Source organism: Puntigrus tetrazona, chromosome 5, assembly GCF_018831695.1.
Source record: "Puntigrus tetrazona isolate hp1 chromosome 5, ASM1883169v1, whole genome shotgun sequence".
Lineage (NCBI taxonomy): Eukaryota > Metazoa > Chordata > Actinopteri > Cypriniformes > Cyprinidae > Puntigrus > Puntigrus tetrazona.
Window position 1 is genome coordinate 7,580,154 of NC_056703.1, and position 69,596 is coordinate 7,649,749.

At 39.1% G+C, this 69,596-nt stretch overlaps 8 protein-coding genes across 18 annotated transcripts in view; 4 read left to right on the forward strand and 4 right to left on the reverse strand.

Annotated features, from left to right (window-relative positions):
- Positions 1–1,376: 1,376 nt before the first annotated feature.
- coro1cb (coronin, actin binding protein, 1Cb) lies at positions 1,377–11,471 on the forward strand. 2 transcript variants are annotated; one of them, XM_043239855.1, is made up of 12 exons: positions 1,377–1,514; positions 2,163–3,226; positions 6,611–6,810; positions 6,934–7,056; positions 7,130–7,259; positions 7,386–7,567; positions 7,650–7,769; positions 7,852–7,956; positions 8,332–8,477; positions 9,286–9,343; positions 9,649–9,891; positions 9,979–11,471. In XM_043239855.1, the coding sequence occupies exons 2-12, from the start codon at positions 2,335–2,337 to the stop codon at positions 10,096–10,098; spliced, it is 2,319 nt and encodes a 772-aa protein (XP_043095790.1). In that variant the 5' UTR covers positions 1,377–1,514; positions 2,163–2,334; the 3' UTR covers positions 10,099–11,471. The 2 variants fall into 2 exon arrangements, with proteins under 2 accessions (XP_043095790.1, XP_043095791.1); XM_043239856.1 differs by lacking the exons at positions 1,377–1,514; positions 2,163–3,226 and adding an exon at positions 4,282–4,463.
- Positions 11,472–12,809: 1,338 nt separating this feature from the next.
- tmem119b (transmembrane protein 119b) lies at positions 12,810–16,540 on the forward strand. The gene is made up of 2 exons (XM_043239893.1): positions 12,810–12,986; positions 14,299–16,540. The coding sequence occupies exon 2, from the start codon at positions 14,314–14,316 to the stop codon at positions 15,193–15,195; it is 882 nt and encodes a 293-aa protein (XP_043095828.1). The 5' UTR covers positions 12,810–12,986; positions 14,299–14,313; the 3' UTR covers positions 15,196–16,540.
- Positions 16,132–18,742, reverse strand: iscub (iron-sulfur cluster assembly enzyme b). The gene is made up of 5 exons (XM_043239907.1): positions 18,591–18,742; positions 18,034–18,147; positions 17,176–17,286; positions 17,013–17,091; positions 16,132–16,843 (listed from the first exon to the last, which is right to left on the reverse strand). Exons 1-5 carry the CDS (start codon positions 18,684–18,686, stop codon positions 16,749–16,751), a joined length of 495 nt encoding a protein of 164 aa, XP_043095842.1. The 5' UTR covers positions 18,687–18,742; the 3' UTR covers positions 16,132–16,748.
- A 606-nt stretch (positions 18,743–19,348) lies between these two features.
- On the forward strand, positions 19,349–33,735 carry pkn3 (protein kinase N3). Of its 2 annotated transcripts, XM_043239853.1 has the most exons (22): positions 19,349–19,614; positions 20,832–21,108; positions 21,935–22,089; positions 24,439–24,568; positions 25,261–25,412; positions 26,261–26,477; positions 26,641–26,823; positions 27,086–27,195; positions 28,042–28,185; positions 28,361–28,436; positions 29,276–29,444; positions 29,549–29,651; positions 29,757–29,830; positions 30,025–30,094; positions 30,183–30,274; positions 30,551–30,727; positions 31,137–31,199; positions 31,311–31,387; positions 31,495–31,637; positions 31,996–32,103; positions 32,184–32,264; positions 32,341–33,735. In XM_043239853.1, exons 1-22 carry the CDS (start codon positions 19,594–19,596, stop codon positions 32,539–32,541), a joined length of 2,823 nt encoding a protein of 940 aa, XP_043095788.1. In that variant the 5' UTR covers positions 19,349–19,593; the 3' UTR covers positions 32,542–33,735. The 2 variants fall into 2 exon arrangements, with proteins under 2 accessions (XP_043095788.1, XP_043095789.1); XM_043239854.1 differs by lacking the exons at positions 19,349–19,614; positions 20,832–21,108; positions 21,935–22,089 and adding an exon at positions 22,501–23,019.
- zdhhc12b (zinc finger DHHC-type palmitoyltransferase 12b) lies at positions 33,736–38,811 on the reverse strand. 2 transcript variants are annotated; one of them, XM_043239894.1, is made up of 5 exons: positions 38,400–38,811; positions 36,780–36,919; positions 36,606–36,698; positions 36,320–36,486; positions 33,736–35,246 (listed from the first exon to the last, which is right to left on the reverse strand). In XM_043239894.1, the coding sequence occupies exons 1-5, from the start codon at positions 38,494–38,496 to the stop codon at positions 34,931–34,933; spliced, it is 813 nt and encodes a 270-aa protein (XP_043095829.1). In that variant the 5' UTR covers positions 38,497–38,811; the 3' UTR covers positions 33,736–34,930. The 2 variants fall into 2 exon arrangements, with proteins under 2 accessions (XP_043095829.1, XP_043095830.1); XM_043239895.1 differs by lacking the exon at positions 38,400–38,811 and adding an exon at positions 37,616–38,348.
- Positions 38,812–38,943: 132 nt separating this feature from the next.
- Positions 38,944–43,319, reverse strand: uap1l1 (UDP-N-acetylglucosamine pyrophosphorylase 1, like 1). Its single transcript, XM_043239871.1, is given in 10 exon segments — positions 38,944–39,589; positions 39,949–39,994; positions 39,996–40,013; positions 40,326–40,511; positions 40,589–40,729; positions 41,136–41,329; positions 41,428–41,600; positions 41,714–41,889; positions 42,166–42,370; positions 42,480–43,319. Coding segments are annotated over 10 exon segments (1,518 nt in total). The 5' UTR covers positions 42,769–43,319; the 3' UTR covers positions 38,944–39,499.
- Positions 43,320–43,970: 651 nt separating this feature from the next.
- slc25a25b (solute carrier family 25 member 25b) lies at positions 43,971–60,097 on the reverse strand. Of its 6 annotated transcripts, none has more exons than XM_043239866.1 (11): positions 59,303–60,097; positions 51,409–51,535; positions 50,736–50,823; positions 50,322–50,357; positions 49,439–49,550; positions 48,763–48,921; positions 48,141–48,293; positions 47,830–47,937; positions 47,373–47,540; positions 46,857–47,007; positions 43,971–46,724 (listed from the first exon to the last, which is right to left on the reverse strand). In XM_043239866.1, exons 1-11 carry the CDS (start codon positions 59,630–59,632, stop codon positions 46,540–46,542), a joined length of 1,617 nt encoding a protein of 538 aa, XP_043095801.1. In that variant the 5' UTR covers positions 59,633–60,097; the 3' UTR covers positions 43,971–46,539. The 6 variants fall into 6 exon arrangements, with proteins under 6 accessions (XP_043095801.1, XP_043095800.1, XP_043095804.1 ...); XM_043239865.1 differs by having other exon boundaries at positions 43,971–46,727; positions 59,303–60,096; XM_043239869.1 differs by lacking the exon at positions 59,303–60,097 and adding an exon at positions 54,760–55,517 and having other exon boundaries at positions 43,971–46,727.
- Positions 60,098–62,975: 2,878 nt separating this feature from the next.
- fam102ab (family with sequence similarity 102 member Ab) overlaps positions 62,976–69,596 on the forward strand; it is a 29,326-nt gene continuing 22,705 nt past the window's right edge. Inside the window, exons 1-3 of one of the 3 annotated variants that reach the window (XM_043239887.1) lie at positions 62,976–63,421; positions 63,652–63,686; positions 63,766–64,079. In XM_043239887.1, coding sequence (XP_043095822.1) covers positions 63,934–64,079 — 146 coding nt within the window. In that variant the 5' untranslated portion in view covers positions 62,976–63,421; positions 63,652–63,686; positions 63,766–63,933. The remainder of the gene's footprint in view (positions 63,422–63,651; positions 63,687–63,765; positions 64,080–69,596) is intronic. The other 2 variants (XM_043239888.1, XM_043239889.1) reach the window with 2 other exon arrangements.

Sequence of the window (69,596 nt, forward strand, 5' to 3'; positions counted from 1 at the left end):
CAAAAACATTAAAGGATATTACTGACCCCAAACTTTTGAACAGAATATATTTTTCATATATTAATTCATTTTAATATATATATATATATATATATATATATATATATATATATATATATATATATATATATATATATATATATATATATATATATATATAAATTTCCATTTACATAGTCTGCAGAGGCCAGGAGGTCTAGAGTGTTGTTGTCAAGAGCCATAGGATATGTTTGGAGTCTGTGGGTTTTCCCCTTTCATGTCTAATGTGACCTTCGCACCTGGTAACTGATCTACTCTGCCAGTTGTCCGGTTCCCATTTTGGTTCTGTGACTCAGTAGCCACATCAAGAGTCATTTAATTTTAGGCATTGCAACATTCCAGTCAGAAGTGATGTGAGAGGAACAAGAGAGCGCTTGAAATGGGCGGTGGCTCATTATAGACAAAGATATACGGTCTGTTCATAAACTCATGGGTGGGATATGTGTTCTTCACAGGGGTGATGGGACAGACACAGGACAAGGAGCTAGAAAAAGAAGACGTCGTGACCGGTGCCATTAGTGACTATGAAATCTTAAACCAAAGCGAGGAGGAAGAACATTCCAACAGCCCAGAAGAAATAGACCAGAATTTTGTTCACTTGGACATCTCCATACTAGAGCCCTGGCCCGACCGGGAACTAATAAGACCTAATGACAACACCACTGAGCCCTCTTTCAACCAGGGAGGAAAAAAGATCAGACAGAGTTATGACACGGATGTTTCGCAGAATGGCAGGACACCAAATCCTCAGCTGAGCCTGGCAGGAGGTCCATGTGCCTCAGAATTCAAAACAGTAGCAAGCGACGCCACCGCCACAGACATATCTACTGCTGTGGACCAGCAACAACCTGACAAAACAGACAGAATGACTAACAAAACTCACCTCAAGGATACACCGAACATGTTAGAAGGTTCAAGTCAAGTGGACTCAGCAGATGATGGCGTGAGAATTGAGAGGAATAAGACACAAACCCTCTTTGACAGACACAACGGGATGACAAAGATGAGTGGTGATGTTGAAATAAGGAGGAAGTTTTCTATGGAAGCAGAGAATGCTGATTTACTTGAAAGACAGCCATTCCAGGACAAAGACAACCGTGAAATGCTAAGTAGTAAGAAAATTAGGAGAGATTGCGACAAATTTTGCAGAGAAAGTGCTGGAACTATTCAACACAAAGAATGTCCTAATGTGGACAGATTTGAGTGTTTGGAAAGAGCCGATTCGTTATGTCCAGAGGCCGTGACTAAACGTCCATCATTCACCAGTCGCCCATGGCTTCAGAGTGAGAATAAGCAGGATAGTTTACAGGGAGACAAAAATATCAGGAGAGGTTTGTCCAGAAGTAGTGTTTTACAAGAACCTGCCGATGCCTCACAGAAACCCAAAGCAACAAACTTCAGAAACGACCAAAGAAACCCAACTTTCCATACAGCGTTGCTTGGAAAAGAAGAGGCCGAATGGTGTGGAATTGAAGGTAAGGATAAAATCTTGCATACTCCCTTTGACGAACCTTGTTTATTAAAATCTAGAGTGACAACATTCGACTCTTTCGACTCTGACACTGTTACTGAACCCACAAATCCAGACACAGCTCTAGTCCCGTTGAGGATTGAGGAGGACTTTGAACAAAAGGTATTAAGCACATTCCATCCAGATTTAAACCAAAGCAATACTTTGTTTCACACTGAGACGCGAAATGATGACAAAGGGGCATTCACTGTCCTGGAAAAACACTCAACGGTCATGTCATCTGAGAGTTTAACTGAATCCAGTGCTAAAAACGTCCCTGTTAGCAATGCGCCTCACCCAGCCAAAAAGGGAAAGCGGGGAGCAGAAGCACCATGTGTGAAAAGAGACACTGAATCTGTTTATCAAAAAGCTGTTCGGTCGAGATCCACAGAAAGCAGGAAAGACTGCGATGGTCATCTTAATGGAAGGCATAATACCTCTTTACTTGAAATAGCAGACGAAAGCGTTAAAATTCAGGGCAAAAGTGTCTGTAATCCAAAGACCTTCAAACCGGATGACATGGACAGAGAAACAAAGGCCAAAGAGAATTGTTCCAGCGGTATATGTTTAGATCGAACGATCGTAAATCATTTAAATTCTTTCTCTCACTCAGATTTTGATGCAGGTGACGCCGTGCAGACAGCTTCTTTGCAACGGGAAAAAGAGCCTCTCTATTTCACAGCTGTGATCTCACCACCGCTTCAGATTCATACATTTCCCGATCAGGAGGCGGGGAGTCATCTGACGTCTCTCATTTGTACGTTCCTCACGCTGAAATACAGAGCATGATCCCTGACATCCTACCCGCAGTTGCCCAGATGGAAAAAAAGGCCAAAATCAAAGGACCACCACCACCTGTTCCAAAGAAACCAAAGAATCCCTTTAAAAAAGCCTCTGGCCGCAAGGAATCTGCTCCTCATTCCACAGACGAGCCAAGCAAATACTCTGACCTACTGCTCAAAAATATTAAAATGGGAAGAATGCAGGCAGCACTGCAGCCCGTTGAGGATTTTAACACGCATGTATCATGTCTTGATATGTCACCTTATTGTATGGAGTCCCCCTTCTACATGTGCATGTCCTTAGAGCCCGAGGCTGCTGATATTCCAAGATATTGTTTAGTCCCGTATGATGAAACTGTTGCACCTGACTGCGATGACTTGATAGAAACTGTCGATGATGAAGAACTAAAAGAAATGGATATGACACAGCTGAGGCCGTTGTTAAAAAGAAAGGCAAAAATGAAGGGCCCACCGCCACCTGTGCCGAAGAAGCCTCAAAATCCATTCGCTAACACAGACACCGAGAAGAACAAAGCAAGCAAAGACTCCGATCTGGAAAACGCGGAACTGACTTTGAAATCCGGTAGACGTGACTCTGAATGCTACCTGATGGACGTGGACGATGAAGACGACTCTAAACCAACCGCAGACCCAACTAGATATCCTCACGGTTCTTCAGATTCAGAGGAAAGCGAACTGTCCAGATACAGACCCGTCTCTGAGCTCATCAACAAAACCCAGGAGAAAGTGATACATCACAGCAGGACAAACGTAACGAAAGCCAGGCCAGATGTGACTGTGGGAAGCCAGAGCCTAAAAGTATCGCAGATGAAGACAGCCTTTGATGTACAAACATCTTCCCATAAGATGGAAAGAAGATCCTCGCCAAAGAAAGGTAGGACAGGTTTTCAAGATGATTGCATTCCTAGTTTTCATGCGGTTTACAGTTGATAGGGAATCTTGATCAGATATCAGTATCTAAAAAAAATAATAATAAATGTATATACATTAGGATTTTACTTAATATCAGAACACTAATAGAGTTGACATTAATTAAATGCAATATTAATTAATTAATATTAATTAATTAATTAATTTAGTTAATTTCATTTAGTTTTATTATCCTCTGTAAATATGAGTAAGAGTTCATAAGATTAATCATAATTGTTTTATGATATTGACACCCATATTATTTAAAAGAAAAAAAAAAATAAAAACAACATTGTTTTATGAAATTGTTAATATTTTTTAAATATTGGTGTATCTTTATGTGGATTTTTGCTTGGACACTTGATTTTAGCTTGCTTTAATTCACTGATGCTGCCTTGGAATAGTAGCGCTAAAATACATTTAAAAATATATATTCCAAATATTATTTTAATTATATTTATTTTAGTGCAGCGTAAAAGGCAGTTGTTTAACTTTGTAAACAACATCTTGTGTTTATATTATGTGTCAGAATTTACTCACATGTTATATTAGTATACATAACGTATGCATACATGCATACATGAAAAGCCTATATATTTCACAAAGGAGGTCCCTCGGATCATAACACCATGGGCCGTTGATATCACGAAGTTTGAAAATCCCTACACCTCACCGAAACAGAAAAATAAAGACTTTGAATTAGATTTTAGGGCACATTGCACTTTGTAACATAATCCAACACGAGCATGACTTCATCCTTTTTCACTCTTAACATAATTACCAGAGTCCTGAAACATTATCGTCTCCGTTGAAGGCAAAGCACAGCCTGTTTATATGCACAAGATGGAAAAGCTGCCTGGGATCAAGGTAGTGTTTGCAAAGCAGAGATGCTCAGGGGTCTTTCCATTTATAAAATGACCTTACCAGTTAAACCACAGTGACCTGTCAGCCAGCAGGGTACAGTTTGTACCATTACTTCTCATTCACACACAGAACTGATGTCCATGTAGGAGGACATGAGGAGGAGGGGAGGGGAGAGGAGAACAAGGGCGTTTTCTCCCGTTCATTCAGAATAAAGGAGAGGAGGGAAGCTATTGTGGCTAGCCGCAATTCACTGAGACAGTCACCAGCACAACTGAATCTGTGAGAAAATAAATTAATGCTTTGAATTTGACGCTGTGGGAGACGTAGTACTGATAAAGGTAAGCGTTTTGCGTTCGGTCATATTAATGCAAGGCAGGTCAGTGGTGCAATAGCCTCCACTGGAATGCTAGCTCGATCTTAGCAAGCATCACTGATTTAAAACAAGCTCTGGAAACAGCCAGGACCTAACCGAGAAATATAACTCGCGCCGGTGCGTGTGCGTTTGCGAGCGTTTCGGCTCTTTCAGGCTGCGCCCAGCCTTTGGCTTTCACGCGTGCGGCGAGATAAGCAGAAATAGTGAGATATTAATTGAAAGTTGACCATCATGACCCGTGCCGGGTAAGATAGCACGCCTCCACTTCAAAGCGGCACGTCGCATTTCGCCAGCGCCTGCGAAGAAAAACACGCGCGGCTCAAAACAAGCGGCATAACTCGTGCTTTTTCTGCTGTTTTCATTCATTTGGTCGGTTAGCGGTTAGCTAGTTTCCCCACACCAGCAGAAGCCTGGCCATCTATCGATTATGTCATGGTTTTAATTCTATTCTCTCGCGCCATGGGCGAATATTTTATCCCGCTCTTCATATTTCTTTCATCCGCGCGCGCGTTTTCTCTTTTATTCTGTATCTTAATTTATCTTTTAGTAGATTGTTAGTGCTGTGTGGGTTTTTCCTCGCCGGGATGCTCATCATCATCAATAACGCAGCTCGGCCATTAGAAAGCAAACACACACACACACACACACACACACCGCCATACATCTGACCTATTTCCAAAAGCACATCCATGACTTTATTGTGATGACCACGTTTTATTCTCGTTTTGGAATCGTTTTGGTTTATTATCGGTGTTATTAATGGTGGTAGCTGTTATTTATGAAGACACCGCCATCAATCAGGGCCCTAGCAGTTCATCTCAACCAATACTTAAGATAAGGCTAAGGCGACTCAAATATAACCGGTGCTTATTAATGTATAATTATGAACATCAAATGTTTTTAGGTGTATTATACCCTTTATAACACTGGTTAGGAATAAGCATGCTGGCTGTTGTCGCAAAATCTAGATCGATTTTTTTCTCGCATATTACTGTTGATGTGTGCATCATTTTGGGCATGTTTGTTGCTTATTAAGAGATGCTGTCTCATTAGGTTTTGATCTTTTAGGAACTTACCATGCGAATTCTAGCTTTCTTTTATGCTGGTTAATGAATGAAGAATACAAATTCATATTTGTTCACGAAAGAGAATGTTTACTTTTAAAGGCTACATGTGATGCATGATATTTGTGATAAATTGTGTGAACCTGGACCACAAAACCAGCCGTGAGCAGCTCACGTATATTTGTAGCAGTAGCCAACAATAAATTGTATAGCTCAATATGTTCATTTATTTTGAAAATCGTTAGGATGTTAAGTAAAGATCACGTTCCATTAAGATATTATGTAAGCTTCCGACTGTAAATGTATCAAAATTAATTTTTTTGATTAGTAATATGCATTGCTAAGAACTTAATCGGGACGATTTTCTCAGTATTTCGATTTTTTTGCATCCTCGGATTACAAAATTTCGAATAGTTGTATCTCAAATATGGTCACATCCCAACAAATCGACGGAAAGCATAATTATTCAGCTTTCAGATGATGTATAAATAAAAAAAGACCCTTATTACTAGTTTTGTGGTCCAGGGTCAGGGACGAAAGTACTCTTTAGATTAATGAAAAAAAATCAAATAAGGAAATCAAATGTAGGTAACCTTAATTACTTATTACTGTAATGAATTAATTGTTACTTATGTAGTGATTTAAATATTCATTCGTTAGAGCATGGTTTTCTCATATGAAGCTGAATGTTTCTACACAGTGGCTTAATTAAATTCCCACACAAAACTGCATTGGACGTCTCACCTTTGTCTTTTATGGAGAAATGCATATACAGGGTGAAATGGAAAACTGATTCCCAGAGCTCTGTAGCTCATCTTACCCTAATATGATACACAATAATAAGTCTGAAAGCAAACATTGAACACCTGCCATTAAGAATGTGCTCTACTGCAATATATATATATATATATATATATATATATATATATATATATATATATATATATGTATTTAAATATTACATAAATAAAGTGCTATTGTAGTACATTTTCAAATAAAAGGATACAGTTAGCAAGACCGCAGCCTTTCTCTTCTCTTGTGTTTTCAGAAATGATCAGACGAGTGGTACGACAGAGCAAATTCCGTCATGTGTTTGGTCAGGCGGTGAAGAATGACCAGTGCTATGATGACATTAGGGTTTCGCGGGTTACCTGGGACAGTGCCTTTTGTGCAGTAAACCCCAAATTTGTTGCAATTATTGTGGAGGCTAGCGGGGGCGGAGCTTTCCTCGTTCTGCCTCTGCAAAAGGTAAGGGATAACTGCATGTGTGCTCGCTCAGCATTTATGCAGTTTAGCAATATGAATAAGCGTGGCTGGTCAGAATGACGCGAGATGAGACATAAATCCATGCTTTCTGTTTCCCGTTTGCAGACGGGTCGTATTGACAAGGCCTACCCCACTGTTTGTGGTCACACGGGCCCTGTGCTGGACATCGACTGGTGCCCGCACAATGATCACGTCATTGCCAGCGGCTCTGAAGATTGTACAGTAATGGTAGGTTCAGCATCTTCAGTATATAATCTAATAAAGATCCCGCTTTGAGTGATTGCCTTTTTGTCGCACACAGGTGTGGCAGATCCCTGAGAACGGCCTCACCGCACCTCTTTCTGAGCCAGTCGTGGTGTTAGAGGGTCATTCCAAGAGGGTGGGCATCGTGACGTGGCATCCAACAGCCCGCAATGTTCTGCTGAGTGCAGGTAAGCGATATTAAAAGTGAGCGCACTGCGTAAAAAAACGTTTATCATCTTGAACGTCATGTTTGTCATGTTTGTGTTGCGCGACTGAACGATCAAAAACGTATTTTGTCTTTCCCCCGCTGTCAGGATGCGATAATCTCATCATCATTTGGAACGTGGGCACAGGAGAAGCTCTGATCAACCTGGAGGACATGCATCCGGACGTGATCTTCAGCGTCTGCTGGAGTCGCAACGGCAGCCTCATTTGCACCGCGTGCAAGGATAAGAAAGTGCGCGTTATCGATCCACGCAAGGGAAAGATCACTGCGGTAAGTGGAAACATCTCGGAATTGCATCAGAGGCTCCTTATTTCCGCGGTTCTTTGTGTCTCACCGGCATTGATGATCACAGGAGAAGGATAAGGCCCATGAGGGGGCGCGACCCATGAGAGCCATCTTTCTGGCTGATGGAAACGTCTTCACCACCGGTTTCAGTCGTATGAGTGAACGGCAGCTAGCCTTATGGAATCCAGTAAGGCAAAATAAAGACATGTTTTTTGAATAATTACAATTACATTACTTTCATTAATTATTACGATTTTCCTCTCTTTAAGAAAAACATGGAGGACCCGATATCGGTGCATGAAATGGACACCAGCAATGGAGTGTTGCTTCCATTCTATGACCCTGACACTAATGTGGTCTACCTGTGTGGAAAGGTGAGCAAGTTTTTTCCCTGAAAGAGCCTGAAAGAGTTATAATTAATGCCGTAGATCTTCTTTTGTGTTTTTAGCATTTTTAATGAAGGATATGTTAATGTAATTTTTTTGCGCAAAAGTGACCAAGCACCTGCGTGATTTCTCATAGACATACACAGAGAGAAGTAGCTCCAGCTACAGTGTACTTCTGCAACACGCACGCTTTTTTTAACTCCACCAAACCAAACGTTTTCAGCTTATATATAAAATGAAATTTGAATCATTTGGGCCCCCCTAGATATTGGGAACCACTGGCTTTACCTCAGTTGCATGATGCCATACAATATACACAGTATGTATATTTTAAAACAACTGTAATCTTGTTTTCCGTTTAAGGGTGACAGCAGTATTCGTTACTTCGAGATCACAGACGAGGCACCGTATGTGCACTACCTCAACACGTTTTCCAGCAAGGAGCCCCAAAGAGGCATGGGCTACATGCCTAAAAGAGGCCTAGATGTCAACAAGTGTGAGATAGCCAGGTATGCACCATTTGACCAAGTGTTTCTTTTTAAGTGTTATTTTTGAAAAGAGAAAACATACACAAGTGTTTGTGGCCTTGGATTCATTCAGATTATCCCAAATGTTTGAGAGGCTTGTGGCCATGTCAGGATCTAGATATTTTGGAGAAACTAAACTGACTTCAGGCTAGCATTGCTGTGATTATGGCTCTCATCTAGGTTGATTTTATTTCTCCAGTAGGGGGAGTCATTAGCTTATCATTGACTATAAAATCTAACGTGATGGCGATGTTGCTGTGGTTTCATGCTGTGGCTCCTAAAGGTCAATGAAATGTTATTTGACTACTAATGATCACTGTCAGGATCATTAATTTTATGATTATATAAGTGTGTACATTCTGTGCTTAATCTGTGAAACTGATATATCTGTAATATGTTTTATAATATTATATTGTATTATATTATAAAATGTTACATAATAGATACAAAATAGTACAAAATGATTCATAATGATAAACAATTATATATATATATATATGTGTGTGTGTGTGTGTATATATATATATATATAATTGTTCTTCAGAAATCATTCTAATATACTGATTTTATGCATGCATTTACATATAGATGTATTATAAAGCAGTTGTGCTATTTATTTATTTATTTTTTTGAGCACCTTTGATGACTATAAAGTTCAAAAGAACAACATTTATTAAGAAGTCCTTTATAACTCTATAAATGCAAGAAGTGAAAACATTGGAAAGGTTTTTTTAAATTAAGATTGTGTTTATCACCATAACACTAATAACATGTCTGTTGTTTCTCACAGGTTTTATAAACTTCACGAGAGAAAGTGTGAGCCAATTATCATGACCGTTCCTAGAAAGGTACTTTTCACTGTATTCTATTTGTTGCATACGTGATCAATCTGTATAATTGTTGTTATTCTTCAGTATATTCCAAAGAATTCTGATATTTAAACAATGATTGTTGATAGCAATGTTCAGTTGATAAGTTTTTTTTTACAATCAAAGCTCGGTCAAAAGTGCGATTTAATGGTCATTAATTGATGAAGAAAAGAAAAGCCACTTGGTTTCAATTAACATTAAAGAAGCAGATGTTTCCAGAGAAAACAAACAGCATGAATCCAGAATACTCATTACGGTATTTCCTGTCTCTTGGTTTCTGGCAGTCAGACCTCTTTCAGGATGACCTGTATCCGGATACAGCAGGTCCGGACCCAGCTCTCGAGGCAGAGGAGTGGTTTGAAGGCAAGAATGGCGAACCGATCCTGATCTCGCTCAAACACGGTTACGTTCCGGGCAAAAACCGCGACCTCAAAGTAGTCAAGAAAAATGTGCTGGATAACAAGGCGACCAAGAAGGTGGAGGAGCCGGCGACTCCCCAGAAACCTGCCTCTCCTCAGCTAACCAGAGTAAGGACGGCGCTTCGTCGACTCGTTTTCATTTTGCAAGCTCATAATTGCCATTAAAACACGTTTTCCTATTTGTTTATTCCGCAGAAGAATGAAGTGAAGTTAGAGGAGCTGCTGCGAGAAGTCAAGTCCCTTAGAGATCTGGTCACGCTGCAGGACAGGAGAATCGCCAAACTGGAAGAGCAAGTGGCTAAAGTGGCAATCTAAGACACTGGTGGTGGTCTGAGCCATAGCGTCGGTATGGAGAAAGAGAGATGCAGTTGGGCAGGGGGGGTCAGTCACTGCCAAAATTTCTCAATTTGACTCAATCATTCCGCTTGGTGTTTCTCACGAGGACAACTTCAAGCAACATTCCAAGATGGACTTTTACGTTTTTTGTCAAGTCTCCCCCCAAGCATTCGCATAGCAGAAGCAAAGTTGTGGCAATGAGTGGTCACTGGTTTTAACTGATGTTTTACATTTTGTTAAAATTTTTCTTACTTCTTTTGTTATTGTAACATTGTTTCCATGAGTATCCTAATATTAACCGGTATGTTACAGAGTGTCGTTGTATATACACATCAGTATTTCTCTTTCCTTTTTTTTGTTGTGCTGCCAAATTTGAGGTGAATCGTCGCCTCTCCTTTTATTTCTACTTTTATATGTTTTTCCCAGTTGTAGATAGTGGCTTATTGAAAAACAAGACATGCTGTTCAAAAGTGGGACATCAGGCGGAACTGTGTGGATGTGATTGTAAAGGCAACTAATCGTAGATGATAAGGATGTGATTTAGTGAAACGTTCATAACCATTAAAATTCAGCATTTAGGATTCATCGGGATTTAATTGGAAAATCAGATGTCCCTTGTGGTGATCATGATAACTGGAGTATTAATTCATTTCCTCCATTGGCTGCTTTGAGATTATCACCATTGATTATAAAGCATCCAACAACAGGGTTTTTTCAAAATATAATACAGTATAATACAGTATATCCAAAAGCAATAACTTCATGTTGCACAATGAATGTGAACGTAAACCTAAACCTGTTAGACTTCGGCAAGTATCGTTGAAAATGCATTCCTCGTGCATATTCTTCATAAATCAAAAACCTACCGCTGTAACTTGATAGTAATTATGAAATTACTGTTGCACCTCAGGAAATCAATCACTCTGAAGTCAGAAACATTGGATGCTCAACACTTGCCATTTGCATGAGGTTTTTGCCACAGAAATAATACCTTATTTTGATTAGGAAAAGGCTATTTTTTTGCTGTCATTATCCATGTTCTCCAGTTTTACCCCGCTTTCGAATTATTCTCACGTTACATAATATTGGGCTGACACATGCTCTGATAAGTGAACTTGGCTTCAAGAGGCAGTGGCTACCTGCGAGCTCTTCTGATGTACATGTACTGTAAATGTATTGGTGCCTCTATGTGTGTTTCTGGTTTTAGACAGACCTCCTCAGTTGACCACTGCTGGAGGACAACATCCATGAAAATGAGCACTTATCTGTGTCCTAAACAGTCTTGTGCATGCATTCCAAACTTCACCTAAAATAAAAAAGGTTGGCTCTACAATAAATCTTTTCATTCATAATTCTTCATGAAGTCGGCTGTCAGTTTCTTGTTTGTAGGACGGTTTACAACAGGGCTGTCGAAATTCGGTCCGGCAGAGCTCAGCTCCAACTTGCCTCAGCAGACCTGCATGGAACTCGCCCTGGTTCACAATGAAAAACCAAAATGTGGTCATGTTTACCAATCTGTTAATATATTAACAAGTTGTTAATATATGGTTTTCTTGAATAATTAAAAAAGATTAGCCAATCGTGTCATTGGTCAGATTTTTTTCTTAATATTTCCAATCATTTATGACAATGCTGTATGTCCACTCTACGTCCGATATCTTATGACACTATTTTAACAATTACTTAAATAATTATTGTCATGCTAATAGTTTTATATACTAACTATTGGCTATTTTAGTTTTGTATATTGTAATGACTTTAAAATAATACACGCAGGTAAAATTATTTTACAATTCCAGCTGAGATCTGTATTTTATGCCCACATATAAATTTATTTGGTGAGTAGCTGGTCATTATCGAAAAGTAAATCCCTTTCAGGGTGATGCAAGACCCCTACATTACCCCTAGTAAAAGACATTTTCAGCTATTTCAGAGGCATGTAAAGACATTTATTTGCTATGTCTGTCCACAGCAAGGTTTATTATTCTGCATTAAAGAAAGAATGACATGAAAAAGAACATCCTTCATTCTCAACTCTCTCAAGATTAGCTTAGGTGATCAGAAAGCAGATGTTTTAGCGATCTTGTATGTCTTGGCAAGCCATTAAAAGTCCAAGATGCCTCAAAGGGCTGGCATACTGAAAACTAATTCTGAGGGTTCTATACATTCCTACAAATGAGCCTTCGAAATATGTAAATGTTGTTCATTGAATACTGAGATAGGACCGCTTACCATTCAGGCTCATGTTTTCAGCTCATTCTAATGCTATACTTTATACTTTGAGACTTGCCACAGCAGCCCTATACTGTATCTCTCAGGTCTCAACACCCTGCCCATTGTTCCAGCAGTGGCTCGCAGCAAGCTTGCCGTCCCCACCGTGGACCATGTGAGCACAGGAAACATAAAACTCTTCCTCAGGGACCTGATAGTTTCCAAAGTATTTTACAAGGGACCATCAATGTCTGTATTTAGATTTAATGGTTAGACAAATGCAGGCATTCTTGTTTTTAGAAGAAATGGATGAAAATGAGAATCTAGAGTTCGAAAACAAATTGAGCTCACATCTGGTGGCTTGAAGTTCTCCAGTGCACAGGCAGGGGGAAAAAAACTCGGCTCTCCCCCAAACTGCCTTAACGAGAACAGTGTGTCTGGAAATGGCCCAGGCAGTCTTTCTGGGACAGAGTAGAAGCAGGAGAAGGAGGAGGAGGGGAGAACAGGAGTTTCTTCCCCCCTCACCAATCCAACTGTTCTTCATCGGGCAGTCTGTAACAACAGACATTCAGCTTGAGAGGAGGACACAGCAGACGCTTTCTTCTCCATGTTAGATCCTCTTCAGTCGGCATGTTTTAGAGCATCAGCACTTGAAAGTAAGTGGGAACTCTTTTGTTTCAGCTTTACTTTTGTCTGCTTTCTATTTTAGTAATATCGTTCCTGTCCATTTAACGATAGACAGATGACTTACCTTACAGGAATGCGCAGCTTTAAAAGGTTCATGTCCAGATGTGGCTACCTAAGTTTAAAAGATTCAACTAAAATAGGTTTGGAATGGACTCTTACGGTTGATTTTGGCAAAATGAGCTTTTTTTAAGCAATATAGAATTTCATAAAAGCAAGTTTGTGTACTAAGAACGGAAATTCTTTGAAGCCAGCATAAAAACACTGACAGAGACTGATATTAATGCTGCATGTGTGTGTGTGTGTTTGAGAGTGAGGCGCCACATGAGCTTGATACTATTTCCATTGTACTCCAAATGCCCAGTGATGATTATGGTTGTCAGCTTGAGCACAGATGGCACAGAGTGGAGAGACCCCAGATGAAATATCTTTGCTTAAGGAAACAAAAACCTTTTTTGGTTACCCGTTCCAGTAATATTCAGTTTGTTTGTGTCTTTATTTAAAGTTTTAAACATTTATTTAAAAAAATGTAACAATAAATATGTTCACTTACTCATTCAACATTTTAAGTTGTAAACATTAACATGAAGACATATAAGACAATAAACAATAAACATATGCAAATAACTACAATTACTAGATTAATAAACGGTTGTTTACTGTTAGCTCGTTATAGGTAAATTAACTAATGTTAGTGCTTACATTTTTCCTTTATCAAAAGTAATTTTAAGGCAAATGTAAGAAATATCAAAAACTGGAACTTGTTGAGTTGAGCATGGTTATTCGGTTCATTTTGATGTGACCTTAATGCTTACGAAAACCTTAAAGAATGAGCGCACATGTAGGGACTGATGTTCGGCTGCAGCTGCTCAGAACATAATGCATCTGGCTCAGAATCCAATGAGGTTACCATGTGGCTCTTTGAATTTTGATTGGACCACAGGAAAGAATTAAGACATTAAGCTGTGAACTAATGTTATGAAGTAAGAACATACCAAAGGCTCAGATTTTAACTATTTATCATTGAAGTTCAGGTTACTCTGTCCAAGTCAATAACATTTAAGCTAATAAAAATACACTAAATACTACATTTTGTTTAAATTTTATAACCGGTAACTCTGAAAAAAAACATTCTAGTAGTGTTAGCGAAAGAACATCCGCTCATAACTTCAAGAACCTACCCAGAACATTAGCCAAAGTTCTGAGAAAATTTAAAAAAGTTAGCTTAACTGTTAAAAAAACAAAAAAATAACATGTAATTAAAATGTTTTTTAACCACCTCAGGTATTCAGTCAAAGGATGGACCACTCAGCTCTCCACTGCCTCATCGGCCTGTATGTCATTCTCCTAACCAGGCTCCCCACTTACGCCACTCCAGTCATTTTTAATGATTCTTCGGAGGGCAGTGGGCAGTGGGACTCTGAGAGCACAGGCCTGACCCCCACACCCACCATTTCCTCCTTCAATGAATCGGTGAAATCCACGTCCATAGATGGAGAAAAAAATAGCAAATCATTCCTGGATCAGCTGGTGGACTTCTTACGAGAGAACCACCTTCCCATAATCGTCATCGCCACATTGCTTTTTCTTATCATCACCATCCTCTGCTCGGCTGCCATTCTGAGTCGCCGACGTAAAGTCAGCACCTACTATCCTTGCGCGTTCCCCTCCAAGATGTACGTGGACGAGCGAGACAAGACCGGAGGAGAACGCTTCTTTAGCGAAGTCCCGGAGAAAGCCAACACCAGCTCCAGTGAGGAGCCAGTGAATACAGCCAGGCAGCTCCAAGAGGACATCATGCTGGCTACCAAGAACCTCCGAACACCAATCAAGACCACATGGAAAGAGAAGAATGAAGCGGCGGAAGACCAAAAACAAGCAGAAGACGAGGGGAGTGCTCAGTGCGATAAGAGTCAGGTGGAGAGCTGTGGAGAGCTAGAAGACAAGACCACAAATCAGTCTACGGTTGAGGATACTGTGGAAAAGAGCTGCCCCAACAGGTCCCAGGACAGCATCCCCGCTTTTGAAATGGAAAAGACTGACCCCTCGGACTCCGGGCCCCCTGAAGAGAGCAAACATTCATCTGGGCCAGAGAATTCGGAGATCCAAAAGGATACGAACAAACAGGATGTTGCTACTTCTGGCTCACCATTTATCAGTGAAGAGAAAACAGCATTTTAGCTTGGACATTTTTAAAGCCTTGAAGGAAACACTTAAGAGGCAAATACAGATCAAAGTGTATTCCTTGCAGAAAATGTAGTACGAAGTATAATTAAGATTGTCCATGAAACATATAAGGCTTTAATATTGTTTGTAACCGTTTACTTCGGTTTTCTAAATATAATCCGTTTTAAATTGCTTAAGTGTAAATGATATGAACGGACGCCTATTGGGCGAGACATAAAAACTGCTTTTTAAATGTTGGTTGTTATGAGTCTTCTTCATTCGACATGATGACTCTTTAACCCTAAATCAGAAATGCTCTTTATTCTTGTTCGCTTTACTCTCTATTATTAGCAATGACATCCATAAAGCTTATAGGGTTAAGGAAGTAGATTGAGTGAATGGCTCGCAATGCACTATAAACACACGCATCCAAAAACTAAAACAAGCACACTTACTACTCCAATTAAGGAGACAAGTCTAAGTGTAGAAAAGCCTTGCTGTGAGTCAGCTTACTGTTTACACATTCTGGCTCTAAGTATTTCCTTTCAAGGTCGAGAGGTATTCAGCCACAGCATGTCCTATGCCACCTTTCAAACTGTTTAGTCTAAGATAAGTTAGTCTCAACACATACTTTATGAAGAACACAATATTCTTAATAAAATTACAAGATTTGACCACATTTCATACTTCGTTATTTAAATGTTCAAGATAATCCGACAACTAGAAAAGAATGCTGGTCAGCGTTATAGTTTGCTTTAGATCTACTGAAGCTGCGGATTTGTTGGCACGCGACTTGTAGCGTAAGAGCTAATAAAACAAACCTCAAATTGAGATGTGCAATCATATTTTTAAATGAATAACATATACTGGGTGCAAAATCAGCTCATTATTGTAAATTAGCATCATGTTTCTAGATACGGGTATGCAATATTAATTCCAATGCCCACATGATTGAGGTTTACACAAGCTTTATTGAAAGTACTGATGTTTCAAAGGCCATCAAATAAAATCCGTTCAGCATAATCACATTGTCGTTCTGTCAAACTAAAATAATAGAATAAGATAGTTTGTGTGCGTGTTCAGCTAGCTTTTTCATTGCATCAACATATCTAAACACATATGGCTTAGACTGTAACAGTGTTGGTCAGTACTTTTACATTGTGCGTTTAAAAGACTGGCTACAGTGCAAGAGTTGGAGAGCTTTGGTCTAAACTCAAAGGGAGGATGAAGAGCATTGATTCTCAACTGGTTTTGCTTCAAGACTCAGATTTTGCATTGGATTTCAAACGGTGATCTTACCCCGAATGCTGCAATTTATTAGCATGATCTGTGCAGAGTAAACAATATATAAAGAAAAAAACAGACACAATGGGAGAAAATAAATGCATTTTTTTTCTTTCAACACAGTAAGCCTGTTTATCAAACTGCATGGTTAGCTGGATTATAATATTGCCATTCAGAGTAGATATTTCCCTGTTCCCTACGATCCAAACAGAACAGACCTGAAACCCTTTTTGGTCGTGAAGCACCAATTGAGAACCACCGATTTAGAGGATCAAGTGCGCCTCCTAGTTGCGGGCCATGACAGTCTTCTCACCCTGTTCTACTTCCTGTTTCAGACGGTAGTCTGCCAAAGCTGCTTTAATGGCATCCTCAGCCAGCACTACAAAGCACAGAGAACAAGGTCAGCTAACAGAACAGCCAGGAACATTATAAGTAAAATTTGCATTATACATATAAATGTTACTTTTTAGCAACCGGAGCAGTGTATATAATGCATGTAAATAAATACAAAATGAAATCGATTTGATCAAATTGAAAGGAACACTTACTTGAGCAGTGCAGTTTGACTGGTGGGAGGCTAAGCTCCTTAGCAATCTCAGTGTTTTTAATCTTGAGGGCTTCATCAATCTGTATATTCATGAACATTTTGAGGTTTAAAACTTTCATTGGGATGAAAACACATAAAAAACAAAATGTTGTCACAATGCTTACAGATTTTCCTTTCACCCACTCGGTGGCTAAAGAACTGGAAGCAATAGCAGAGCCACAGCCGAAGGTTTTGAACTTGGCATCCACAATCTTCCCGGCCTCATCCACCTCGATCTAGGTGGGAAAAACAAATATAAACTGCGGTTCATCACATATATGACCACCATGTCGAGGATGGTGATAGCTTCCATCATCTGCACTGTGACTGTGTCTATAATTAATAATATAGTGTACGGAAAAAAGTGTGCAGACATCAAATGACTGTCTAATATGGTCATAAAAAGAGTTCATATAAAAATATAATAAAGCATTGAGAGCTTCTCTACTTGCACAAAAGCAGTCATCTGGCCATTATTTTGTTAGGGGTTACAGTTTTTTTTAGTTGAATTACATTGATATAAATTATATATTGTTGTAGGTTATTGTATTTTTAGGTCTATAGTTTAAATCTAAACAGGAACGAGTGCTACAACTATTATATTATATATTGTACCTGGCAAATAAACAAACAAAATAATGTAAAATCTGCAGAGTCATCCTGTGTCAGCACTCAGTCCAATCGGAAGCTTCAGTCATTGTACATAAAATTAAGATTCTGTAAGATTCACCTGCTTAAATATACACTATTTCATTGGTTTATATTCGCAAAATAAATGTTAATTTTGTTTCCATTTTGTTTATACAGCATATTCATTGTCACACGTCACCAATGCACACATGCTTATCATCATCATCATCATCATCAAGTACCTATGCTAGAAAATGACAGTCTACAGCAGTGAACATACTAAACCTATTCAGACTTCTTAGGAAGAACAGTAAAGCAGTCATTAAACCTATTGTTATGCAAGACAGGATTACCTGCAGTTTCATCACATCTCCACAAGCAGGGGCACCAACCAACCCTGTGCCCACATTCTTGGCATTTTTATCCAAAGACCCCACATTTCTTGGGTTCTCGTAGTGGTCCACAACCTTTAAAAAAAAAATGTACAAGGGAGGGGCCACTTGAGTTATTTGCCTCGCAAAGTCAGAATCATGTGCAAGTTTATTATATTGTTATATAAGACAAATAAACGACCATCCAGGGCTCATTATCTCCAATTTCGACCTATTTAGATGTGCACTCATCTTGCTATAATACAAATGACTAAAAATTAATTAAAAACTGGTTCAAAGATTTTAGTTCATTATTTGGCTTGTACTAAATGTGATACGATATAACCGACTTGAAATAATTAAATATGCATGAGAAATAATTAAAAAAATTTCTAATGTCACATGTTAGTGGTATTAGTACAGTCCCGATAACTGTCATTATGCATCACGAGATGTCCATCAGACAGGAAACCCCCTCAAATACATGAGGTCAGAGCGAAAAACTTTACTAGCAAATTGCACAAGTCATACTAGCTTACCTTTTTGTGATACCCACATTGCATCCTCAGCTGAGGAGCTGAAAGACTTTTGAGAATTGCCGGTGACGCGCATTTCTTCGCAAGCGAAGCCGCCATGATATCTGAAATGACGCACTTGAAAACTCAAATAGCGGATTTATACGCCGTTCAGTCTCGTAGATTTCACCGACCCTCGCGAGATGTGAGACAAGCGGAGAACACGTTTCATGCACAAAATAGTTTTATACCTTTATTATTTATCTATACTTTAAATACGTTTGTTGTTGTTATTATTATTATACATGCATAGCTGTTCTTTTTTCGATTGAGTAGTTTATACTTTTTTATTTTTAAAAAGCGTCAAAGCTGCAAAGTGTGCAGCTTATTATATTCTAAATAAAAATGACACGGACCGATATAAAGACTTTAATAAATAGAAAGATATTAATAAAAAAATGTTTTGTAGAATAGCAGATTGTTGTTTTTGTTTCACTTTTGTCCTATGTCTTTTCTGGCTGTTGAAACTTTGCAGCTTCCCTTGTGCATTTGTTACGTACGTCAAATGATTGCAAATGCCTATTAATTATCATTATTATTATTATTATTATTATTAATAGTGGCGCTAATGGAATTGTCTACCATTGGTCTCTACGCTGAATGACGTCATCACAGCGCCCGTGACTGACAGCGCTGTCAGCCAATCGCTGAAAAGGGAGGCGGCGAGGATTTTTCAAACCTCAGGAAATGGGAAAGGCATAGCAACTTCCATAAAAAAAAAAAAAAAAACTACCGGTAATTCGAGAGCCGTCTAGCCTCCCGGCTGACAGTCTGCCACCTGTATCTTCTTCCAGCACACAACTTTTTTTAATTCCCTTTGAATGTCCTTTTGTCTGAGCTCTCAGATTCGGTTGTCTTGGATATGGTTATTAGTGTCTCTCAGTCAGTCGCCGCGTGAGCTCGAGCGAAAACTCGGTTAACGTTAGTCCGAGCATCGCTGTCTGCGTGTGTCGGACATTATTTGACAATGTCGGGCGTGACGCTTCAGGTAAGGAATAAATAAGACATATTTAACAGCCTCGCTAATGTGGTTAGTAATGGGCAACACGAAAAAAAGTGCTGTTTGGGGATTAAATAAGGCACAAAATGAAGCAGTCGGGTCGTTAACGTTCAAACGCTTATGTTTACGTCTCCCTTTGGGCGAAGTCCGGCGTGGCTCAAAGTTTTCATTCAGTTTGAAGCGAATCAACCACAAAGCAATTCTCTTTAACAATTGCGAAACTATTATAAAGCAGAAGGGGAAATATAGAAACCCAATAGACAAATGTGGCGTTTTATCGCATCGCACCCCTCTCCTCGCGCCCGTGCTGTTTATATGGCAGCTTTCTAACTTTGTTCAAACAAATATCACTAAACATTTTCAGGTCGAACGGGTTTGGCAGGACTTCGGCTTCCTCTTCTGTCCCTCACCAGAGGCTTAAATGTAACTGAAGTTATGTGTGTGGAAAAAAAAAACCGAGTGACTTAAGTCTTTTGTGATTTAAAGTAGTTGGAAGAGTCGTGGTTAATGATAGTCTGTTTTTGAAATGTGGTCTGCCTGTTTTTCCCGCTTTAGCTGCTGTTAATGTATTTATCCAACACTAGCTGACAGCTCGTTAAATACTGACAATATTAATCTGAATGATGGGAACTACGTAATTTATGTAAATTGTTTTTGATTGACTTTTAGCTTCTTTTCCCCTAATGGTGTCATGAGAAGTCTTCAGAATGTGCGAAACGCTGCCCTCTATGCAGCAAAATAAGAATCGCCTGTTCAGAAAATAGCTTTTAATATATTTACTTCCTTTCTTTTGGCTTTTCCCAATGCCTGAAATGTGCAAATATTTAAAGCCTCATCTCTGAGATCTGTACAAAGGCACTTATGATATAACCACTTCATGCATGCACATTTATGCATGCACATTCAGCTCATATCAGTAACCTTTTTTTCACCCTGCTGCTGCAAGTCAACATTATCAATATCAGCGGTCACACTTATGGATTATTTGATTAGCATGATTCAATTATCTTTTTGCTTTAAGGAATAGCTCACCCAAAAACAGATTTCAGCTAACCAAACCTGTATGAATTTCTTTCTGCTCTTGAACGTAATATTCAACAAAAGGCAGAAATTCGTAGAGGTTCCTTACTTCACTCAACCGCAGATGTTTTATCAAAAAAGGGTGCTGTAAATGAACCAAAAATGTGTCACTGTTCACACAACAGAGCAGCTGTCTGCGGGGTCTGGCTGAAGGTGACCTCATGGACCCTGAGTTCCAGCAGCGTGTGGAGGATGCGATCGTCCTTCTTCGGCAGGAGATCCAGCGGGAACTGAAGATCAAAGAGGCAGCTGAGCGGCTGCGACGGGCGGTGACCAACCGCAAGAATGCTGCTGATGTGGATGGTCAGCTTAGAGCCTCCAGCCGAAAACTTGAGCAGCTCCACTGGGAGCTCCAGGAGCTAAATGCTCATGCTATGGCCACCCAGAAAGATACTGTTACAGGTGAGAAACAGGTGATGATTGATATAAAGGAAAGTTTTGTTTCATCTTTATTTTTATACTGACTGAAATCACTTCATTTAAGTTCCCATCTTGTTTCCTTTATGTAATCTTTTACATTTGGTTCATGGTTCATATAGTTTCAACAATTGAAATATTTCATAACTTGTATACTTGTAAAGGACATGAATGTGTGTGGGTGTTTTTTTTTTTTTTTTTTTTTTTTTGTAAATGTATACACTAATGTTTAAAGGTTTGTAGTTGGTATGGTCACCAGAAATTTAGAAAAAAAAACCATTATATTGGGAAATTATTACACTTTATTTTTTTTATGTAGTATATTCCTATGATGATGATGATCATCATTATTATTATTGTTGTTATTTTTAACATTTTATTTTTTTACATTTGCTGAAATATTTAGAAAGTTTCTGCCCCTTTGTTCAGTGTTGAGAGCAGATGCAGTGCTCAATATGTTGTGCTACATGGAATCTAATTTTTTTATTATTATTTTTTTTCCCCAAGATTTTATGACGTATAAAAAATTTAAAAGGACAACAATTATTTGAAAGGTCTTGTAAAAAAGAAAAAAAAATCTTTAAATAGTTTGATCTAATGTGATCTTATCTAACTAAATAATATTATTATTATTATTATTATTATTATTATTATTAATTTCAAAAACAAATGTCTAACCATAAACTTCTGAATAGTAGTGTAGACGAAGTTTCTTTAAACCAAGCCCTCTAGTCTGTAGAACAAATTTCAGAAATATCAGAAAAGGCTAAAAGAACTGCTCCATATTTCATTGTAAATATTGTTTTCTCAGATGATGCCACCTCTCCAGATCCATGTCGTTGGGAAGAGATCACATCGCCCTTGGGCAGCCATGTCCGTACTTTGAAAAAACAGCTTACCATGGAGCTCAAAGTGAAACAAGGAGCTGAGAACATTATTCATACTTACGCCAACAGTTCTGTCAAGGTGAGGATAGCCCCCCTCCTTTCCTGTGGATCTTGAAGATGATTAACTCATCCTCCATTACTCTGTGTGTATTTAAATCTGTTTGAGTGGCTGCCAAAGGGCTATGAAATGTGATAACATGCGCGCAAAGAAGGTCCTTCCCCTTCCCTTCTGCCCCCTCCATCTTTTATAACCCTTTTAGAGCGATGGTCCCATGACCTCTAGCTAGCCGTGACTGTATTTGAGCCTGTGTGTTTCTACCAGACGGGGCTGCGATAATGCTGCAGCGTTTTCCTGAGAACACTGTGTGCTGGCAGCTCTGTGATTTATGTCTGTGCTGGATTCAGACAGCTTGAGTACCGAGCCTTGATCTCTCACACACACACACACACACAGACGCTCACAGACGTGCTCTAAAACATCATCCCTTTGAGTCTGAAGAGGAAGAGCTTGGTACTGATTCGGTTTCTCCTGTCTTGGGCCTGGCGACAGCAGCAGCCCATGTGACTTCGCTCCAACCAATGCCGAAGCATTCGGGTTTGGGCCAGCCAGGCAGGGCACGGCAGCAGCAGCGGTAGTAGCAGTTAGAGGTGGCTGACTCCTTTGGAAGGAGATCTGTAAACCGCGTGAGAGGGGGAGAGGGAGAGAGAAACAGGCAAAAAGAACATATGAGAAGGGGAGGGGAGAAGTGAGCGAGCAAGAGATTGGGACGCAAGGACAGTAGAACAATAAGAAGAAAGAATGGGGTGGCTTCTCGAACGCTTGCTTCAGTCTCTGCTATACGACATAAACTGATATGGAGAGTTTCGAGGACGGCGAGATAAACACAGGAGGAAACATCTGATGGGGGTCAAGGAAGAGCAAAGGGATGTCATACAGCCATCTGAAAGTTCACAAAACATGACAGATGACCTCTTGAGCTGCATTGAGAGGGGGAGAGCACTATGGACGGTATGGTCTCCCTTTTCCTTTACTTCATCAGTGGGTGTTTTATGCAGGTTTCGGTAAAGGTCACGTTTCTTGTTGTGTGTGTCGGTTTAGTATGTGTCTCTTCATTTGGGATGTATTGCTGTCTTGTGCTACTATGACTCTAACGTCACGGCTCATAAAGCTCTGGGGAGAAAACTGCACAGTCAGTGTTTGATGTTTGAGTATGTTTGGGTGTGGTGTACACCTGACTGCTTCTCCATAATGAGGAAGAGAGGAGTTTAATTGAGATCGCTGCACTTTTGACCTGTTGGTCTTTGAGGGAATTTTTTCATATTGGTTCAGATTGGCTTTGTGTGTGTTTTTGTCTTCTGGGCTAATAATGTCAAATGACTCCGATTTCTCTTCCTTTTTGTTTATTTGTCAGACTGGTTGGGATGTTCGAACAAACAGAACAATGTTTTGATAGCACTTGCAGTGTTTACCTTTTTTGGGACATGAATGTTTACTTGTACTGTAGTAATGTGTATATATTACATAATATGTAAGTATCATAGAATTTTAAAGGCTGGAAAAATAAGTGAAATTTCTTTAGTGAAAAGAAAAAAATAAATAAAAAAATAAAATAAAATAAAATAAATAAATATATATATATATATATATATATATATATATATATATATATATATATATATATATATATATATATATATAAATATAAATAAATTTTGTATATTGAAGGAATAGTTCACCCAAAAATGAAAATTTTGTCGTCATGTACTCAACCTCAGGCTGTTTTGAAGGTCAATGGTGACCCAAAACAACCTGGTTTCAAACTTTTTTTCAAAACATCTGTTTGTGTTAGTCAGAACAAAGAAATTCACACAGGTTTGGAACTACTTAACTCCAACTTTTGCCTTAAACTCCTAATCTGTTGCTTATTTTTTGTTTTTGTGTATATTTTTGTTATTGTAAGGTAATTAAGGTTAGCAATTAGGTAGGATTAGGGATGTAAGATATGGTCATGCAGAGCAATAAATCTCCAATATGTTAATAATAGACGTCATGCTAATATTCTACTAGTTAATAGTGAGATTTGGTCCCTGTATTAAATTATGTGCAACCATGTTATTAATTCTGAGAGTTAGTACTTAATAAATGGGGAAAATTGCCATAGAAATCTGTATAAAATATATAGATAATAATCAAAAATACTTAGAATCATGAAATTACAAAATATATGGGAACATCATGAAACGGCACTTTAGAAAATAAAAGTAAAAAAAAAATTCACTACTTTTTAAAGCTTTAATTTTTTTCCCTTTTTCTTTCCAGTCTTTGACTGTTTGTTCTTTTCTCTGGCAGTGTCTTCACTGTTTGTTCTAAAACAAATGCAAAACAGAATGTCAGAATCTCTCTATCGCTTCTGTTGTCACTCCCCAGGATCGGAAGATGTTGTCCACAGCCCAGCAGATGCTGCAGGATAGCAAAACGAAAATCGAGCTGCTCCGCATGCAGATTGTCAAAGTCACCCAGGCCAGAGAGGGAGAGCGGGAGACCACACAGCCAGAGGGTAAACAAACAACTACTTTTAATTAGTAAAGAAAACGCGAAGGAAATCATGACATTTACAATTGATTTTTTTTATAGAACAGTACCACTTATTTCAACTTCACAAAATGTTTTTAGTATTGCAGAGTTTCTCAAAGTTGAAAACTCCTTGAACAATCAGGTGTTATTCCAATAATTGCCCTTTAAATGTTCATACCAAAATAATGAAAATGGAACAGGTTTCAAGACGACTAGAAAGTTGTCTGTCTTATTGCATGCTAAGCCCAATCTTTGTAGTATTTAGCTAGACATTAAAGCTTTGACATCAGCAATGCAGCATCATCACCCAACATATAAGAGATGTTTTTCTCTCTATTTTTGTGGACACATTTTTATGCCAGCTTTGCATTGGGGTAATCTTTGTTTTGAATTCGGGTGTGAATTGTTTTAATTTCCTTTTTTATTTGAACACTGTCATGCAGTAACATTCACCATATGCATGACATGACAAAATTTGATGGTTCCCATTTTGAATGATTCTGTCTTCAGTGTCAGCAGCGTTGCTCTGCTCTGACTTTTGATTCCAGTATTAAATTAAATTGATCAAAGTTTGCTTAGATTGCTTTTAACAATGTGTTTTTGCTCTTTTTGTCTATGGACAATTAATTTCCTTTTACATCAAGTGCTTAAGTAATTATTAAAAATTTTGTGCAGGTCGCCCCTCTGAAACAATTAGTCCACTTGAGCTGCGGGTGGAAGAACTCAGGCACCATCTGAGGATTGAGGCAGCTGTGGCAGAAGGCGCCAAAAATGTGGTCAAGCAGCTTGGTGTACGCAAAGTGCAGGACAGACGTGCTCTAGCCGAAGTAAGTGCATGTATTGGTCTTTGATGTAAAGGCTTTTCAGAAACTAACAGTAATGCACGATGCATTCTGAATGCACTGAATGTCTGGAAATTACAGACTGCTCTACTCTGAAAGGAATGCTCCACCCAATTCATTTTTCTCACCCTTGTGTGATTCTAAACCTTTTCTTTGAAACTTAAATAGATATTTTGAAGAAATTTTGGAAACCAAACACCATTGAGGTATTTTGGATTTCATTGTGTGGACAAAAAAAAAAGCAAGTACAGTACTTTAGGTAAATGCTATGTACTATCTGGTAATGTCTTTGCATGAAAGTGAGTAACAATGTGCCAATGAAATCTTGAAGTGTTTGATAATTAGTAGCATTTCCGTGCAGCGTTGCTCAGCCATGCTTGCTTGACCTTGAAGCAGCACACCCAGTATATGCTTTGTCACCAAGACAGACAAGACAGTCCACTTGGAGTGATAAAGTGAGAAAATTGTGCTCTAATGCTGCTCAAAGATAACCTAGTGCTGAAATGACCGTAATAATCTTACACTTAGCATGTAAAAGACCAGAAGCAATAAAGGCTTCAGTATCTCGTGTAGATCATTTTTGATTGTTTTAAATACATCAAGCGTTTTACCTTTTATTAGAACAGGCTGAGATCTATCTCTCAGAGTTTGAATTAAACTTCATTTGGATTTTTTACATTTCAGATATAATAAACATATAAATACTGTCAGTGGCTTTATCTTACACTACTGTCATTCAGATGTGTATGATTCAGATATGTATTTACAGAGCCTCTTTTGTATTTTTGAGCGTTTTTTTTTTTTTTTTTTTTTTTTTTTTTTTTTGTGTCCAGGCTCAGGCCCGTTTGCAGGAGTCCTCTCAGAAACTGGATCTTTTACGTTTATCTCTGGAGCAGCGGCTTGGAGAGCTTCCACACGACCATCCCAAACGATCTGCTATCAAGGAGGAGCTTACAGTGGGTTCATCGCCTGTTGTTGGGCTGCAGAGGGATCGGCTGCGATCCTCCTCTTCAGCATCCTCTTCGCTCTTCAAACCAGCCAGCCTGACAGGTATCGAAAAAGCTGAAAGTTAGCAGGAAGGTTATGGAGTTAAGGAGTGTTAGTTTTACTCTGTAAATTATGCAATTTTTTATTTTTTTGTCTTTACTTCCTGGAGAGACCTGTTGAAGAACTTCAAAAGCATTGTGTATAACTTGATTGTGTGTGGTTTCAGGGCGACTGGATGTCAGACTGATGGGTTGTCAGGACCTGTTGGAGTCCGTTCCAGGACGCTGTCGAGTAAGCAGCATGTCCTCCGCCCCTGGAAGTCCCTCTGAGTCCAAATCCCTGAGGATGAGAACGGGTCTTTCTACTCGAAGCACCAACGGCAAGACCACCAAGACTGATGAGCTCTCATGTGAGTCTCACAGGGAAAGCAATGTATATAATATAATGGATTTGACAATAGTCTGTGGGCAGTGACAAGAAAACCTGTATCTGTATTTTCCTACCATGTCCAAATAAATTTTATCAATAAAATTCATAAAATAAACAGTTTGAATGGACTATCAAAAGATTATTTTTCTTCGTCCTTAGAAATGAAACGGCTTAATTCTTATGTGATTTTTGTATGTATTTATGTATGATTTTTTTTTTTTTCCTCTTGTGTTTTCTCTCAGTGGAGATCAGTGCTGTATTGAAGGTGGATAACAAAATAGTTGGTCGCACTCACTGGAGGCCGCTGAGTAAGGAGGCCTGGAATCAGAGCTTTAGCATCGAACTGGAGCGGGTCAGTTCCAGCAAATTCCACTTCATATTGCACAGTGAATGTAGTGAATAATTGAGAGTTTGAATTCAGATCAGGAGCTCACTCTAAACGCAAGCCAATAATCTCAGACTCCTTGTCTGAGTGCTTTTACAGCATGCCATTTATAACTGTCATTTTATACCAGGCAACACTAGCAACATCTGTTTTACAGAAAGTTCCTGTGAAGGCCATTGGCAAAAGCCTTTTTCTCACCTTCATTAACACAGCTTTACTTCCAGAGTGCAATCAGCCGCCTCCGGAGTAATCCAAACTAATCCCTCAACATTACTGTAATCTTTCGCACTCCCCTTGGACATAGACACTCAGCCTCAATACTGGCCAAGTCAGCCCACAGCTCTCTCCAAGCTGATTCAGCTGTACCGGTGGAGAAAGAGATCTTATTTCATTATTTCTACTGAAGCAGTTTCCCCCCCCAACGGCTGTGTTTCACATTCGTATGATGAATGGTGAAGCATTTTGCTGTGTCTGTCTTGGAGATTTTGATTATCTTTGTCACCAAGTTATGCTTTCTGACTTCTGACTAAATGTGCACATGATGTATCTCAAGAAATAGGGCAAGAAATTGCCTTAACAGGAAAGCCTACCACAATAACTGTAATAATGTTTCACAATGAAATAAATGCACCCTGGTGATAAGAAGCTTCTTTTGAAGAAAATATCCAACATTTTTTTTTTCCCCAACTTTCAAATGACAACGTAAGAGCCATTGTGAGGTGTAAAGAGAAAAGAATTGCAACTACAATTGATATCTGAGAGTTTGATTTCCTTTTTTTTTTCTGCCCTTCACATGACCTTTGACTCCTGCAGTCTCGGGAGCTGGAGATTGCAGTGTACTGGCGTGACTGGAGGTCCCTGTGTGCAGTGAAGTTCCTGCGTTTAGAAGATTTCCTGGACAACCAACGGCATGGCATGTGTCTTTATCTAGAGCCACAGGGCACACTGTTCACAGAGGTGAGAGAACCTCTCATCATCTTCATCCCAGTGACAAATCGTGTTACAGCACAAAGCCGAGTGTGGTTGCAGTTTACAACTGCTGTGTATTTAATTCAGGATGTTCTGCAGAGGACGATGCTTCAGTACGTGGACACATAATGCATGTTAGTGAGCCAATATTGTTTGTTTTCAGGTGAGATTCAACAATCCTGTCATTGAGCGACATCCTAAACTACAACGACAGAAACGGATTTTCCCAAAAGAAAAAGGTGTGCTAGAGTAGAGTGTCATAATCAGTTGGCATAATCTCTCTCATGTTCACTTGATTGCTTTCAAAACTCAAATGTGACGTCATGCTATGGTTCATTATGCAGTTCAGAAACATGTTTCAGACTAATGCGTCATGGTATTTGTATGATTTAAAGGGACCACACTCTTGCCTTCTGTTTTCACGTTCCACATTTGTACCATTTCACGCAGATTTTCACATCTGTCCTATTTTTGACCCCCCCCTTATCAGAACACTCTTTGAATAGACTCTAAAAGGGGATTGTAGATTCTAAAGTAAACATCGACTGCCATGCTTAGCTAACACTTGCGCATGTGTGACAGCCTGTGTGCTTCACAAATGGTCGCAGCTATGATTTTGTTTAAAACCGTTTAAATACTTGTATCAAACAATCTGTTTAACAGACAAAGCATTAGTGACCATGTGATAATACCAGTTACTGTCGGATCCATTATAGTCTGCACTGCATCCGCCTTTAGTTTCTTTTTCTTCTTTCTGAAAATCCTGTGTGAATTGTGCATTGTTTGTTTACTTAATTTTATAGCAGATTTGTTTACAAAGGACCAAATACTTACCGATGTGGTCTGGAACTGCACAGCTTGTCTTATGAGCCATCTTTATTGTGTGGTTTCTGCATGGACCTAGTGATTTACACTGTATGCGCACATTGGCTGTTTAGCCATACTATCGGCAGACTGCCTTCAATACAAGCTCTGTTTAGATTAACAAGAAGGTTTTGAGTTCTGAACATTACAGGATGTTTTTATAGCACAATGACCTCTTGTCAGAAGATTTAGTATCCTTTAATGTTTCTCTCAGGGAAAAATTTTCTGCGGGCAGCACAGATGAATATGAACTTTGCCACTTGGGGGCGTCTAATGATGAGCGTGCTGCCTCCCTGCAACAGCACCGTCACCGCCTTGAGCCCTCCTCTGCCTGGCTCTGAGGCTATGTCCCCTCCATCTGTATCCACGCCCCCTTCCTCTGGGTGAGATTTATGCAGGTGTCCCTGGGGTTTGGTTGAGGAAAATATAACCATGAATCTGTATAAAGAAAGTGATTCTGTTTCTGTGTTGCGGCTGTTTATCACAGAGACTCGGCAGTTGTTAAACTGAATTTCAGTGAGGAGCGTCCTGCCAAGCCCCCGCGCCTCCACTTGGCACACAACCCCTCGACGGACACATCGCTTTCTGGGGTAAAGTTACTTATTGTAGACAAACACTTGGTTTTTAATTTGTAGTTCTGTATTGCCCTGGTCAAGTTAGAGTTGTAATTATGTGGTTTGGGACACATTTCCCAGACTCCTGCCAGAGTGAATTCCTCTGAGGATAACCAAGTTCTCAAAGGCAGGCCTGTGTCCCAACCTACACAGAAGTAAGTCTTTTTTTTTATTAGTGCAATTATAATTATTGCACAAATCTAAACCTGAATCATCCCTAACCTTGGGTCTTAAATTTGAACCTGTAACATCCCAAATCTTATGATAGTGAAATGAATCTGGGATTCTCTTCCCTGTAATTGCTCTTTTTCTCAGTCTCACTGTATGCTGTGTATATCCTGTTTCACAGGAGGAAAGAGGGGATGCAGATGGAGGACTTCAATTGCATTTCTGTTTTAGGAAGAGGGCACTTTGGAAAGGTAAAGCTGCAAATGTCCTTCTGTACTGTAATCGGATAACTCTGGATGGTGCCATTGGCTCAAAGTCATTGTCATCTCTCATTTAAAGGTCCTGCTGGCTGAGTTCAGGAGGACCGGGAAACTATATGCCATCAAAGCCTTGAAGAAAGGAGATGTTGTGACCCGGGATGAAGTTGACAGGTGACGTTCTTATCTCTGTATCAGAAATGTCTTCTTTAATCAGTTAACCGATAATCAGTTGTCTGTGGATAAACCACTAATATGGTTTGAATGGGTCTGTATGTAAAAATAAATAAATATATATAGCCACATTTTTTTTATGTGGCGAAGAGCTGAATTGCTTGTGGATCCTTAGAATTGAGAAACTGTAGTTCCTTTGACGGAACTGACAATAACAAACACTTCCAACTGTATTTGGCTTGTATAATATTGTGAATTTATTTTATTCTTTTATAGTTTAATGTGTGAAAAGAGAATTTTTGAGACCATCAATGTTTCGCGTCATCCTTTCTTGGTGAACCTGTATGGGTGCTTCCAGACACCTGACCATGTGTGCTTTGTGATGGAATATTCACCTGGAGGAGACCTGATGACCCACATCCACAACAGCATCTTCTCTGAACGCCAGGCTAGGTACACACCCAAACACGCATACGTTTGTTTTTGTGAATTGTGGGGATTTTCATACTGTACAAACTGTATGCGCTGTTGTCCTACGCCTAAACCTACCCCTTACAGGAAACTACAGATTTTCAAAAAAACACTTTATAAGTGTTTTGAAAAATGTGGACATGTGGTAATGTCATCATAAGGCACCTTCTCCTTGTAATACCCATGTCATCATACAAATGTGTCTTCATATCTCACAAAAACAAGCTCACACACACACACGCACAATCTGTTTAATTGCAGAGCATTTACATAAGTGCTACACTTGTTCACATGTTCTCAGACGCAGACGCTGAATATTTTTAGCATTGTATATTTTTAGCATTGACACTTTCCTCTGGCTGTGACTGTAAACCAAGGGTTTTTCTGGCAGGTTTTATTCTGCATGTGTATTACTAGGCCTCGAGTTTCTGCACCAAAACCGGATTGTATATAGGTAATTACACTATTTCTGATATTACTTCTCTTTTATTGAATTCCCTATTGTATATGTGTATAAAATAACCCATGTGCTTTTATGTAAGATTTCTCTTTTTCCTCTTTGTAGGGACCTGAAGCTGGACAATCTGTTAATGGATTCCGATGGCTTTGTGAGAATTGCAGATTTTGGACTTTGCAAAGAAGGCATGTTCTTTTAAAAAAAATCCATGGGAGATGTGGCATTTTGGTTGTTGTTGATCTCAAATGACAGTATTTGAGCAAAGAGTCAGTCAAGTTTTTCCACCAATCAGGTATGGGACACGGCGATCGTACATCTACCTTTTGTGGCACCCCAGAGTTCCTGGCCCCTGAGGTCTTGACAGACAGCACCTACACCCGTGCAGTGGACTGGTGGGGTTTGGGTGTGCTCATCTATGAGATGCTAGTGGGAGAGGTCAGTCCTGGTCAATACAGATTCACTAAATTGTTGCCATATACTGTAATATTTATGCATATTTTAAAAAATAATTTAGCAAGAATGAAAAGTAAAAACTGAGAGTAAAGACAAACCCTGGAAAAAAGATGCATTGAGAACCAAATAAGAATGTTAAAATGAAATCTAAAGGATCATGAGAAACTGAAGACTAGAGTAATGGCTGCTAAAAATTCAGCTTTGCCATCAAAGGAATAAATAACATTTTTAAACGGAAATCAATTCATATAAATTTCAATAACATTTCAGAACGTTATGCTTTTTATTATATTTCTGGTCAAATAAACAGTAGTGTAATGCATTCTGTTGTATCTGCCAGTCTCCATTCCCCGGTGACGACGAGGAGGAGGTGTTTGACAGCATAGTGAACGATGAAGTCCGCTACCCCAGGTTTTTGTCTCCTGAGTCGGTCTCGATAATACAAAAGGTAACATTTTCCCTTTTGGAGAGAAAAAAAAAAAAAAAACAAATTGAAATCCAGTTGACACTCGGTCTCGTTAATGGCAGCTGTTACAGAAGAACCCTGAAAAACGACTGGGAGCAGGAGAGCAAGACGCCAATGAAGTGAAGAGACACAGGTTCTTCCAGGTGACGGTCACTCAACTGAATCATTTTTGACTACCTTAGTTTAAACTCTTTTTAAAAGCCTCGTTCCTCTCCGCAGGGCATAGACTGGGAAGCCCTGTTGGCCAAAAGAGTCAAACCTCCTTTCCTGCCGTCAATTAAAGCTCCAGCAGACGTCAGTAACTTTGATGAGGAGTTCACGCGCCTGAAGCCTGTCCTGACCCCTCCTCAGACCCCGTTCTTCCTCACCGCCGAGCAGCAGGAGTTCTTTTCAGACTTTGACTTCTCGGCCCTGCACTGACTTCCACTCCATTACCCTCGGAAGGGGTTGTGACATATCAAATCTCTGCTTTCTTTTCCCTCTGTCTTCCTCATCCAATTATTCTCTCTCGTCCTTCCTTTGAGTTATGCAGTGGAATCGAGTGAAGCTGGCCTCGTGTCACCCTTTAAAAGCTTCTGTACGCTTTTCGTGAAACTGGCTGCAAATGTGTGCTTAAGCTCCAAAGACGGTCCTGATGGACTTTAAAAGCCATCCGATCACCCCTGACCAGAACTGTGCGGCCGGCACTATGAGTAAGCTCAGATCTGCTCAGCTTTTAACTGCCCATCCCTTATATTCGAACATGCATTTATTGATGTACATTAGATACATAGTACATTTTGGGTCAGGTTATACTGTTAAAAAAAAAAAGAAAAAGAAAAAAAAAAGTCTTCCTGTTACACTAAATTACGATGCCAAAATACACTTGCACTGTTGCTGAACAGATAACGATCGTCAGATTGAGATGCAAGGACGAGATGCTGTTTTTAAGGATTTCTGATGCAGCGCAGATCTGTCTTAAGCTCCTTAAGTTCTAGACTGTAACTATCGGAGTGTGTTCTCGGCGTTAGATCATGCAAATTCCTCCATGCTTAGTCTATGTGATGTATGTTCATGTTAAACCCTCACATTTTGATCTCTGGTTGTCCCTAATCTGGATTTGATTTAGGATTGGTGCCCCAGATAAATGTTGCTTGTTGATTTTGGACCAGTTCTCAACTTTCCAAACCTAGCTCTTTACTGAACTTGCAGGAGTCTTGTGACATTCGGCCGCAAACGGCGGCTTGCTCTGCCTTTCTCTTTATAGTCCGAGAATTAGACGGAGCGTATTCTACTTGATGTCGTAGCATGAAACGGTTAGCACATTAACTCGCTAAACTAAAATCGAAACCGTTCCGACTGTATCCGCTCTCTGCGTCATCTAACAGAAGCTCATTACGTTGTTCGTTATTTAAGGTGTTTGTCTGTATTTTACTTTTGACTACATCAGGCTACTTACATTGTATCATTGTAAATGTGGTTTACTACTGATAAGTTACACTGTGAACAAAATGACACTAAAATATTTAAATGATAAACTTGCCATTTCTAAGAGCCCCATGAAGGATAATTAAATATCTAAGTAAATGTAACTGAACGGGATGAATGTATTTTCAGAAATAAAATACAACGTGACCATGTTGTTCAGTTTATTGAATGCCGAAGTTTCAAAATATTACATTGAGGGAAAAAAATTGCATAACTTAGATCAAAACGGCGCAAATCATTCATGAAATCAGTCATAGTTAAAAGCACTCAAGTGCAAAAGTTAAGCAATTTAAAGAAAATGAAAGGAAGTAAAAACAAACAATTATTGCTTTTTATGATTATATTATATCAAATTCACACTATGTGTACCGCATTGTACAAAATGGACTGATATCTAACAGTCAAAGGAGTGTCACATGCACTTACATCTTTCTCTCTTTAAGATGCTGATGTGTCAAAGGAAAGCCCTGCTTATATAAAAATATAAAGTTTTGCATTAAAAAAAGTGTCTGTAATGTTGAACATTATAGCACTGATTATGTTTGTATTCTAAACTCAGTCTTTTAATGTTAATTTGTCACGTTTAGTGTATTACGTTATGTCACGATAAATCAGTACATTTAATAGAAAGTCACATTACAAGCATATTGAAATTTCACCACTGATATATAAAGTGCTATAGGAAATAATTTGTATAATAAACATGAACTTGTTACCCTGTCTGAAACGGACCTTGAAAGGGGATGTCAATTTTCCTAAAAATATGTATATACAACTGACTGTATTTCACAAGTTCAATAATTGCACATCATAATTTCTGATGTAACAGTACATCATCTGCTGCTGCTATAAAATAAGCTGACAGGGTGTCTAGTTTAATTACTTTTGTCCAACGGCTTTTTAGTACCATGAAAGAGAGATTATAGGAGCAGAGCCAGGATAATAAATAATTAGCATATAAAACTTTAATATATCTATGTATTGCATTAATGGGAAACCACAATTCACATTTTAAAACGTTACTGTGATTTTGTGCTTTTTGTTCTGCGTTAAAATGTGCAAAATCAGCACAAACGAATCGTCAAAGTTCTATGTGGGCAAAATACTCACAAAACACCTTTTATAAAAATGCTCATTCCATCCTATTTCATAACACTTTTTCAAACATCATTGCAACTACAAAGTTCATGCACTTAAAAATCGCTTTTTCAAAACGTAATGGGTCATTCACAAGGAAAAAGTAGATTAGATGTTCTGCAGATGCAGTTAGGAGCGATTTCCACCAAAACACTGACTTCCATCTACTGGGTTATTTGTCACGGCAGTCGTGACTCCGAGGGAATTAAATGGGATCGTTGCTTTGCTTGAAATACACATGCTCCCAAACCACCGGTTCCCAAATGCAGAAGAAGCCCCAGAGATTGCGCAGGGTTCCGCGGTCGAAGGGGTTTTCGTCTGCACCGCAGTGCTTGAGGTAAGAGATTCTGTGTCGAGACATGAACTCCCATGTAGTGGTGTTCAGCGACACCAGGTACAGGTGAGAGCCCAGGAGGAGAAGCACGGTGAGGGATAGGACGGCCACCACGGCCGCTGCTCCCAGAAGCACACCGTTGGTCCTCAACCACAGCTGCCAGGTGGGAGCGTGACTGAAGCCGGACCTGAACGAGATTACAGCTGTGAGATGTTCTTCAGATGTTCGTCCAGTGTTTTTTTTTATGCTTTAAAGAGTTATTTCACCCAAAAATTAAATTTCTGACATCAATTACTTCCCCTTATGTCACCCGTGTGACCTTCGTTCATCTTCGAAACACGAAAGAAAATATTTTTGAACCGAATTTCCGAGAGCTTTCTGATCCTTCATAGACGGCTTGTACTACTTTACTGATGTCCTCACTACCTTTCTGGGTATTGAGCATTACGTGTTAGTGGCGTTGCTGTCTACAAGTGGTCAAAAATCTTGTATATTTCATGAAAATATCTTAATTTGCGTTACGAAAATGGTCTTGTGGGTTTGGAATAACATGATCGTGTCGTTCCAAACCCGTAAGACCTTCCTTCATCTTCGGAGCACGAATGAGGATATTTTTGATGAAATCCGAGAGCTCTCTGACCCTCCAAAGGCAGCGACACAACTGAAATGTTCCCAGATCCAGAAACGTTGCAAATACATCGGCAAAACAGTGCGTGTGACATCAGTGAATCAAACTTCCTTTTTGCGATGCTACAATTTACAAATCCTCTGCCATTTTTGAGAGTACTTAAGAATGATGTAATCTGCATCATTGACGTTTTCGAGAGAAGCGCTTGCATGTAAGTAATAGGCATTGTTTCTGCTTAGAGGAAAACGTGTGTATGCGTTGTGATACTGTCTAAAATGGCGGAAGACGTAACTCAGGGGAATAGATTGGTTTATATATGTATATTATGTCATTTTTATTTTCTTTGCACGAAAAAAAGAGCCTGATAGCGTCATAAAACTGAAGTTGAGCCACTGGACTGTTTTTACAAAGTATTTACTACGTTTCTGGAACAACATGAGGGTGAGTAATTAATGACAGAATTCTCACCCCTTTAATCTTGATGACATTGTTTGGGGTCACCTCTTTGAAATTGAAAAGCATGGCAAGTAATGTGTTTAGGACTATTATGTCCATTAGCGCCAATGGACATAATAGTCCTCAACATGTTACTTGCCATGCTGGACACTCTATGTTACGTAAGTTCTACTCACCAGGCCATGTACAGCCCCCAGAGTAAGACGACAAGCTGCACTGCCAGATAAAGCACAAACCAGCGGTGGTTTCTCTCCCCGACGCAGTTCTCTATCCAGGGGCAGTGGTGATCGTAGCGCCGCACGCAGTGCTGGCACGTCTGGCAGTGTTTGGATCTCATGGGTTGCTACGGATTCATATTCAAAGAGGTTCATTATTAGATTAGAAACAAACAAACGTAGCTGTCACAATTTTTAAACCTCTACGTGTATGCATACGGTCCATCTTTAATGAGCGACAACGCACCTGCACCAGACAGTGCCCACAGCGCCGGAGCCGTATGGACTTTGTGGTCTGTGGAATCATATCCTGTGTTTCTTCTGCGATACCGAGCGTGAACTGCGTTAAAAACGCAAATTGCATAGGGTTTGTGATATGCACGCGCACGGGTTAGGCTGACAAAAACTCTTGTATGCTGACCTGCACGTCACATTCGTCAGACAGGACAAAACCGGGATCCATGAGCGACACTGCAAAGTACAGCAACACGGACACCAGGACCAGCAGCACAAAGAGAACCGGCAGGGTGAGCTCCCCAGTCTCCTCCTGTTTGCGGAGGTCTGCGTGAAAGCACAGTAGTGTAGAGTGGAATATAGTGGCACAGAAATTAGAGTATAATAGAATATAACAGAGCATAGCAGAACATAAGAGTAACACAATATATTAAAGTAAAAAACAAAACAAAACAGTGTAGTGGAATTGTAAATAATTGCTGCAATACATAACTTCTAAATAGATTTTTAAAGCATTAAGCATCATACACTTGTCAAATCTGTAAACGTTTTTGGTAAATAAAGGGAGTTTACTATTACAATTAAAAATAAATATTGTGCGAATATTTAAAAAATATATACATTATAGTATTTATAAACAGTAGTGGCCTATTACAAGCGTTATTATAAATCATATATCATATATTTCTGGCGCAATGTCGAAACTTTTATTTTGACAGGTCGCCGTGAATACCTGTACATTTCAGCGTCTGATATGACGCTGGTCTTGCTCAGGCGAAGCGGTAAACTGCACGTGAAGTGACTCTCAGAGCGGTTCTGGAGGTGTTTATGTATTTATGTCCTCGCTGAGAGGCGGACGCTGAACTCGGCGCGAGCGTCACGCGCTTCGGTGTATATAGTAACGTTAAACGGAACCGCTGCCGTTCATTCGTTAACACAGAGACGCGCAGAACATAAGGGTCTCATATTTGCGGCTTTATATTTACATGCACTAGTGCTTATAGCAAAATGTAGGCTACACACCGTTTAAAACCGGATTCCAAGATTCCGTCCGCGTTTTCTGCATCGCGAGGGCGTGCGTCAAGAAGCGGGTTGAGCCGGTACTCGGTACATCTTAAAGAACACTTGGTACCGTGTTTTCATGTTTTTTTTTTTTTTTTTTTTTTTTTTTTTTTTACCGAAGTACCGGGTCTTTTGACAACACTCTCGGGTGACAGGTTGCTCTGAAATGTCCTACAATGTTCGACATCCTCAGAAAGTATTGAATCCTTGCCTAAAACACAATTTTATATAAAATCCGTCTCCTCGCAACTTCTCAAAACCTGCACCGGTTTTGACTGTGCGCCAAAAATCAGCAGAAAAATAATAATATATAAACATATGAGATAAGCATGCGATAAAACCTTTTTGTAATTTATTTTAAAATCTTATAATTACGACTTAGTACGTCAAAGTTAACTTAGTACCTCATAATAAGACCTTTTTGTCTCATAATTTTGACTGTCATCGTTTTTAATAATTTTCATAATTGATTTTTAGCATCTCATAATTTCAAATCTGTCATAAGTTCTACTTTTTTTAATTTCATTTTGACTTTGCCATAACGTGGTATCTCATTTCACTTTTCGCCTCATCCGCTTTACCCGGTAAAAAAGAAGAAGCGTTCGGATACAGCAGAGAATAGAATGTAACAGAGTGCGCTAGAGTACAATAGTTCTATTCCATGTAAAGGAAGCGTTGAAGCAGCGTTATGTCCATCGCATAGCCACGCAGTAACAGGTCTGGAGCATCTCTCAGGAGCACTTACCGGTGTCGTGGAGGAAGAGAATCAACGTTATAACCCATGTCAAGATGACATGAGCGGTCCTCACCAGGAAGCCTGATCCGAACACATTTTTGAACATCCTAGCATACTTCTATATACGCCTAGGCACGCGTCTGCTGTGTGCTGGCAATGAAACGCATCTTATTCCCAGTACCTCTACGGGCAGCTAGCTGTGTTAGCCAGCTCATAAGAAACCCAGTTAACGTTACATTCCAGCTGTCAAGTGAGCTCGTACGCGTCGTGCGCCGAATTCCAGAACAAGGAGCATTTTAACCACAGGCGTGTTGCTTTTTCCGCTGCACGTCTAATACAGCAGACCCTAGCAACGTAACGCGGCCGAAGCGCGGTATTTCATGTAGATGCTGCGTTTCTCGCGCTCTAATAAGCTTGTTGATGCAGTTCCACCGCTTAGGCATGAAACTGGTAGATGTCACGTTTCCTATTGGTCGGCTGTGGTCACGTGACGCGTCGCCTTCGAACTGGGATGCAGAGGCGAGGAGAAGAAGAAAACACAGTATCTCAACTATAAGAGGGTATTTGATTTTATTGAAATGTATATGCTGTGCAATACACGGCGACACTAATAAAAATATAGCATTGTATTTTGCAATCATACACCAACCATTTTTATAAAGAATTGATTCTACTCGAACCTTATAATAATCATAATAATTGGGGCCAGTAAAAAAAAAAAAAAAAATCAATGAAATGAATAGTTTTATTGAGCAAGGATGCGTTAAATTGATGTGACAGTGAAGATATTTTATGTTTACAGTGCATAATTAATCATAATAAGAACGCTGTATATTTAGACCTGAACAACACATTTCTGAAGATTCATGCGACCGAAGACGAGCAAAGGCTGCCGGAAAGTCCGTTTTTTCAATACAGGAATAAATTATATTGTAAAATATATTCATTTTACAATATTGAGGTTTTCTGAGGCTTTGGTGAGTATTAGTATGTAAAAAATCTTACAGACCCCAAGCTTTTTTTGTTTTGTTTTTGCAAACATCCCTTTTATTTCCTTTAATATTTGCATGGCCCCTGGACGTGATGGTATCCACTCCAAGTTGGAAACACTATGCAGTTTTCGCTAGGTTCTCGGCTTCATTCTCATCGAGCAGGAGAGGGGACTTTAGGTTCTTCCGGTTCAGCAGCTTTTCCAGACCCTGTAAAACACAGCAGTTAAAAGATGACTGCGTGTCATGCGGGGAAAATTAAAAAAAAGGAGATAAAGAGATGGAGTGTTACAGCTGTCTCCTGAACTCTCTCCTGAGAACAGGAACACTGCTCTGGCATCATTCGCTCTGTTTCACATCATGCTCCATATGGTCACGCTTGCTTGTTATTCCTTTATTTCCCCTCTAAGCCTCTTGCCTCATTTTTTTTTTGCACCAACTGTAATATGTTGTAATCACATGACCATTCGCGAGACTCAAATATCTGGCTTTTGTAATAACCGCATTACCCAAAAACCGACCGTCGGGGGTTAACAGCTCGAGCACAGCTTTAATAGTCGCATTTTTACCTCGCCAAAGTATGACACAAGTGGAGAGATTTCGCAGATTGCCGGGGTCTTCGTTCTGTGTCGTACTGCAAAAGAAAGAGCAGAACCACAAAACCGTCTTAGGAAGTGCCTCAAACTTTTTAATTTTCTGCATGAACGGCTAAATTCCTTTTTAGGCATAATCCTTTCAGCTCATTCCAGTCAAAAGGTATTGCATTCATAAAAAGAATGGACATTTCCTGACCACATCACGCTCTATGTCTGATGTAGTTTAACTATAACACTTGAGGAACCTTGCTATGTACATCAAGACCCTTTTAAGTAAAGCAATTAATCCTATTAACTTGATATGACTTATTATTTTCTACCAATTTATTAAAGGCTATTTTATGCTATACCTATGTTTCGGGGGGATGGGTTTCTCCTGCCCGTCCAGGAAGTGTCCACCAGCTGCCAGAGCCCAGCGGTAATGTTGTGCTAACAAGGATCGGCGCGCTGTAGTTGGCGTGTCCAAAGGAGCCCCATCAGCATTTTTCAGGGGTGAGAATTCCTCCTCTCTCAACACCTCAAAGGCGACAAATTTCCTGCAAAAAACAGCTGATGCTGAGGAAGATGACGATACCCCAATCAACCCGAAACTAAGAGTGGCTGTAAAACGTACTTTGAGAACTGAAAGACGTCGAAGACAAATTTCTCCATTTTGATGCCATTGGGCTTGGTTGGTTTCACCAGGTTCCCTTCTCCATCCACGAACGGCACTTTCTTGATTGCCACATGCTGCTTCAGCTGACTCTCGAACTTTCTGTGGGGACAAAGGCATTGAAATGGTCATTTGTTTGTAGAAAGGGCTTTGTTTACAGATTAGCATGCGGCTATATTCTTTAACAAATGCCTCATGGGATAAATTGTCCACAACTGTATTTCGAATACTATGAATGTGGACATACTACTCTTTCGATATCTTCCGCATACTATTTAGTAGAGAAGTATTAAATTTGTTCGCAGTGCAAATCTTCATTTGGGGTCTACTGGGCCATCTTCACCAAGATGTCATTATATCGTTTATGTTAATTAATGAACGCTGGCTGGTTATGTACTTGCTTAAATATTGATTTTGGATCATTTTTAATCCAAAAAAAGTTACGGACCGCAGCTTTGAGAAAGTGGGAAACGTTGGATTGTATTAAAACTGTATGTCAGCCACATACTCAGCCACGTCCTTTAGGAAGCCTCGGGTGAAGAAGTGGTTGCAGATGTTCCCAGCACTGAACAGGAGCTCTCCTCCCGGGCCTCGCAGCTCCGCGGTCTCTGGCTGGATCTCACTGTACTCGATCACCTGATACAGGCCGTCCACCTGACACACCACTCCAACAGGCTCTGCAGGATACGCCTTGTCCACCACCTGAACAGAACACAGGTAAAAACAGCTAAATAAAGCAATAAATGATAATAATGGTAAACAACGATGGATGGGATCTGATTCAGGACATTTTTTTTTACCTTGGCTCCGCAGTCTGCTCCTTTGTTTATACAAAAGCCAATAAAGACTGGGTCTGCCATCTTCACCAAGATGTTGTCCACACAGTACACGTGAAGATACTCCACACCCCTTCTCTTCAGGTCCTCCAAAATCTTGTTGTCCACTAGAGCACGATAGAGGCCGCCATTTCCATCTGAAGTGAACATAGAAATGAGTCGCAAACATCATTTGGTTTTAGTGACTAAAGTAAAAAAATATAAATAATTTATGAACAACCTCTAACAAATTAACAAAATTCTCTCTGACCTGGTGCCATGGCTATTTTGTTCTTCTTCTCCAGGATGATCTTTCCATCAAAGCCTACTGCTGGTATCATTCTCTGCTCAAACATGATTACGTTGGATGGACAAAGACCAAAATATTCATTGTCTTTGAAGAACTTCTCTGTGGGTCCCAGAGTAAACTCACTAGTCATTATGTACCTGTTCAAATATCATCAAAAGATAATTAACGATTAATTATATAAAAGTTCTTCTGTCATTTGGAGGTTGTTTAACAAATAAAAAAATATATTATTAATAGATACATGAATCGTGAATTATATGTTCAATTATATATTGATTTTTTTTTCTTACAAAAAATGACAACTGTCTGTGTGGAGGCCAACATATTTTAAACGTTCTGGTCGATAAAAATGATAAAAAACAGGACCAATGGTGTTAGTAGTTAGCAGTAATCCCAGTAAGACTGAGCCATACCATGGTATCGTGCACCTACTACCGTGCTTCAAATTGGCCAGCTCTTGCACCTTCTGGATACGCTCAGCCTGGATCTGGTACATGGTTTTCCCACTTGGAAGCCCAACATTGTACATGCCCTTAGGATAAGGCACTCCGAGCCGAGTCCCCTGACCCCCGGCTAACAGCAGAACAGCCACCCTGTCCTGGGAAATCTGCAGTAACCCTGAAGACAGGAGTCTTTTATGCACTCTTCAGTGTATGCAATGTTACTTTTGACCACAATGTAAAAAATTGCCACTTGTTGTATATTATTTTGAACCTTGGAGTTCTACCTTCGTCGCCCCACATCTGAAGCGTCTCTCGGTCACTTTTACGCACGCTTCCAAAGAACTCTGGAGGGACGGGCTTCATCCGCGCGTCTAGCCGACCGTCAGCGCTCGAACGCCGGCTGGCAGCCTCTGCAGCCGCCCGGCAGTGCTCGAGTAACTCTTCGGGCTGGAGCTGACATATCTCCTCCAGAAGCGTATGCCTTTCATCCGCGGAAAGTTCAGCCCAAAATCGCAAAACATGGCTCTGTCCTGCAGTTTCTAACTTCGCTTTAACTTCCTCGAATGATAACATCTTTCCCTTTCTGGAAAGTTAATACATTAACGATCTCGCAACAAACCTCTCTGTCTTCTGGATCCTGTTTTCACTGCTTGCAACTCGTGATCAGCGTGCGGTCGGCACAGTAAACATATCACTGAAGCTGCACATAATTGTCGAAATAACAGAAAACTACTGTCAAGGCATATTTAGTTTGCAGGAGTCGTTTGGAAACTCCCCTTAGGCACACATGGCGGAGCGCATCTCAAAGTCTCAATGAAATGCCTAGCCAGAGGGTGCTTTTGCTCCTCACTAACAGCTCGAATCAGTTCAAATATCAAAAGTCGGAACGTACCAAATGCTGTCTATGTAGGCATCTCAGTAGGTTTCCAAACACAGCCTGTTTTACTCTAGATCCGCGGATGAATGACTTCCTCAGAAAGCTGACCGCTGTCATGTGATTAGTCTGCTGAGTCTCTGTCCTTAACCTCTTTACTAAAAGGAATCGCTTCACATCAGGGATCTGTTCGGAGCAAAAAGTCTCAAAGTCAAAGCGTAATAATTCTGGACGCATTTGAAATCTTATTATTGTTGATAACAGTAAAGGGGCGAACTGATTGCGAAAGGATTTGGATTCAGAATGATTCAAAATAAAAGCTCTATTCGAAAAACTGAACACCGTATGAGTTAGAGATTCGCTTCGGCTTTTTAAAATTACATTTAAATTGGGTTAGTTAAAAAAAAATAAAAATTATATATATATATATATATATATATATATATATATATATATATATATATATATATATATATATATATATATATATATATAAATAAAAGCAGGCCAACAAACGACCACTTTTCAAATATGTTGCCAGCAAAGTAATACAACAAAAAAAAAAATCATAAAACAATGCTTTACAGTTTAGAGTATATGCATGCATTTTATTGTATTGTGGACATTTATTTGAAAGTTTCTCTCTCCCTCTCATATATATATATATGTGTGTGTGTGTTTTTCACATACAAATTATTTGAACATGTAACCAGTAGTTTCTTTCAAATAAGCACATTCTCGAAGGGAAATTTTTTTTTTGACAAGTGTTTAAACATGCTTTTAAAAGACACTTAAGATTTTGGTAACAACAAAAATGCATCCATCAATTAGGAAAAAAAAAACCTTAAAGTTATGTGTTAAATGGAATAATAAAAACAAACACAGACACTACACACCCAACTTCCATGAACATAATGAAGAATAACTTTATTTAACAGTTATTTTACAAACATAAATATTTCTGCTCTACATTCAGTTTCTGCATTCTAGAGGAAGTCGATTTTTATTTCAGTTTTTGTCCCGTAAACATTGATTTGCGCATCTCAACTAAACCTTCACAGATGTGTCTTCACATCTAGATATGTTTTGCAGTACACGTGTTTGGATATTTCATTAGTGTGTATGTTTACGATATTCGCGGTACCCCAGCAACAGCACATACTGATATACGTGTGGTGAACGTGGCGCAGTTACACTCACTACCAAACAGCTGAACGGTAAGGCGATAGATTACATGAAGTCTCGAAGGGCGGCATTCCTCGATTGTGTTGAACGCCACAAACACGCACACACAATCTAAAGCCTTTAGTCTCAGGACAACCACTCTAATGGGTCGAGCTCACAAGTCCAGAGGAGTCCAAAGATTTCTCCTGTGAGAAACAGGGGAAAAAAAAGGTGCAAAATGCAAAACCAAACAAACCAAAAAAAGCTGCATCCGTTACGAGACAGGCAGCTTTTAAAGCCCTGTAAAGACTCTACAGTGCAATTTTTGTGCATACTCAGACAAGACACACATACATGCGTTACAAAGACTGGATTGATTCAAAGAGAATCGGGTCACAGCTGAGTTTAGTTGAACCACCATCGGGACACAGAAGGGTATTTGCCGTTTTCACTGATCCAAGTCACTTTTAGGAGGCTTGAGAAAGGCCAACTGATCCCGGGCCTGCACAGACTCTCCATACAAGTTACAAAAATGCAGATATCCGTTCCAGATCTCAACGGAGAAAAGTCTCAGAGGTCTCGTCTGCACAGGAGTATCCGAGACCTCCCTGAGAATCAAAACACTAGAAAAATATTTCAGTCTCACTTCCCCCAAATAGTCTAAAAGCAGCTTTTTATATTCATAAATAAGGCAACTCTATTAGCACTATGGTCTCGTAGAATTACAAAGGGCAGCAACCCATTGAACTGGTGGGTTTTCACTTCACATGCAATAGCTGTAAGGGCAGTTTATTTATTCCTTGTCCGTCAAAATGCACATCGGGATGCCGATCCAGAAATATGTCGTATGCAAATATACAGGATACTTGCCTACTGCTGCAAAGTAGAGTCAAATCATTTTTGAAGCTATATTGTACCTTTTTAGTGTTTCCTTTACAAAAACCTCATGCCCCCGACCTGCCACAAACATTAATCATAAATGCAGAAAAATAATATTTGCTTAAATCACGACCACTACAATTACCGAACGCTAGCATCCCATTGTAAATCCTCCTAAAAATTCAAGTCTGGTTTATTTTTATTAAAATAAAGTGCTTAAATATCGACTAGAGTGAGTTTAAATGAGTGTTATAGTTATGCTTGAAATCCTTGCAAACTAATACTGGTGAGAAACTGTATTTACACTGCGCGTATATTACCAATTTATGAACTATAACTGTTTGAATGTAAAAACGAATCAATGTGTAGCATTGTTTTCTTCAACCTAAGACCTGGCAGTGTCCATCTAGACACAGAACTCAACCAATTACATTTAAAACTGAGCCAAAGTCTTAAAAGCGATTAGCTGCCGGTCACCACTGGGAGTGTGTGCACATATAGTTTTTAATTTAATAAAGTCTTCTTGTTATAGTAACCTTCAAATTGAAATGAAATAAATATACAACATAAAAAAATTATAATAAATTAACATTGAAAAGTCCTCAACAATATTGGGACAATTTGATGAATAAGACGTATATTTCCCTTGTTACACACTATCCCTTTAAAGAAGCGAAAACTGGCATGTCGATTAACGTAATAATACAAAGGAGTGTATCCTAGAATAATACAAGCAGGAAATGATGCCAGTGAAAAGCAAGTATGTGGGTGATCTTGTAACAAATTTATGCCTGGCCCTGTTTCTATTTCTTTCTTTTTTTTTTAACGAACACTGCCATCCAGTGGATTGACGAATCAGCGATCTGAAGGGACTACACCAAGATTATTAGCATAACATCTACTAAAGCCTTTAGCCATTCAATTCCAGCTGTGCAGTTTAAACGAGTTAATTAATGGATGCAGTGCTATTTTCTTAAAGGAAATTTGCTTATACCAAAAGCTTTAGTAAATCTAGCCGTCAGGTGTTTGGCCCTTCCTTTCCATAAAGTAGTTTTTCCGAAACGTCTTGCATGTAATTGGTCCCTACTGAAATATAGCGAACGCAACCCTGCGACCTCCGGAGTGTCTGGATCCAATACAGACGAGACGATCGCGGTTTACTTAAAGCTAGGATTGTATATTTAATGCAGAGAGGTATTTCTACGCATGTCCCTGGGCTCATATATTCCAGTTACGCTTCCCTTCATCGAATAAAGTTAAACCTTTCGTCTTCCCCCTTCATGCAAGCTCTCTCTTTGCCGACTGTTGATACGCTTCTCTCCGAGTGCAACCTGGCCATCCTGGGCGATCTCTTTCAGTAGTTCAAAAGAAAAGTTGAGAGGAAAAACAAAAGCCATTAAGGATTTTAACAGTCTTTGGGTTCCCCCTCACCGGGACTGGACGCCAAGGGTGATCTTTAGGTTCTCATACACCACATAACTGATGCTAACAGCAGGAATGACCTTCATAAAGTTGGGTGCCAAGCCTCTATAGAGTCCAATAGCGCCCTCTGTTCGTACAATGTGTCTGAAGAGACCAGTCATGGTCATCTGTGGGCTGCCTTCCTGAGTAGCTGCTAATATACAGAGCACAAGAACAAACAGATAAACGATAATAGTTTACATGGTTAGTGAAAATGTACAATTAAAAAAAGATAAGACATTCTTCACTTGTACTAATCATGGAATTGGGAGTTTAGACTTACCTTGAGCCTGCATTCGTGTCCTCACTAAGGCTAACGGGTAGCTTGCTAACTGTCCACAGGTACTAGACATCGTACCACAGGCTAGCAGCACAAAGACACCTGGATCAGCACTGTCCGTAGCAAACCTCTGCAGCCACGAGTTTTTTAATGTCTACACATTAAAAGAAGAGCGACGTGACAGTTACATTACAGTAAATATACCGTAATATAATGATATTCTAAATATAAATTGATAAAATATATAAAACATTCAAAAGGATTTTAGAAAAAAGATTAAATGTAGCAGAGTGCTGTTTAGTATTATAGTATTTACAAATACTTTGAACGAGCTATTTCTGTATTTTTTATTATTAAATAATAATATTTTTTTATTTCTATCAAGCTTTAGATGATTTTAGATGATTTAGTAATAACTAAATACATTTTTACTTTTAACATAAAATGATTTTCAGTTAGTTGACACATATTTTTGTATATATATTTTTTATTTTTTTGTTTTACTACGTAAAAACTTACCTCATAAACAGCCAGGTCTATTCCGGCATACGGAATGATTCCCAACATATTGGGAATATAACCTTTGTAGAAGGCTGTCAGTCCCTCCTTCTTAAATATATATTTAGCGCAGTCCATGATACCAGAGTACTGACCCGTCCTTCCCAGGGCAAGGCGAGTTTTTAAGACCTTAAACACACAAAAAGCTCTGTGTAAGCTCCGAGAGATCGAAATGTTTTGTTTGGTCTAGAAAGTCATCATCGACTTGATTAGGTTTCAGTTTCTGAGATGGCAGTTAGTAATTAAGTACTATGAAAACATCATTTTTTACATTACAGAACATGATACAAAGAATGCACGGGAGGTCTAGTCATAGCTTCTGTTTAATAGTTATTATTGAAATGACAGAAACAGAAAGCCTTTGTTTTCTCAAAACAGTGCTTAAACTTCATTCCTAAATGACAGTTTACGCTCTTACCTCCATGGGGTAGATGCTGCTCTGAGCAAAAGCTCCTGCTAGAGACCCAGCAACCAGCCTCTCCAGGATCCCCAGCGTCTCCTGATTGCTGCCAATCAGCCGCTTAATCTGAAGAACAGGGCAAATGAGCTTTAAATGTCACAGATGAAATAGACAGAAAAGGGGCACATTTTTTTCTTCTTACAAAGGCTTTAAGCCATCATTACAAATGCAGCTAACCCTAACTGTTTCTTCAAAAATTGTGGATAAATATATTTAAAATGCATTACTTTAACATCGATCATTACAGTTATCCGACAACAACAATCTACCTGCTCATAGGCCATGAACTTGATAGCGGACTCAGGTGCGATCTTCAAAACATTGATACCGTTCCCTCTCCACAGCGAGCGGAGTCCACCTTCGCGGATCATTTGGACGAATCCTCCAGCGATGCCCATGGTGTTGCTGCGTGACGCGTGAACCTGACAGACGCCATCGCAGTGGTGAAACATCTCAATTTGCTTGTAAATTGTTTCATTTAAGCCTAAATTGGCTTCAGGTAAGGTACGCTTCAACGTCCTTTACAGTCTTTACGCTTTCACTCACTGAAGAATTTAGAGATCCTTAAAGATCTTTTCTTTTAAAAGAATTTCAAAACCCACCAAACCAAACTGAAACTAGCCTCTCATTTCATAACGTGCACCATCATCCGCCGAGGCACTCATCCAAAGAACAGAACGTCACGTGCCATAGTGACTCAACAAGAACACTTACTACGGCAGCACGGTCTTTATCATCACAGGAATAAATCAACATTTTCAATATTCAAATAAAACTGTTATTTTAGCCTGTAATAATATTTCACATATAAATACGTTTTAATATGTATAAGATATAAACGTGTAACCTTAACATAATGTAAAAAGTACCCTATTTTAAATGTGTATTCACCTGCATGAGAACCTTAAGGCGGTCCAGGGGTGCTGTACAGGTACGGGACACAGCGCCAGCTCCACCTCCTGCTACAAGATGTCGCCACCACATTCCTGTTTTCTTCTCCTCTGCTGTGAACTCATCAGGGACCAACATGCTTTCCCCTACGTCAAATATCTGCACAGAGGAAATGAGACCACGCGGAGTGAAATTACATGCATAAGAGAACTTAATGAACGAACAATACACCAGTCCAGTCAGATCCATCAATAGGACGAATACTGTCATTTTGAGTAATAGAGGAAGTTAGAAATAACTGCATTTTATTTTCAAATCAAAGTGAAAATACTCTTGTGTAATATACGATTTATCTGTTCACCTGGGTACAGCGTTAATCCACGACGTGGACACATCTACCTCTACTGGCTCAAAAAGGTCAAGTAAGTGACGTCAGAACACTGCTGATCTGTTTAACGGGATCAGACTGTCCTATATTTCAAGTGTAAGGAAACAAATTTAACTAAATGGGCTTAGAAGGACTGAATGACTACGGTGGCAGCGCATCACCAGCTTAAATGAGATGCGCGGTGAATGTCAGTGTCATTACCACCTTAATGAGAGAAAGTTGGAGCTAAAAGCAAAGCTGGAAACTGAACATTAAGGCACACGGCAGGATGGCGTGGTTTAGGTTTACCGTAGAGTGCTTCCAGTAGAGAATGATTTCGGGAATGTTGTCGGCGGGATGAAGCAGATGGTAATCTCTCCATTCATTCCAATCAATCGTCATCGTACCGTTTTTATCCATACTGTTCAAATTAAAAGACAAAAAGAGACAAAAAAAACTAAATAAAATGGACATCAGGAAATTCTTTGGCTTAAAAAAACAAAAAACAAAACAAAAAGACCAGCTTACACTTTCTAAAATGTATGCACTTACATAAACTGCTTAGACTTGCAAAACCTCTACTGAAATTAACCATGTACAGTCAAGCAGCTAGAAAATAAAAATTATTCACATGCAAAAATGTCCCAAGTACTAGCTTTATTTTGTCAGTCCACATAAGACATTCGACTAACAGTAAATAACTTTGCAACTATATGTCAGGTAGCAATCGTTAGTAGACTATCTGATTAATATCTGCCAACTCCACAACATACTACATAAATTATGCCAACTTATTAAACTAACCCTAAACCTACACCAACAGTCTAGTCTGAGAGTTGGAAATTCATAAGAATTGCTTGACATGTGATTAAAAAGTTACGTATAGTTAGTAGAACATCTAAAGTAGACATCAAAATAAAGTGCAACTTTCAGATCTGTCGCATTTAGAATTCCTCTTTAATCATTTAAGAAAGCTTTCCTCTGCTGAGAGTTGTCCTGAAATGCTTCCTAAAATTTAGACATCATTTGCTTACTAATTTTTTCCAAAGCACTACCCACATGAGGCAAAATAGCTTCTGACAGAGAGAGAAAAAAAAAAAAAAACCTACCTAAAAACTGCAAAATGAAAACAGCACAGATGAAATGAAAAAGCAGAACAAGACACACATGCAGGGAGAAGACCACTACTTACTACATTATAGGGGCACATATATGACCCCTCCTTATTCTGATAAGATGAGCAGAGAGAGAGAGTGGGGGTGGGATCACAAGAAGGAGAGAGTGATAAAGAAACAGAGACCGAAAGCATACAACTAAAGACATTTACACACATACACACAGACAGAAAGTAAAAAAAACCCAACTTTTATTATTGTACATGCTGCAGTTAGTTTGTATATGGCATTCTGGTTTCTTTTAGCTCTAAAATGAGGTCTGAAAAACGAACGTCAAATAAACATGCTGAGAAATCAGAACCAGGAGACGTGTTGTACAACACGTGCTGTCTTGAGGCGAGGGTTCCCAGTCAGGTCTGAATTATTAGCTGTGAATAAAGACTAAAGAGAATGAAGGGGGTTGGACAGATACAATCAATAAAGTAAATTACCTCTTGAGGATCTTTTCAGCCTGCTCCTCAGATATGTGAACCCCGAGGTCTCTTAGTGACTGCATGATCTCCTGCGAATCTATGCGACCTGCATTTTTAAAAGAAAACCAGATTTTAACATCTAAGCCAGTGCTTCTCAATTAGGGAGCCTCAGCAAACTTCGAATGCTACCTTAATATGACTTTATATGATTTAAGACAAAAAGAAAGCATTTAAAAAGAGCAAGTTTCTTAACAAAACCTCTATAATTCAAGGCAATGCCCATAACACGTACAAACACTTGGTTATAGCTGTTTTTATTGAATTGGCCGTTTCAATACCCATAAAATAAAGTACTAGTGATTGAAAAAAATCTGCTGATACACAGAAAGCAGTGTAACATCAATGTTTATGTTCTCAGGAAATATATTGATATTCTATGCCATGCAAGAAAGATGCGCTGCTGGAATTTCAATAAAAGGTCGACATACCAAATATTGAAGTTAAAAATAGATAAAAACAGTAAAACTTTCATTTGATATTTGTTGCGCTCAGGGCAACCATCTGCATGTTTCATGAACATTATGAAATTAAATCATGCTTTGGACCAAAAAAAAAAAATATTTTCATATCTTTCAGGTGTTCTAACAATTTTGGAAACAGCTGTAATTCACCAAAACACTAACATACTTACCATCGTTCTTTTTATCAAGACTCTTGAAGACCAGCCTCAGTTTCTTCTCATGGTCCCTCAGGTAGTGCACAAACTCTTCAAAGTCCAGCTGACCGTCCAAGTCTTTGTCTCCAGCCTTGACGATTTTCTGAAACGCATACGCAGAATCAAATCAGGTCATTTTTGAGGTCAGTGAGCTGGTGCTGTTCGGGGTGTTGAGCTAATGGGCCACTAGGGACAGACATATGGTCTTTGTTTGTTGAAGAGAGTATTGATAAGACCACGCTGAACATTCTCATTAGCATCAGCTTTATGAAGCCCATCCTGACGATGTTTGACCTTTAGGACAGAAGCGGTCTAAACCATTGAGCAGCATATAATTGAAGTTAATGGAAAGGGATGGAGAAGATGCATTAATTATTAACCTGAAGTGTTCTGCAAGGGCAGAATGCTTTTCCAGATTTAATAGCAAATCAGGCCCATAGCGTGATTCCTGGCCGATGTTAGCCTGATAGTGCGTGACAAAATTACTGGTTTGTCTACTACGGAAATTTTTCAAACAACAACAACAACAAAAAGGTACACCCCACCCAGTGACATCAGCATTTCATAATGTGTCACTAAAAACCAGATTCCCAGAGTCATCATTTTGTTTTATGTTGCTGTCCATTATGAGATTATGTGCATAAATTGTGTCTGAATAGTGTCTAAAATCTACAATATCTTAAAAACCAGTCACAAGCCCATACAATCCATAAATAAAAATAACTTTTTATGGTCTCTGTGCTCATTAATTCTACACCACCAAAAAGTTATGTTAGCAAAAACTTTCAATTTGTTTATATTTTTAACAATACAAAAAGTAAAAGTTACATTTATTTTTATATAAAAGCTATCTATCTATCTATCTATCTATCTATCTATCTATCGTGAATTTATCCATAGTAATAAGGGATCTATTCAATGATCATCATTCAATACAAATTGCTTTGGTGAAATGTTATCAGAAGCCATTCATAATCAACAGAACTCTTCAGAGTTTAGCATCATGGTCCAACGTACATCCTTTCAGAAGGTTAAGATCACAGGCTTCCAGACAAGTCTCAAATAGCCCTGCAAGTATAAAGCAGGTTAAAGATAGCCGTCGTCTTCTTTCACTTAATCTGGATTCAACAATGACTCAACCGCAGACAAGTGGGTCATGAGAATGGAAAAAAAAAATGTTGGAGCTGAAAACTTCTTGAAGTTGGCAACGCAGTCATTCACAAATATTACAAATCTGGATAATCAGAAGAAAAACTAAGAAATATTTGCAATCTGAATACTACATATTAAGGTTGTTTTGGCATTTTCTGCAAAACAGTCACTTGGTGTCTAAGTCATTTAAGGCATAAAAATGAAAGTGAGCTCTAACTCTGTGAGGGACACAGGAAGGGATTCTGAAAGCAGTTCAAATGCGGAAGTCAAATAATCTGGATTAAATTGATTCATCCCATTGCAAGTTCTGACATGAATGGGCAGGACACACGTTTTTACCATCTAAAAAACACAAAAAAACACATTCATTTTCTTCAATTTCGCAAAAACCTACATATTAAATCTCAGTCCATTGTCAACTAAAACGGCTTAAACGATTAACAATCATTTTCAGTAACTGAGATAAATCTGAAATTAAACATAAATGCGATTAAAAAAACTAAATGAAAATTAGAAAATGTTGCTGAAGTAAATATGCACCAATTGTACTAATTTTGTGAAGTACTAAAATTAAATCAATCATTGCAATATGTTAATAAAAAAATTATGATACAAATGACAATCACATAAAATTACTAATCTAAACTCAAAATACAAAATAAAACATTCTACACACTACACAGTCGTTTCTAACATAATAATACAGATATTATACAGTCATACCTTTCTCCATTTCCTGTACGAATCGAATTCTTGTGATGGAAGAAATAAGCTCAACTTGAAAAGAGACTTTAACTGCTCCGGTAAACTATTAGATTCAAAATACTGTAATTCTATCCTTTCTGAGATATGGGCAGGCACGTAAAGACACAAACACAACATGTTCAGCTACAAAAAAATAAAATAAATCGATAAAATGCAAGAAAGAAACACGTCTCCGGTCTGTTCTTGAGTGTATCAAGACTGTAACGCCGGTATTTCTGTCACATGCGATTAGAGGGGTGCATAAATCCCTCCCATTTTCAGTCTTGTAATGCAAACACTGCTATGTAATTGGCTGACGTCATAAACAGCATCACCTTCTTACCAGGCTTCCCGAAATATCTGTCTTAAAGATTAACAGCCATGCAACTGCTGCAGGTTTCTGGAATATTCATATTAATTAAAATAAGCAAAGCAGATAGCATCTTATGAGATAGCATATTAAAAAAGGCATAAATCAGCCAATTCAATATTTTTTTAAATAGAAATAACAAGCTATTAAGATCCCATAACATTACTTGCCACTTTCAATGCAAATATTGTGCCATTCATAAAAAAAAAAAAAGAATGGCAATCCAGTCCTATGGGACTCCAGAAAAGCTCATCAAATCTAGCAACAGTAACCAAGGGCTTAGCAGAGGGTCAATCCAGCAACAGCTAATTAGTGAAATTTGTGGACATGATAAAATGTGAAAATGTGATTAATCTTGTTTGTCCCTAAAGATAACAGATAAGTGAATCTGATCATTCACAATGTAAAGCGGTCTAATCCTGTCACTAGCATGTGATCTTGCCCTAATGAGTCTGACCAGGTTTCTAACGCTAGGCCTGACTGTATTATGATAATAATATTTAAAGAGCAGTAAAGACTGCTACCCACTAAAAATATGAAGCAACAGTTTGGGGGAGGAACACTGAGAGAGACATTTACATGCGTAGGAGATTTCTAATTTGGTCTAAACACAATTCACACCAATTCACTGTCACTTGGGGGGTGCTAATGACTTCCATTTAGGTCCTATGTACTTTTACCGTACCAAATTCACCCTTTAGAGGTAAATAAGGTACAAAAGAGTAACTTTTGAAAAACTACCACCCTGCTTTAGTATCATTTTTTATTTAGAGCATATAATAATAATTTCAGATTGTGTGCAGATATCTGTTGCCATACCATTTCTTTAAAAAGGCCTGCTTTTTCAGATGCTTATATAACATGAAGCCTCATTTTCCATATGCAAATAACGAGACGTGAAATATCACTCACTTAGTTTTGGATACAAAATCTAAAATAAAGACAATTCAAGAATCAAAATATGGTGAAGCTGTTCAGCTATTAAAATATTCCCCTAAGAAATATTAATTCATAAAGTCTTTCAACAAATGTCACTGATGTAGCAATTCTTTCTGCAATACCTGCTGAAGATCCTTAGGAGGCGCCACCATAATCAGCACTGTCGTTTTCTTTGAAGATACTGTGCTCTTTTCTTGACCGACCGAATCTGCCCGTGTACCTGGATCATTCTGGCCTTTCTTTTTGGCAGCATCTTCTAAGTTAGGTTCCTTTAGTCCATCAGGTGGCCCTGCGGTATCGTGTTCGCACACTGTAACTCCCAGAAGCCACTGGGACAGGGATGACCAAAGTTCCTTGAGCATCTTCATGAAGATGCTCCAAGTCTGTTTGTGTCAGAGTTCTGTCTTGGTCTTCTCAAGAACTTCGTCTACGGATGTACGTACAGAGAAAAACTGCTCATGCAGTCATAAGCGAGGCCGGGAGGATGAGGGCAGATGGGGACACTGCCACGCAATTTCCAGTGCTTAATGGCATATCCAACGGCGTTTCCACAGTAACCCGGTGACCGAGTCAAAAAACTTTGAAATGCACTGAATGACCAGTTCCAATTAACCCGCTCTCATAATCGCCTCAAAAGCAATGCAAACTCAAGAGCATTTTCCCGAAACAAACCGTCCAGGAAACTTTCCCAACACGCAAAGATGAAGAAGAAAAAGTCGTTCACTCTTCAAGTGACACCATTCCACAACTGTGACACACTGCACAGCAGCTGAAAGAGTGAAAAAAGACAAGTGAACTGAAAGAAGCCGAAATTCTCACGAAAGAATGTTTTTTTTCAAAGCGATTCCATGTTTTAAGCACTAGTATTTCTTGGTATCTCCAAGCTGCTGCAGGTTGGCTGCATCACAGAGCCGGCAAAAAGTGATGCAGTGAAAAAAGCTGCAACCTCACTGCAGCTGTGCCTCAACCAATCAGAGGACTCCACACTGGCTGCCTCTGCCTGACAAAGCACAGGCAGCCAATCAGAGGATGAAATACAGCCACCTTGTGGAGTGATCTCTTACTCACCCAGCAAAGAGGAAATTCTGCTGACTGTTTTTTCTGCCCTCTGCTTTTTGAAGACCTACTGCATCATCAGGATCTCCCTGGTAACGCCTCCAGGGTGATTCCATGCATTTCTAACACTGCAATACTCCCCTATACACCTCATTCATTTATCGTTTCAAACGGTTCTGGGTATACACAGCAGGATGTCCCTCATTTTACTTGTGAATGACAGGATTTTAATAAAAGCAGCTGATTTGCGAAGAATCACTTTCTATTGATTGGACTGGACTACAGCTGCACCGCAATTTGTTTCACAGATCAATATGCAGATCTCAGGAACCTGTGCTTCTTACAAGTTACAGTGGAATGCAAATGGTATGCATTTGTAAGATTACATAAGTGTGCAAATACATTATATGCTATAAAATGAGCAAATGAGAAACAGACTGTCCTATACAGGCCATTAGATTAAATGCACAATAATAAACAATATGCTCAGGCCTTATCTGTATAGCATATTTTTGTTAAATTATACTGTAACAGAAAGTCATACTGTATTGTCTACACTGTCAAACGTTTGGTTCACAAGCTACCCTGTATCCAAACTGGACAAAGTAGCATATACATCAAATAATGTAAGGATATAAACATAGTTTATAAGGATGTAAACAACAAATGACCCAAATAATTTACTTTTCATCTTAAAATGTCCTCTAATATGTAGACCAAGTGGTTCGGGTGCATTTAAAATGTACACATAATGAGTCCCCCCCACCACGGTAGTGGTTTCCCTGTTCTCCAGGGGGCCCTTGTACTCCTGAGCTAATTAATATATGACGACAGAGAGATCCTAAATTATTCAGCCAGCCCTTTGAACATGATGGAGAGTCTGGCCGCTTGCTACTGCAGCAGCGAATTTAAAATACAAAAACAAATAATACATTTGAGTGAAAGAAAAACACAAGAAGGGACATGCACGTACATTTTTAAACAGAATATTTTTTTAAAGAACGGAAAGGATTAGCTGCTGATGTTTGATATTAAGAGGGTTTCTAGCAGACTAATGTAACGAGCCGCTGAGGGAATGATGTTCTGATGTGGGAGGAATTGGATAGCTCTATATGTGGCAGGATTGACGTCATTCTGCTTGAATTTTAAGCAGTTACTGTGCGATAAGTTTCATTCGCAGTCTGTAACCACATGAAACAGACAGTTACAGAATTACAGTAAACCATGAACCAGTGAAGTTAACTGTGTGTTCAAGAGCAAACGCCAAAAAGTCAGGTTCAGTGAAAGCCAGATAAGATACACAGCACACACACCTATTGTCAAAAGAAAAGGAAAGTGGAATAAGAAAAAAGTGAGGAGGTGTCTACATATACTGAGCCAAAAGAGCTGCTCTATTAACCCATTTCCTGTCAGATTCTTTTAAAAATTAAAAACGTCTTCATTTTAATACCTGTAGCTTCTTGCATAAACTATTTTTGAGAAGAAAATCGTCTGAGCAAGTCCTGCGCTGCACATGCATCCATTTTCTCACTGTATTTGCGAAACCGGTATTCAAGTAAGTGCGATCCACCCTTGATTATTAAAGTGCCGGTGAGTTATTTTTGTAACTGAAGCAGCAGATGTCGTTCATCACAGTGAGAGGTTTCGAATTTAGCAGCAAATTCTTTTGACCTTCATAATTAAACAACTAATAGCCCAGTTACTGGTCTATTTAAGCAGCGCCAACAAATCTCAGCTAGTCCGCTAGAGAGGAACTTTCGGTTTTGTTCGAGGTGCTTTTGTTAGTTGGCAAACAAAGGAATTCTTGATGCGCAAAATTCTGCAGCCGGGCTTTTGAACAAGACTGCCGCTATCCCCCAAAAAAAGCGTTTGCCCTTAAAGAAACCTAGTCCAAAGCCTGTAAAACACAGCCAGAGATGAAACTATCTGCAGTGTGGTATGCAAAACATGCATGTCCTCATTATAAGCCAATGAGTAAACCAACTCCGAAACTTCCCCTCAGTGCAAGCTCTAAAAGTTTTAACATTATGCTACCTGTGAAGGATAAAACCTCTCACCTTCCCCCATCTCAGAGAGCACCGGGGGAGGGAGAGGGAGATCTGCCGGGTGGTAAATCATAAATGACAGAGGGTCTCGTGACTCGCCAACAGAAGCAGCCCACATTCCAGGTGATCAGTATCAAAGATCTCAATCACTGCTATGCTTTTCCAACAGTTAGCTCAGACTAATTAATATTAAATAGTTGTATTCCCGAAGTAACAAAAACTAAACCTTTTCACATTACCCAGATTTCCATTTCGTTTTAACATCTAGATTATGGTCACTGTTCTGTACTTTCTTGAATTTCCCAAGTTTCTTGTTTGTGCTTATTAATTATGTCGCTCTGTATGTTTCTCGAGAGACTCTCGTCTAGTTACGCATTTCCTCCGTCTTTGGGCAGTTACATTCTAGTCTAGATTCATATCTAATAAGCGTGATAGTGAAAATACACTGAAACGTGTCTGTATATGGGCATTCTCTTCAACACTCATCATATCTGAGGCAAAGCAACCAAATAATATGCACATTTACATTTAATAGTAATTTTTCGAATAGGTGTGTTATTTGTACAATAATTCTCACTCTGTAAAATAAATACACACACACATAAGTATATACATATACATATACATACACACACACACACACACACATATATATATATATATATATATATATATATATATTTAAACACACATACAGTATATATATATATATGTATATATATATTGTGTGTAAAAAAAAAAAAAATATATATATATATATATATATGTGTGTGTGTGTGTGTGTGTGTGTGTGTGTGTATATATATATATATACACACACACACACACACACATATATATATATATATTTTTTTTTTTAACACACATACACAATATATATATTATATATATATATATATATATATATATATATATATATATATATATATATATATATATATATATGTGTGTGTGTGTGTGTGTATATATATATTTTTTATTACACACACACAGATGCACTAAACCAGCTAAATAAGGATAACACTTTCTGTCTGAGCTTAAACTCAATTTACAATGTTAAATGTATATTTTGGGTGGACGGAAACCCACACACCTGCCTCAAAATAGATGATGCTACAGGAAAATCCTATTCCTATCAAGCAGAGTAAACATAGCCGGTGTTCATTCAACAACGTAGATTTTTACCTCAAACAGACTGAAACAAATGCAAACCTTCCTAGGAAAACTCCTCTTCACACAGTGCAGAGAAAGCAAAGGCACAGACGTCATCTGTGGCGCCGTGTTAAGCAAATGTGACTCAAATCAGCTGGTTTAGTGAGTAACCCCACACTAGAGCTGTGAAAGATAGACGCCAATAGCCTTTAAGTACGTGACTTAGTTCTGGGGTTTTAATAAATGTGTGATGCACAACTGAGTGATGCACAAAGAAAAGTTGCATTGGTGAAATAAGTTGAATCGAGTCCTTCCTGCGCCTGTCCTCTTTATGAGTGTGATCTGACCTGTAACCCCGCTGTAAAGACCTATTATAGTGGGTTAACTCAATTGTGTAAAGCGGATAACTCACCTTGAGTTCATGTTCGGTGCGATGGACCCCCAGCTTTTTCAATCCGATGGTCAGGTCGTTGACACAGATGCCTCCATCCCCGTTGACATCCAGGATCTGGAAGAGCAGCTTCAGCCGATGCTCCTGCTCGGGTCCGCCGCACACCGGGCAGTGATGCGGGGAGTCGCAGGAGTCATCATGGCGGTGATCAGACAGAGACGTCGCGGAGCCCAGAGTCCGGCCACCACCACCGCGTCCCCCACCGGGGTCCGAGCCCTGATACTCCTCCGAGCGGCACTGGCAGAAAACACCACTGAGCAGCGGAGAGACCAGCGATCCGCGCTGATGCATGCCACTAAACTCCGGCGATATAAAGTACCGTTAAAGTCCGTCTGCGCGCGAGGCGAGCGCGTGGGGAGCGGCGCCTGTTTTCCAGTCAAGATGCGTGACAGATGCGCATTGAGAAAGCTTCCGAAGTTACTTATTGTTTAATTCTTTCAGCAGTCCGTGTGATATGTTCTGGGATAAGGTTCAAAACCGATCGCGCGGTGAATTCACTCGCCACAGCGGCGTTCAGAGCTCATAGTGATGAGGTGGAAGGATGTCCCACCGGCGCTCCGGTTTCTAGTATTTCAAAAAACGCAGGCAAAGCGGCGTCCTCCGACACATACATCGTTTCCAATCTCGCTCCGTATATATATATATCCTTGAGTTTGTGAATTTCCAGTGGTAATCCGGTTTGAATTGGCGGTCTGAATGCCGCTGACAGCTGATGCAACGAGAATGCCGGTAGGGCGGGAGGAATCTCGTGTTCAACAGGAAATGAGTAACTGGGGGATGGGGAGGGAGGGGGTGCTTTGAAGTGGGCGGGCTTAATGATGTCAGTGATAGACACTTGAAGCTACCAATCATTTTTATCCAAATTTTCTTCTCGTCACGCCCCAAATGTTCGGTTCTATTATACAGGTCCTTCTCAAAAAATTAGCATATTGAGATAAAGTTCATTATTTTCTTTAATGTACTGATAAACATTAGACTTTCATATATTTTAGATTCATTACACACAACTGAAGTAGTTCAAGCCTTTTATTGTTTTAATATTGATGATTTTGGCATACAGCTCAAAAAATTAGCATATCATGAAAAGGTTCTCTAAATGAGCTATTAACCTAATCATCTGAATCAACTAATTAACTCTAAACACCTGAAAAGGATTCCTGAAGCTTTTAAAAACTCCCAGCCTGGTTCATTATTCAAAACCGCAATCATGGGTGTCATCATTGACACCCTCAAGCAAGAGGGTAAGACACAGAAGGAAATTTCTGAACGAATAGGATGTTCCCAGAGTGCTGTATCAAGGCACCTCAGTTGGAAGTCTGTGGGAAGGAAAAACTGTGGCAGAAAACGCTGCACAACGAGAAGAGGTGACCGGACCCTGGGGAAGATTGTGGAGAAGGACCGATTCCAGACCTTGGGGGACTTGCGGAAGCAGTGGACTGAGCCACTGTTTACAGGCGTGTGCAGGAAATGGATTACAGTGCCGCATTCCCCAGGTCAAGCCACTTTTGAACCAGAAACGGCGGCAGAAGCGCCTGACCTGGGCTACAGAGAAGCAGCACTGGACTGTTGCTCAGTGGTCCAAAGTACTTTTCGGATGAAAGCAAATTTTGCATGTCATTCGGAAATCAAGGTGCCAGAGTCTGGAGGAAGACTGGGGAGAGGTAAATGCCTGAAGTCCCGTGTCAAATACCCACAGTCCGTGATGGTCTGGGGTGTCATGTCAGCTGCTGGTGTTGGTCCACTGTGTTTTATCAAGGGCAGGGTCAATGCAGCTAGCTATCAGGAGATTTGAGCACTTCATGCTTCCATCTGCTGAAACGCTCTATGGAGATTTTATTTTCCAGCATGACCTGACACCTGCTCACAGTGCCAAAACCCACTGGTAAATGGTTTACCGACCATGGTATTACTGTGCTCAATTGGCCTGCCGACTCTCTTGACCTGAACCCCATAGAGGATCTGTGGGATATTGTGAAGAGAAAGTTGAGAGATGCAAGACCCAACACTCTGGATGAGCTTAGAGCCGCTATCGAAGCATCCTGGGCCTCAATAACATCTCAGCAGTGCCACAGGCTGATTTCCTCCATGCCACGCCGCATTGAAGCAGTCCTTTCTGCAAAAGGATTCCCGACCAAGTATTAAGTGCATAACTGAACATAATTATTTGAAGGTTGGCTTTGTCGTTGTTATTAGTAGTAGCGTTGTTAATTAAAATTATGAAAATAAAAAAAATATAAATCTTTTTTTTTTTTTTTTTTTTTAAACGTAAATAAAACAAGTAGCTGTGAATAATCAAAAAATGAATTTGTACATGTGTGAATTCCAGATTGTGCTTGTCAGAGAATTATGCTGTTAAACTCAACACTGGGAGCCTGTTAAATATTAAATATGAACAGAATCCTGCCTCACGGTCCTCCTCGCAGAGATCGCGTTGAAAATTTACTTAAGAGCGACACCTGCTGGGGAAATGATAGAATGCAGTTTAATTGCAGTTTAATTGTTCTTCTATGTTTTAATGCATAGAAGAAAGAAAGCATCCAAAAGACAGCGTTAAGTGTTTCTTTTATAGAGCTTTTTCTATTTGTCAATTAATTTAAATTAAGGTTGTTTTCTCAAAATGAGTTTAATCCATAAATCCTCACTTCAGTAGTACTTACACATTATTATCCCTGTCCAGAGCTTGTCTGTACCTGTCTACACCGAACTATATACTATAATGATTTGACCTCCACAACGAGAACTGCTAGCGTGTCTTCCTTTCTGAATGTAAACTCATAAAACTGCACATACTTTTATATTTTGGTCATGCAGCTAAGACTGAGCAAACAATCCCTGTAAATTAACTGAATATAAAAAAAGCTTGTATCAATATTTTGTATTTTATTTTTTTTTTACATCTACATTTTACTAATTAAGTTCCCCTTAGCATTTATTTTGGTTGGTAGAGCTCAGCATAAAACATGTTTCATATACACACTGCCTTTCGAAAAGTTCCCATCTAATATATACAGATTTTTAAAATAATGACACACCCGTTAAAGTTTTTTTCTTCTTCCTTTGGTCTTAACTGAAGAAATTATTTGTCTGCATTTTGGGTTAATGCACATAATAAAAACACGAATGTAAACACGATGCATTATGATACCATTGCTATTTTTTATATCCACAAATATAGTCCCTAGGTAACACAAAAAAAAATTACAATATGCAAATATAAATAGGCTATATGACATTATAAATACAAGTACATGATAAATTCAGGTTATTTACCATACTCAAGCAAAACAGTTTGCACATAGTTATCACAAATTTGATTTGCTTACACTGCTTAAGATCTTAAAAATATAATAATATAATAATAATTGATAGTAGCCCTAGCAGTAGTAGTAATATTAGATGTTAGTAATTAGTTTATTTAGGCCTATCTATTTTTAACAAAACACAAAACGAACTAACTACAAAGAAAACAACGAATCTACAGTTTATTCGAAATATAACATCTGATGAATTGCATTTTATTGTATTTAACTCGTGAAAAGCGCTGGGTTTCAATGCAGTATTCGACCACGAGATGGCGCTACATTCACAACAAATCCCAAGCAGCGATTTTTCTTTTATCACAAACGCGCGAAAACCTCTTTATTCTCCAAGTCGCTGATTCTTCTTGACAACGCGAATGTTTGTTTTTCCGCTTTCCTAGAAACCGCCGGCGACGCTTAAAAACGACGTTAACGGTGAATCTCCTCGGCCTACTAGCGAAGCCACACCGCGCGTCTGAACTCTGAGCGTTTTTTTTTAATGGTAAAGTCTGGAGTACTGTTCTTCTGTATGTAACGGGGGTTTTTAACTCCTAGCTCTCAGCGAACCGCTCGGCTGTATTTAGGGAAATCCACGCGTCCACGGAGGCGGCGCTTGCTGGAGTTCACCGAAGAGCTAGACAGTTTTCAGCCCAGAGCACTCAGTCTTACCTTTGACTCAACGTTAAGCAGTTGATTTCGACACGAGTAACTCTGTTATGTGTCGTTTTCCCAATCGTTCCGTCCAGTGACCCTGGCTGCCGCGTGAAAACGGTTCGTCGAGGTAAGTATTCAACTGTCTTTATTCAAATTTTCAGTTACGACACTGGAAACGGACTACTTTCGATTATTAGGGAGAAAAGGTAACTTCGTTAGATGTTGTCAGTAACTCTCAAAAAGCGTATGATGTTTCTTCATGATTAAATGAACGGTGCCAGCGGAACGTTACACCTGAATATAATGGACTTCTTCAAGGCAACTAACTCTCTTGGGAATGCCTTTGCTTTTCTGCAGCGTTCCCGCAGTGCTTCCCCTGTGTTGGTTTTACAGTAAGTTATGATACACCTTTTAGTGTTTACTTTGCGTAGAGGCCGTCCGACCAGTCTAAGAGTGAGTTTTACACCTTAGGTTTTTTTCTGGACAGCCTCGGTCCCTACAGAGATGCTGAACCAAAGCGCGTACATTGAGAAGGACTTTCAAGCACCAGATTAAAAAAAGAAAAAAAGCCGCAGCCGTCTCCCCGTCTTCACCTACCTCTCTGCTTTCAACGCATCCAAAGTCCAGTCTCAGAAGAACATGGCGTTTTTAATGAAAAAGAAGAAGTTCAAGTTTCAGATACACTTCACTCTGGAGGAGCTCACGGCTGTGCCGTTTGTGAACGGGATGCTCTTCTGCAAAATCAGGCTGTTGGATGGTGGAGACTTTTCCATTTCTTCATCCAGGTACGATTTTGGATTCTCTCTGACTGTACCGGAACGAAATATTGATCGTTCCTCCAAATAAAATACTTGCTGGGGCGGTAAAACTCTGGGAGCTTTTATAAAATACAGTGCATTCTGAATTTATAGTTATTTCACAATATTTGGTGACTGGTTTTCATTTTGGTTTTGCTTTGAATAAAAATGGTAGATGAACGATGGCGTTCTTTAGAGCTCTGGGATGGGTGGAAAGACATTCGATTTTGCAGTTGTCTTTGGTATAGGTTTCATTTAGAGCACTTCAGTTTTTTTTGTTTAGCCCACCCTGCAGCGCTCAGTCGATTTAAAGTGCACTTAGAAGACCACACGGGTTGCTTTAGGGGTCTCGCATCAAAAGACATTTTTTAAGGGTCAGGGTCAAACCACTGCCATTCTTTACATTGTTCACTCAGGTAAAGGATCTTTTAATCATTGCGCACAGACGGCCTGAACTGCGCAATCATGTCCGTTTTCTTGATTTCTTTTGTTCGTGACTAATTCTGAACACATTTCTGCGCTTGGACCGTGGTTTAAGATGATGGCACACAGATGTCAGTGGTATGATTGTTTATAAATAGAGGCTTAAGCCCTTAGTAGGCTGGACTCACAGTTGGGCAAGTCTGATCAGACTCAGCCCAATTAGAACAATAAAGGTGCATTAGTAAATCTGAGTTAATCAGCAGCTGCATATGTTGATCATATGGGCTATGATTCCAAAAGATTCTGATTGGACGAACCTTGCATGTGACTTGTTTAGTGCGGTTTGTTGTCATTTTTAAAACATTTGACCTTATCCTGGACTTTGCAGATAAGTGATATGTATTAGGGATTGGTCACAATTAGAGAATTATGTTTCACTAATGTTCTTATTTATTTAATAATGTTAAACCAGTGCTGTGCTTTAACAGCTTTTCTGCTATGAGATCTTTCACCAAGCTCTATGCATATATGTACACACACGCACACACACACACATGCATATGCACGTTTCCATGTTTTTTAATTTCGTGCATAATGGGTTTTAAACTGTACAAACTGTATTTTCTATCATCCTACACCTAAACATGCCTCTCACAACTTTCTGTATTTTTAGATTTTCAATTCTGTATGATTTATAAGCGTGTTTCCTCATAGGGACCTAAATAAATGTCCCCACAAGGCACAATTTACTGGTATTACTATCCTTGTAGAGACATTTGGTCCCTATAATGTGATAAATACCAGGTACACACACACACACACACACACACACACACACACAGAGTAAACATTTATAACAGTCACAGTGTTTATTAGTTGAGCATTGCTTTCATTACAGAATGCATACAAAAATCTTTTTTTTCAAATTAATAATAAAAACCCAACAAATCAGCAGATATGCTGAAAATTCAGAGCTTTGCCATCACATGAATGCATTACTTTTTTAAAAACAGATTAAAATTGTACAAATATTTTAATTATATATTTCACAATATTGCAATTTTTAAATAAAAATAAATTAAACATTTATTTTTAGAAAATAAAACAAGATTTTTTTTTTAAACAAGATATTTAACGACTTAAAAAAAAAGGCATCATTGACAGTGTTTAGTTAAAGATTAGTCTTTTGGATCAAATAATCCATCTAGTTAATTTCAACATAGCTGAACATGAACAAAGTGATAATGTTCCCTCCAGAAACAGTAATTCTAGAGGCCAAAAATGTGTCAATCTATTTGAAGTTGTCTTGTGTTGTGAAGTTGTTTTTAGTGGCACATGACTGGGGGTGGTGATCGTGTGGGCGCATTGACTTGCTAGCAGTGCCAGGCACAGAGAGCGCCCTGGTTCTGGTGCACTGAGATGACCTCTGCATTCATTCTGCACAAAGCCTTGTGTATCTGACATGAGGAGGTAGAAGAGGGTTATGTCATGAATGTCCCAACACCATCATTCCTGAGACAGGCAGATAGAGCAATTCGATTGCATAGATAGCAGGAACAGAGTGTGTGGTAATTTCAAGACATAGAAAGTGAAAAAACTAGGCAAGAGACAGATAGGAACTTGAAATGGAATGCAAGATTGATAGAGGAGTAATGCATGAAGGGGGAAAAAGAGGGTGAGAGAGAGAAAGCGAAAAACTGGACAGAGACTTCAGTGATAGCACACACAGAGAGCTGTTTGTCTGACTAAGCCACGGTCCTGTTTCCCTCTGCCCTCCTCCCCTCACTCATTCTTTTCTCTCTTTCTCTCACGTTTCTTCATCTTTCTGTTCTCTTTATCAGCGTAGATTGAGTTCATGCAGTGCTTGATTGACAAGAGTAAGCTCTCGGGGACTTGACAGACCAAGAATGCCCCATATTATTACTTGAATCTTTAGAGCATCGGTATCGTTGAGATCTTGCATCCTTAAGCTCATCTCAGACTCGTTCTGCAGCTTTCCCACGCTTCATTTTTGCGCTAGGTATGGGGGAAATCGTATGAACGTGATGATAAAATGTTCTCCGAGGTGGTTAATGAAGATGTGGGCAAAAGTCATTTGTTTCAAGAGGCTGTCCGGGCTTGCTGAGCAGACAGAGGGCAGTGGAGCTTGAACTGCTGATAGGACTGCTTTTTAATGGTTGGCATGCATAGAGGTGGGCACATTCCCACCTCCCATTCAGACATTCATAGTCACGATAAGAGATACATATGTAAACCGGTGTCACCGCAGCTGATTGGCCAAATGTAGTTTTTTGGTGCTTCCTGTTTGTAGTTAGCACCCAAACCTTAAAGCATTTGGCTGAAAGACTGTATATCATTCTTATGCAAATTGTCCTAAGGTGTATCGTTACTGTGGAAGAGGTAAGGCAAGCAGCAGTTACTAAGGAAACAGTTGTGCAAATGTGTGTTTGTGTGTGTGTGCCCCAGTCTCTTCATTGATGTCAGTTTTTGATGAAATTGCTCTGTAATTGTAATCATTACAGGGATGCTCATCTCTCTTCCTTCCTGTTCTGTTCCTCTGCCTTCCACAGAAGATAAATACTCACAGATAAATATTCACACAGGTTTATTTCTGCAAGAGCACAGAGGCCTGTCCACATCAGAGATAAAAACTGTTTGCAGTTTTAATATTCTAAATAAAATGTTCTAAAATAAAATATGATATTCATTATGCATAAAGGAAGGGATACTTAATTTAATAACAGCACAGCTGTTCTGAGCATTGATAAATATAATATGATTGTATGTTTCATGTGCAGCAAATCAGCATATAATATCAGAACGATTTTTGAAGTTTTGAAGTGTGACAAAACTTTTGAATTGTACTGTGTTATACGTAAACCTTGATGAATAGATATTGGCAGCATCCACAAAAAAATAATGTTCATTGACCACTACATTATAAAGCCATTTTTGTTTTATATTTAATCTTTTGGTGCTGATTGATGCTTTTAAATGAACAAAGAGAAAGCTGAAGGAAGAAAGGGGATCCAGTTTCTCCCCGCTCGCTGTGTGTTGTTGGGACCGGCTTTGACAAATTGAGCAGAACCTCATTCTTGAAATTCCACTGGAAGAGTTACACCCCGGAACAGACACACAGGTTATGCTAAAGAACAATGTGAGATTATGAAAATGAATCGGTCTCTTTTACATTGCCAAAAACCCATCTATGTCCATTCACGGCTGTGGCTGTTTGTGTTCAGTATCTTAGCAACAGGGTATAAACAAAACCGCTGAACTTAAGGTATACAACACACACACACACACACACTTCCACAATGATGAACATCTTTAATGAGCATGCAAGTTAGATGAAAAGCGGCAAGTGTTTTTTATGGATACACAAAAATTAGAGCATTAATAAACAGGGTATGGATAGAATAGGATATGGCAGTATATAGGTTATATAGGCTGTATAGCCTTTCTGGTTTCCATAGATACGTTCATTATAAGTCTCATCTGAAACTCCAGATGCTGTCCATTCATACACACAGGGCATAATGTAAAAATTAGGTTCTTATCTCTCCCACAATGCACCACAAAAACATCACTTTGTCTTATTTTACATAAAATGACCTTTAAGATTGGTATCAGCCTAATCGGAGTTCAGGAGTTCAGATCTTCTGGTGCACACCACAAGGTTGATAGTTCATGGCATGTGCCGTCGGCTTGCTTACGCAGCACAAGCAGGCAGAGGGACAAGGGTTTCATCCTGTACTGGCCACCGTATTATTGGGCTACAACTGCTCAATGAGATTAGCAGCTGAGTCTCAGTGGTGCACCTGCTCTCAGCGGGGACAGACTGAGGCTTCTAAACCGCCTCCTGTAAACATTTTGTGAGACAGATTGCTGTGAACCAAGCAGATGTAGGTAAACAGTTGGGGTGTCTTGCCTTTACTGTAAACAACTGGACTTTGCACCGTCTGCCCTTGTTTTGACATCAGCTACAATTTTACAGACATCTGTTAGTCAATTATTACTGGTGCTTGTTTTTATACATCCAAACTTTGGCACATGAATCATTCATCTTATTTTTCTAACCTAAATTATAGCCTATAATTTAGCATTTTGTTGATTAACATTTCAGATTTTTGCTCCAAAGAACAGTCATTTTCCATAACAAAATTAATATCTAAATTGAATTAATTTCTTAGTTTCTGCATGTTCTAATGGGCGATACTTGTTTCAAACAGGTTTGGGTTGCCTGATAAAATTATTAGAGGTAAATATGTGCAGAGGTAAATATTTGTTTATTGATTTCATCAAAAATCAGTAACATCAGCAACCTCAGTTTTTATGGTTAAATTTATTCTGACCAAGGTTTTTCTTTTCCTTTTTTTTTTTTTAAATAAAGCATTGGTAGCATACATTTAAATTAAACACAGTTAAAATCACACATATAGCCCCTCAGTACCATTGTAAAAACATAACTGTACGGTTTTAAGTAGACCATTAATATATGTATATTGAAAAGCCTTACTGTCTTTTTTTTTGCAGCGTTTCTCCTGTTTGGTTTTAAACTAGTTTAAGTTTGAGTCATTTGTGTTCATCTGTCTATTTGTTTAGTCTATTCTGGTTAGTGCTCGCGCGACCAAGTGAACTCATGCTCTAGTGTGTGTTTCTCAACTGGTGGGTCACGATATACATATATATGTACATATAGTGGGTTGTGATGACCATGGGAACCCTTGGGTCCCGAGGCCAAACCAGTTGAGAACCACTGCTCTAGTGAGCTTCGATATTCTTTGACAAATAGAAAGCTTTTGCAGTATTAAAGTATTAAAGCTTTCGGTTTTGGTCAGTTTGTTGCATCTTTGCATCTAAATAAATAAAATGACTTCTTACAAAGTGTAAATATACTGTATATATGCATATAATATAATATAATATAATATGATATAGTGTGTTATATACAATGTATATAAATCATGGTCTTGACAGTGAGCAGAAAGGCTCGCTCTTAGTGGTGCACCGAACCAAGTTAAGAACTATCTCTTGTTTTCCCATGAATTCAGGAGTCTGTCGGCATATTGTGGGAAAATA

Coding starts and splice junctions, on each gene's coding strand:
- tmem119b (XM_043239893.1), top strand. CDS start 14,314: ATGGACCACTCAGCTCTCCACTGCCTCATCGGCCTGTATGTCATTCTC.
- pkn3 (XM_043239853.1), top strand. CDS start 19,594: ATGTCGGGCGTGACGCTTCAG. Junction 19,615..20,831: donor TGTCGGGCGTGACGCTTCAG/GTAAGGAATAAA, acceptor TTCACACAACAG/AGCAGCTGTCTGCGGGGTCT. Junction 30,275..30,550: donor ACCCGGGATGAAGTTGACAG/GTGACGTTCTTA, acceptor ATTCTTTTATAG/TTTAATGTGTGAAAAGAGAA.
- zdhhc12b (XM_043239894.1), bottom strand. CDS start 38,496: ATGTTCAAAAATGTGTTCGGATCAGGCTTCCTGGTGAGGACCGCTCAT. Junction 36,920..38,399: donor TCTCTTCCTCCACGACACCG/GTAAGTGCTCCT, acceptor GCTTTCACGCAG/ACCTCCGCAAACAGGAGGAG. Junction 36,699..36,779: donor CTGACGAATGTGACGTGCAG/GTCAGCATACAA, acceptor TTTTTAACGCAG/TTCACGCTCGGTATCGCAGA.
- iscub (XM_043239907.1), bottom strand. CDS start 18,686: ATGGCGGCTTCGCTTGCGAAGAAATGCGCGTCACCGGCAATTCTCAAA. Junction 17,092..17,175: donor AGTGGGTGAAAGGAAAATCT/GTAAGCATTGTG, acceptor ATGAATATACAG/ATTGATGAAGCCCTCAAGAT. Junction 16,844..17,012: donor AGTCAAACTGCACTGCTCAA/GTAAGTGTTCCT, acceptor TGTGCTTTGTAG/TGCTGGCTGAGGATGCCATT.
- slc25a25b (XM_043239865.1), bottom strand. CDS start 59,632: ATGCATCAGCGCGGATCGCTGGTCTCTCCGCTGCTCAGTGGTGTTTTC. Junction 50,358..50,735: donor GCTGAAAAGATCCTCAAGAG/GTAATTTACTTT, acceptor TCATCTTATCAG/AATAAGGAGGGGTCATATAT. Junction 47,008..47,372: donor TAGACCTGGCTGTTTATGAG/GTAAGTTTTTAC, acceptor TTTAATGTGTAG/ACATTAAAAAACTCGTGGCT.
- coro1cb (XM_043239855.1), top strand. CDS start 2,335: ATGATCCCTGACATCCTACCCGCAGTTGCCCAGATGGAAAAAAAGGCC. Junction 6,811..6,933: donor TCGTTCTGCCTCTGCAAAAG/GTAAGGGATAAC, acceptor TCCCGTTTGCAG/ACGGGTCGTATTGACAAGGC. Junction 7,057..7,129: donor CTGAAGATTGTACAGTAATG/GTAGGTTCAGCA, acceptor TGTCGCACACAG/GTGTGGCAGATCCCTGAGAA.